The following is a 68,988-nucleotide window of genomic DNA, read 5'->3' on the forward strand; positions in this document are numbered from 1 at the left end:
CTCTATTCTCTGAAATTGGTTCTGACATTGAAGCGTCCCCCAATGATGTCTCTTGGACATAACCATAATTCGGAATATTCTCATGAGAAGGATTACTTATATCGATGATTAATTGATCATTTTGTGCCAAACTCGCTTTCTTTCTTGGCTGAGAATCCATTGAACCTTTGGGCCTTCCGTGCCTCCTGGCTGGAGCCTGGCCTAAGGCACAACGCCATCACCATTGTGGGCGGCAGTGCCGTGCCCAATAACACTTGGGACGGCGCCATGTCCTATATTTTTAGGGACATCAATCCTTGCAGGCACGTTTGCAGCAGGTGTGTGTGATCTCATCACTTTAGCGATATCAGAAAACGCATCAGGCATCGAATCTGCTACGTTATGAAGATCAAGAATTCTCTGCGCTTCAATGTCGGACTGCGCGGTTCGGGGATCAAGATGAGACAAAGTGGGGACAGACCACGACAATTCTGTGGTTCCTGTTGAACATTTGTGTTCTTATCTCCCCTTAATGACGGGAAGACTTTCTCATCAAAGTGACAATCTACAAATCTAGCGGTAAAGAGATCGCCTGTCAAGGGTTCCAAGTAGCAGATAATAGTTGGAGAGTCATATCCAACATAAATGCCTAATCGTCTTTGAGGACCCATTTTGGTGCGCTGTGGCGGCGCAATTGGCACATAAACTGCACACCCAAATATGCGTAAGTGTGAGACATCAGGCTCATATCCAGTCACCATCTGGGACGCAGAAAAGGGTTGAGTGGCAGTGGGCCTCAGACGAATGAGCACAGTTGCATGTAATATTGCATAGCCCCAAGCAGAAACAGGGAGATTGGTGCGCATAACCAATGCTCTAGCAACCATTTGAAGCCGTTTAATGGCAGCTTCTGCAAGACCATTTTGGGTGTGAATATGAGGAATTGGATGTTCAACTTCATTCCCAATGAACATGCAATAATCATCAAAAGTTTTTGATGTAAACTCCCCAACATTGTCAAGACATATTGACTTAATAGGATTATCAGAGTGGTGAGCCCTTAACTTAATGATTTGTGCTAGGAGTTTAGCAAATGCAACATTCCTTGTGGACAAAATTAAGCATGACATGTGACTAGCCACTACTAAAATAACTTAATCACACGACAGTCATCACACAACACATGAGTTTTTGCTATCGTTTGAGTTAGTCAGACAACAGATTTTTTAAACCTGTCGTTTCACCCCTACTCATCCAACACATCGTCGTTTAGTAAATTTGTGAGATTTCTGACAACACTAACAAAGACATCTGTTGTCTGAAAAACAAAAAAAACAAACAGAAAATTAATTTACATTTATTTTTTTCCGATCTGAAATCGCGTTCCCTCCCCTGGCTAAAAAACTTGGGTCACTCTCCCTCCCAAATCGCTCTCAGTCACCATGGCTCTCACCCTCATCGAGCCTCTCGCCTCGATCTCCCTCGTTTTCCCATCAATCTTGACCCTTCTTCTTCTTCTTCCTCCCAGCTGCCGCGTCTTCAGCTTTGAGATGCGCCACCGCTTCTCCGGCCCCGTCAAGTAGTGGTCGGAGGCCGCCGGAAAGCTCTCTCCGGCCGGCGGCACCAACCTCCTCGAGAAGGGCAGCTTCGAGTACTACGCCGAACTCGCCTACTCGACCGCCTCCTCCGCGGCCGCCAGCTCGTCGAGTCCACCGACAGCCTCGCTTTCTCCGACGGCAACTCCACTTTTCAGATCACCTCTTTGGGATAGTACGTTTTTCTTCTCTCAAAGTTTCCACTTTTAGTTTCATTTTCTCAAAATTTCCATTTTTAGATTTTGGGATTCTTGAAAATTAGGGATTTGATTTGATGTTTTGTTTTGGGTAGTTCGCATTATACGACGGTGCAATTGGGGACGCCGGGAATAAAGTTTATGATGGCGCTTGATACTGGGAGTGACCTGTTTCGGGTGTCTTGTGAAGGAACAGCTTATGCTCCTGTAAGTTTAGGTTGGGTTCTTTTTCTTTCTTCAATTCTGTTAATGTGAAGAAAACTTGTATCTATTGCTAATTGGATAGTGGAACTGTGGGGTTTGAAGTAGTGTTGATGAGAATGTCATTAGTATTTTGGGGGTCTTTTCGGTTTGATTATGCAGATTCTTGTTAAGGTTAACAAGAAAATATGACCTTTATTTGAAACTGATCATGAACTTAGGAAGAGGAAGCTATGCATATGTTTCTGTATCTTAAGGTTTGACACTCGGTATTTTGTTGTACTGTTAGATTTGAGGACAAGAATGGAGGCATTGGTGTTTTAATGCATTCATGCACTATTGTTTCTGGCTTTTGCATGTAGTACTTGAGTAATTGGGTGCTATTTACTGTGGCAGAATTTCGAGGTCACCAAATATGACCCCAAAAGGTCATCGACTAGCAAGAAAGTCTGTTGCAGCGTAATAAATGTCTGGGAGCATTCAACACTTGCCCTTATAGGGTCTCTTATATATGTCTCTGATCAAACTTCTACTTCTGGGATATTGGTAGAGGATGTTCTGCACTTAACAACAGAAGTCATCACGAATATGTTGAGGCATACATTTCCTTTGGGTGAGTTCTGTGGTATGATAAGCTTTTGGAATCTTTTGTTCGTTTTGTATTAAAATCTCATATATTTAGCTAAAAGGGCATTTTGAATTTTGAAGTTGTGGACAGGTGCAAAGTGGTTCATTCCTGGATATTACTGCTTCTAATGGTTTGTTTGGTCGTGGTATGGAGAAGATGTCTGTTCCTAGCATTTTATCCCGGGAAGGCTTTACTCTCTTCCATCCATCAAGTTCATTCGGTAAAGTACATTACGACCATACACCTCAGTCCTTCTCCTTTTTCTCTACTCTTCTAGACATACTGGTATCTTCTCTCCAAGGCAAAATACTAAATCTGTAATAGCTCAAAGAAAACAGAGAAGTCATCATGGCTATTCACTACCCAAGAATCTGAAATTCTTCTTTGCTTACTGCTGCCTCTAGTAAGTTCAATTTGCCTCTCTTCTTAAACCCAATTGTTCTGCTTCAACCATTCAAGAAATTGGGATGTGATTTGCTGTAAATTGATTAGGTGGCTCGATTTGCTGAAAAGGTGTTAACAATTGGAATTGATTTACTATAGCTATTGATTGGCTTTATTAGCCGCTGAACTAAGGCTTTGAGGTAGGGAAGTGTGTGAAGAGATATCAGACTTGTTTTACTGTGTGAGTCTGATCAGAGACGCAGCAAGTGTATGAAGAGATATCAGAAAAATTATATCTGACAAATTCTAAAGTCTACATGGATTCAAAACTTATCTATGATGTTGTATACAATTCTGATTTTCATTTTACTGTATGACAAACAAAGTTGAGTTGAATTTATAGTCTAGCTTTCTTATGGAAATTGAGATTGCAACCATTAGATCATCAAGCTTAAGATTTTATGGCAGGACCAAGAATGTTATCAAACTAGTATACAACATGTGCTTGAAGACATATACAATTAGTATGCAGTTCAGACAAAATAAAAGACAGCACCAACAACAAATTCCAGCATCCTCTAACTCTTCACCGTTCTAACAACAATAAATAGCAATCGACAATGATCAACCATAGGAATTCAAAGATTTGCATATTCCTCAAGAATCTCACACATAATATTCAGACATCTTGTTATATGTGTAGTGATTCCTCCCCATTGATGGGTTGCTGCAATATTGTACGAAGAGAATTAAAAGTTTATTAGAAGTGCATCATCTTATTTGAGGGAGTCAATATAAGCAAATGAAAGGAATTCATAGGTGTAGGTCCAAGTTAAAACAATAAATCATGGCACATTCTGTTAAGCAGTACTTTTAAAACCATTGCCAAAATCAAATTTAGAAGCAGTATGTTACCATTAGAACTGAGACTGTTGGTGATTTGGAAATAATATCATTGGGGACCTTTTCTCTTAGTAAAGGACATTTGAAGACAGGAGCTTTGAACTTCAGGCCATTTGAAGATTTGAACTTCAGGAAGAGAGGGTAGTCTTTCAAATGGGAAAGACAACTCTCGTGCCGGTAACTGATCGCATTTCGTCTCTCGAATCCAATCGAATTGGTTTGATTTGTTCTAGCTAGTTGTTGAGTGGTTGATTTTGCTGTTTGTATAGGTTGAGGCATCAGGGTCCTGATTGGAGCCGGTTGCATTGCCATGGGGATTGTTATCTCTGTCATTGTCAAGGTACTCTCTTTCAGCTTTGCATTCTCAAACTTCAATTTCGGATGAAGATTAGGTTGTATTGTATTGGAGAGAAGATGAAATTTACAGTTTGCTTAGCTAGAATTGGGAGATGATGCATTTTCATTACCAAATTAATAGAATGGAGATTCTGAGCTCTGGATTAGCTTGAGGAGCGTTGAGCCGTGGATTCTGAGCTCTGTAATTAGTTTGAATCATGGTTATTGGTCGATGGAAAGTTAGAGCATTACATGTGCTAGTGGCAGCTGGTTTTAGATTGAGTGAGAAACATAAATTTGTTACTGTTGATTAGCGTTGATGCTAATAAACTTCTTTCCGAGGCTTTTACTAAGCTGAGCAGAGTTCAGAGTTTATAATTGGTTTTGGATATTGGTTTGTTTGATCTTATCTTACTTCAATGACTTAATCTTCTACTTGATTTTTGGAGCTGAGCTTTTAGGTTAATGGTGAGATATATAACCACAAGCAATTGAGAGAAACATTGAAGGGTCATCAATTCTGAACTGGCAGTGATTGTGAAGTGATAGCGCATCTTGTAAGTAATCAATGACTTCAGGCTTAAGTGACTACCTTTTCTTGGATTTAGAACAAAAACGGTTATATCTTCCCTTACTTTTCCGTGTATTTCTATTCTACAATATTTAGTAATATAATTAAACATATATCTTTGGCAGTATGAGGAACATGGGGAAGAATTTGTTGACATGCTGGACGGGATGTTCTCCTTTGTCCTCCTTGATACAAGAGACAACACCTTCATGGCAGCTCGAGACGCTATTGGCATAACCCCACTGGACATGGGCTGGGGTCTTGATGGTAGGTCGAGTGTAGCTATAGTTGTGTTTCTAAAAGCAGCCGATATTTCTTTAATTGATTTCTAGTCAAACCATTTGAATTTGCTTCATTTTTTCTTTGCACGTGTTAAAAAACTTCATTTCTAAAAGACAACGTGAACTAGCATTGAGATTTAGCGCACCCAAACTGGTAGACTACTGCTTCAGTATTTCTTTGCACTGATAAAAGAGTTTGTGGCTTATTTGTATGTTATAGTGTTTTTTACCTCCCTCCTTTTAAGCCTTGATCATTCTTATTTAACCTTTGATCATTAGATATGTTGAAGCTTTAATTATCTTACACATTTAACCTGTTTTATATTTTTTTGCAGGATCAATTTGGTTTGCTTCAGAAATGAAAGCTATAAGTGATGATTGTGAAAGATTCATATCTTTTCCTCCTGGGTATTTATACTCTAGCAAACAAGGTAAGTTGAGATGAGCTTTAGTTACTAACAACGATTTGGGTTCATGAATCAACTAACAGCCTTTTAGTCAGCAAAAGTTTTAATATAAATCTTCTAAGATCAGCATATACTTCTTATTATGATGTTTTTGCCCATTTGACAGCGATATAGAAGCAGGGGAACAAATGCTTCTATTATTTCACTTGAAGAAACAAAAACATTTTAGGAAATTTATTATACATTTTATACTTGGGGGTTTGGACATGCTTTATAAGGAAATATATATTTTTGTTTGATATCACTAGAAAGACTTTGTATCTGTAAGTGTAAATCAGAAAACTCTTGAGTCTGAGTCAGAAGTTTCTTTCTTTTTGTATATTCATTTGGTTAACTAATAACTTTCAAGATGCTTCTTCTTAGTTCACCGTAGCTGAATTTATAAAATTTCAACTTTGTCTGCCTTAAGTACATATTTATTTACAATTTTATGTGTGCAGGAGGGCTGAGAAGATGGTACAATCCACAATGGTTTTTGGAGAAGATACCATCGATTCCTTATGGCGAGGCTTTTGAGAAGGTATGCATTGATGTGTACCACTTACAATCCTACTTCTCTTCTTTTTGTGTTTTGTATATGTTCCCACTCTTTATCAATTAGTTGCAACCATCACGTAAGAAATTAAACTCCATTCTTGCAATTTTGTTTTGAGAACTGTGTTGCTGAGACTACTATGTAGATCATTCCTTTTGTTTACCAAAACCCTTGTTGTTATATCTGGTTCTTTGTGTGGATCCTGGCATTGAAAGGAAATCTTAAAAAGGATAGGTTGACGCCACTTTTTTCTCTGCTAATATTAGTGTTGGGAGTTCTTTAGTTGGTGTGCAACTCTGCTAGTTGGGTGAGACTTTATGAACTTACTGAGACTACTATGTAGATCATTCCTTTTTTTTTTTTTTTACCAAAACCTTGTTGTTATATTTGGTTCTTTGTGTGGATCCTGGTATTGAAAGGAAATCTTAAAAAGGAAAGGGTGGGTGATGCCAGTTTTTTCTCTGTTGATATTAGTGTTGGGAGTTATTTACTTGGTGTGCAGCTCTGCTAGTTGGGTCTGACTTGAGGAACTTCCTTGATTGGAACTTTGATGAGGAGCACTTGAGATTGGTTTTTGTTTTGTTTTGTCTTTTTTTGTTTTTTGTTTTTGGTTGTATATGGGTGAGATCGGGGTTTGATATACTCTATAGTCCCACTTTTACTGTTAGCAAAAAATATCTTTGCGACTTAAACATGTGTATATGCTCAGTACATTGTCTGTAGAACAGGCAATCTTACATCTGCATTTGGAGGCTAATTATCTCATTATCTTTAATTTGGTAAATATGCATAGTTACTAAATAATAGCAGAACCCATGGAAGAGTTGGTGAATTAGCTTAAAATTGAAATGAATATGTTATTCCAAAGAAAGGTCATTTTGACTTCTCTTGAGAAACGGCTTCTGATATATATTAGTCATTAGATTGGAAGATACATCCCACTTTTATCTTTTTCCCTCTTCATATTTTATGTCTGTTATAACTATTGAAAATTTGCATAACGTACTTCCTTTCTTTCTGCCCGCCTTATATCATAATATTAGGGTAGCAGTTTAACGATTGCTTTATAGTAATGGTGTCTAATGCAAAAGATATAGATATCAACTTAGCTTTTTTGATTGAAGCTATGAATGATCATCAGATATGTTATTTGTTAAGAGAGATTTAAATTGGCCTTCGTGCCTCATTCCACTGTCGCTATTAGCTTCATACATTGCCTTACATTTTTTTCGTCTTCCCAATCTTGTAGGCCGTGTTAAAGAGACTTATGACAGATGTACCATTCGGTGTTCTTTCGTCCGGAGGGTTGGACTCATCACTCGTTGCTGCTGTGGCTTGTCGCTATTTGGCTAAATCAGAAGCTGCAAGTCAGTGGGGGTCACAGTTACATACCTTTTGCGTTGGCTTGGAGGTAACTGTACTTATCATTTTCGACAACCAAATCTGACGCTTTATCAAATGCAGTGCTCTTTTATATAACCATAATGGTGTCTTCTCGGTCCTCTTCCCTTTCCCTCTATATTTTTTTCCCCAAAAGTGCTTAAAAAATGCTACCTACACCACTTTTCCATTTTATAAACAAGAAATGTCTGTTCATAAACTTGGTAGAGAACCTAAATCCATTTTAACCATGGCTGGGTTCTTGTTGTTTTGGCCTAATTGCATAAAAGTGTGATAACAAGTTGGTATGTTTAAAGGTCAAGGGAAAGGTTCTTGGTGTCAGTGTTCAATAGCCTTTCCAATGCAAACTTTGGTACCAGAAAGGTTTAGATGTACTTTCTTGTAGTCAATTTTTAACTAAGACATGTTTTCTCTATGTTTACATGCTTTGCATTTTCAGTCTTCAAGGTTCTCCAGATTTGAAAGCAGCAAGAGAATGAAGTTGCAGATTATCTTGGAACTCATCATCACGAGTTTCACTTTACTGTTCATGTAATATATAAGGCTCAAGGGTGGAAATTAGGTTTTCTTAGATTTAGAATTCAGGTAATCCTTATGCAGTTTTAATTTTACCTTATTGAATATCTAGGGATTGCTTGAAGTAGGATTCAGACCATTCATATTGATTGGTGATTGGAAATACAAATTTTGTTCACCCTGATTTTCTGGCTCCCACTCATTCTACTTCTTCTTTGAAGTCTTCTCTCTCTCTCTCTCTCTCTCTCTCTTCCAATCTATCTCATTGTCTTGCTTTTCATCAAATTTTTTTTTCTACATCAGTAATCCCAGACAAAGGCCTGGATGTATATTAATTCCAAGAAATAATTTGTTTCTTTGCTTTGATATCTCATGAAGGCATAGATGCGCTTCAAGAAGTTATCTACCATATTGAGACATATGATGTGACCACTATCAGAGCCAGCACTCCAATGTTTCTTATGTCTCGTAAAATTAAATCTCTGGGAGTAAAAATGGTTCTTTCTGGGGAAGGTTCAGATGAAATCTTTGGTGGCTACTTGTATTTCCACAAGGCACCAAACAAGGAGGAGTTTGACCAAGAAACATGCCACAAGGTATCTTATACACACTATCTCTAGATTGTTCTCTGCTTTTCTTGTTTCTGTGGTATATGTTTATGCACTTGCAATATCATTGGATCATATTTTACTACCATTGATGGCTATTATGACTTCTTTTTCTAACTGAAATTTTGTGACTATTCAACAGATTAAAGCTCTTCATCTGTACGATTATCTGAGGGCCAACAAATCGACATCAGCTTGGGGTGTTGACTGTTGAGGCTCGTGTACCATTTCTTGACAAAGAATTCATCAAGACTGCTATGGACATTGATCCAGAAGACCAGAATGGAAAATGGTAGCAATCATTAAGCTTTCTTTTTTCCTCCAATTTTATGTATTGTAGTGATTTGAAGCCTACTGACATTTGGCTTAGTGGTTGCTCATTATAAGACTGTTCGGATAGGAATATCTTATTACGACTCTATGGAATGATCTACTACATGTGGACATTTTTTCCTATTATTAAAAGATATAGATATCCAACTATTTTCTACCCATTCCCTCACAAAAGTTATTTTTCTTATCCATCATGAAATTTTCACGTGTGTTTTGAATTCTATCATTTATGAATCCATTTTATGCTGAGTTGTATGCGTCATGTCTAATCTAATGGATGGTCTATGGTATACTTAGTCTTATTAGATTATATCTTCATTGCTGTAATGGTATTATTGGGATTGCTCGTTTTCATGCCAAATTTAATAACAAGAGAAGGTTATTATCAAATTCATGCATCTGAATACTTGCATTTGTAACTGCAGATCAGGCCTGATCTTGGGAGGATTGAGAAGTGGGTCTTACGCAAAGAATTTGATGATGATGATCAGAAGCCATATTTACCAAAGGTTGCTACTTTTTACTTTTACCAAAACCATATTTACCATTTCGTTTTGCATATTCTTTTATTTTTTCTTGGAAGATTTTCACCTTCTTGGATACTTGTGCAAATATATTCATCCAAGAATTAATATATTATCAACATTTCCACTTTTTCTTTTTGGGCTATAGCACATCTTGTACAGGCAGAAGGAGCAGTTTAGTGATGGTGTCGGTTACAGCTGGTTTGACGGCTTGAAAGATCACGCCAACAAACAAGTATGCTGCAATTTTTGCTTGCATTTACATTTTGGACAGAAATGCTCTCTTTCCAATTAGTCTCATATATAATGTTGCAATGCTCCCAACCAGGACCTGTGGTTAAATCTATTCTTGTTGAACTTTGTGGTCCAGATTAAGAATTTAGCAACATAACATCTCAAAATTAGCACGATAAATTTACCCAATTTATGAATTTATTTCATGTTCACTATTTTAAGTGAGAGGTGCACTTTCTAAACCACTCAACTAAGCAGACGCTAGAGATGCTTGCTACTTCCTTAGCTGCATAGAATTAATAATTTTTCATTTTTGTTTCTGACTGGACAGGTAACAGATTCAATGCTGATGAATGCTGCTTTTTCTACCCTGAAAACACTCCGACCACAAAAGAAGGATACTACTATAGGACTATGAGAAATTTTTTCCAAAGGTGAGCCACCTTTCCTCCCATCTCTTGCAATGTCAGTTGACTGAATTGCATCATTGTTTGTTTACCTGAGTATGTTCAATTTGCTAGTTATGGACAGAATGCTGCAAGATCGACAGTTTTCGGTGGTCCAAGTGTGGCATGCAGCACAGCAAAAGCTGTGGATTGGGATGCGGAATGGTCCAAGAACCCTGATCCATCTGGTCGTGCTGCACTTGGTATACATGCAGCTGCATATGAGGAATCCAAAGATGTGAAGACTGGAAGTCCTGTGAGCGACTGTCCACAGAAACTTGTAAAAGGGGTTGCAGAGAAAGTGGCTGCAGTAGTTTGAGTGGGATGAAAAAGGTACTGAATGTTACAGATGCTTTTCTTCTGTTGAAATTACGTTGACATTTTCTTTTGGATTAATGAAACAATATCAGATGAGATATACTATAGATTGATATTTATTCTGATTCTGTGGCAGATGAGACCAGAAAGGCATGTAGGGAATCCGTCACGACTGTTAGTAGTTTATATAACTACGAAGGCCTTGCTATTGTCTCTTAGATGAGACCAGACTAGTTGATGCTTATATTTTCAATCTGTAATTTTCTTTGACCACGACAGGATTATGTTATTGGTTCGACATGTATGCAATTTAGATAGGTTTCTACGTTCATTTTGTTTCTTCAATCCTTCATCTATAGAATGCGGTTCTGATTTTCGATTTTTTTTCTTAGATTACCATTCATGTGGGATATGGTAAAACTTGAGCAGAATCCTGATTCAGTTTCTTTGTTGTCTGACTGGAGTAGATGTTATTATGGAGAGAGACTAAAAGAAAGAGTACAAAGTTTTTGGAGAAATGGACGTCAATTTTATTGAATATCAATTACAATGAGAAACAGAAGCAAAGAGTAGAAATTGGTAAATAATCCTTTGGAAACTCCAGGAACTTATAATTACAATTGCTATGTCAAATATATTGTACATTGTCATTCCCCTGATACACAACTGAATTCAAAAACAAAACAAAACATTTGGCAGAGGATATGAGCAGCTTCGTTCCCATTGCACTCGGAACAAAACAACAAGATTTCTTTCATGCATTATATTCACGGAGTCTAACATTTTCATTAATTTATTATGATTCTCTCTCATCAATGGTTTCTGGTATCTACTGTCCTTTGTTCTGCATTACAGAAGAAATTGCAATCTTCCCACCATCGAGAAAGTTGCAATTTTGGTTTTCCATTACTGAGATTATCAGACGAGGAGCTTAAACTAGCTAAACATTCTAGAGCTTCCTGAACAAGCTTAAATTCATATGTGAAACATCATGATCAAGAATACGCTGCATTACATGAATAGATTGCTGAGGTGACACAACAACGGAATATAAGAATGATTGGAGTACAACATCCTGACACCTCATCTAAATCCTAGGCATAATCTACCATGATAAGTACATTAAGAACTTAAAGATAGAAGAATTTGAGAAAATAGTAGTGCTTCGGTTTATTTAAACAGCAAGCCTCAAAGCAGAAAAACACAGAAACTACAAAGTGGAAAGAGCTAGATGGAAGTTATTTTTGAATACAGAGTAGCAGAGTGAATTACCAACCAAACTTGAGTCAGAACCACATTGCCAAACAATTACATAATTATGTACCGAATCAAATGCCATGCCAAGATATATCGACACAATAATTAAGGGGTTACGAAACAGGACGACGATTCACCACCACACCTCTTGCAGCAATCATTTGAAAACTTGATCTTGATTGTTTTAAGCATGGCTACAGCCTCTTGCATGTTTATCCTCTCTTCCGGTGATTCTGCTGAACAAGCGACAGCTAATCTCATAATGGATGATAAGCACTCCCTCTTGCTCACGAAGTCATGAGCCTCCTCGCTTCCAAGTAAACTAGCATCCACAACTTCAACTATCGCATCTGCAACTAGGAAATTTGCAACCCATTGATTCAGTCTCATTTCCCCAGTGAAGATCTCATCGGTTGGCTTCCTTCTTGTGAATGTTTCCATCACTACAATACCAAAACTATACACATCACCTCTTCTGGTCACTATTCCTTGCATTCCATACTCTGCATATAAAAAATTTGATTTTAAAAAAAAAATGAAAATAAAAATACACTCATAATTAAGGAACACATACATTATTGAAAGATAAAGTACTAACTGAGTACAATACCTGGAGCCATATACCCAATTGTGGCCAAGGTCATGGTTTGAGTCATAGAATCTCCTCCACCCAAAAGTTTTGCAATACCAAAATCAGCAACATGTGCAACCATATCATCATCTAGTAGGATGTTGCTTGGCTTCAAATCACAATGGACAATAGGTACTTCATAACCATGATGAAGGTACTCCAATGCCGATGCAACATCTATCATTATATCCAACCTCTGCATTATGTTCAAAGAAGAATTCTGAGAATACAACCACTTCTCAAGGCTCCCATTAGGCATATAATTCAATACAAGACCTTTGAAATCCACTTGACTGCAACAAGTGATGACTTTGACAAGATTTCGGTGATGAACATTACTTAGCATTTCACATTCAACCTGAAAACTTGAAAATGCGTCTTCCAACTCCAAATTGAAAACCTTTATCGCAATGTCCATCCCATCTGACAATGTTCCTTTATATACTGAGCCAAAACCCCCAGTACCAAGTAAGTTGCTTTCATTGAATCCATCTGTCGCACTTAGGAGCTCTTGGTATGAAACTCTTCTCCAGAAATCTTGAGGCGTGAAGACAGAATTTGCTGCTGCTTTCACATTCTTTTTTCTACGCAACATCAACAACCAAATCATGGAGGTCGCTAGAAGCATTGCTGACAAGATCCCCGGAATAACATACTTCAAGATAGCTATGCTAGTTTTTCTTTTGCATGGTGGAACTTGGAATTGGGATGCACCACAAAGTCCACGGTTTGAAACAAATGATTCAGCAGAGAAGTTTTTGAAGGGACCGCCGGTTGGAATTTCTCCTTGGAGTATGTTGAAAGATAGATTCAGATACTTGAGATATGAGAGTGCTTCAAGAGACTTTGGAATCACTCCAGAGAGACTGTTCTGAGATAAATCCAACAGCTCTAAGCTTAAACAGGTAGCAAAGGAACTAGGAATAAGGCCTTCTAGATTATTATGTGCTAAGGAGAGATTGACCAAATTCAATAAACTCCCAACGCTGCTTGGTATACTACCAGATAATTGGTTGTATGATACATCCAAGGATATCGCAACTTTCAAATTACCAACACCACCTGATAGAGGTCCAATGAGAGAATTGGATGACAAGTTTATTCGCAAGATATCTGTAAGTCCCCACAAGGTAGATGGTATGGTGGAATTCAACAAATTGGAACTTAAGGATAGTTCTCTTAGAGATGATGTTAGATTACCCAAGCAGGAAGGTATAGAACCAGAGAGTTGATTCCCATCCAAATACAAAGAAGCTAATTCTTCTAGTTGACAAAGCTCATCTGGAATGTATCCTTGCAATGTGTTATCGTACATACCCAAACCTTGAAGATTATGTAGTCTTCCCATTGAGCTTGGAATTGGCCCGCTCAATTGATTGTCTACCAGGTCTAAAACTATCAAGTTGCTCAAATTCCCAATATCACTGGGGATGTTACCTCTCAAGCTGCAATTTCCTAAACCAAGATATTGGAGTGATGCAGAGAAATTACTGAAGGAAATCGAAAGCTTCGCATTTAATGGATTGCTTGCGAAGACTAACCACCTCAAATTTCTAAGATTTGGCAGACAAGAAAAAATATTAACTTCTGGAGTAGAGGTATCAATGGTCAAATTATTGCTGAACAAGAACAGCCGTTCAAGGTTTGTCAAGAGGCACAGAGTGCTTGGAATAAATCTAGAACCCGAAGCTCAGAAGCATTGGAGATGGATTTGGGGATTACTCCACTGAGGTGATTCCTTCCTGCTGCAAACTCTTCTAGTTTTGGAAGCGCAAGGCCTATGTCTGCTGGGAGGCTACCTGAAAGCTGATTGAGGCCGAGATTTAATGCTGCTATTGTGGAGATATTGAAGATTGAGGAAGGGATATGGCCATTTAGATTATTCTCACCGAGCAACAACCGCTCTAAATTTGGAAGATAACCAAACTCATATGGTATAGTACCTGCAACAATTAATTGGCATTATTAAATACTCGTGTGAGAAGATTTTAATCATTTTATTTTATGAAGGATAGATTAAAGCTGTGGATAGTTTTCTTTTCTTTTTTTTCTTTAAAAAAAAAAAAAAACTGGTAGTCGATCAATTGTACTCTTTTTTACTTGCTCTGATGGAGCATGGTTTTTAATCAGATCATCTTAACCTCAATATTAATGAAATCTCTATTTCGATAAAAAATAAAATTAAAAGTTGTGGAAGGTTTTTTTCTTTTCTTTTCCTGAACATGGGAAAGTGAGGGGAGAGATCAAATGAAGAGAAAAAGATAGTTGGAGAAAAATTATCAAAAATTTTAGAAAATTATATTAAGATTTGTGTAACGTAAAAAGAGTACTATTGGAATACATTAGACTAATGTAAAACATGTATAAATTTGTTAGAACAATATAATATGATTATCAAAATATAAAATGACCACATCATCTTTTAGATTGATAATTCTATGAACCGGTTTATAAAAATATATAATGGTAATTAAATAAATATGCAATTGAGATTATGAATACCTGTTAAGTTGTTGGTGTAAAACGCAATCTTCTTTATCCGAGTTAAGTTCCCAATATCTTTGGGTATTCTTCCACTGAACTTGTTATCCCCCAAATTTAATACGAGAAGTTGTTTGCATTGCCATAACTTGGATGGAAGTGGACCATCAAACTGATTGCTACCCAAATTCAACCCTTGGATATTTGGAAGATGTTGACATATATTGTCGGGAATTCTACCATTCAACTTGTTTCCATAGAAAGTTACTCTAGTCAAAGATGACATGTTGAAGACAACCATAGGAATAGGCCCTTTTAAGGCATTATTTTGCACAAACAACTCTTCAAGCTGATTCAAGGTGCCGATCTCATTTGGAATTTCTGAAAAATCAACACACATTATAGCTTATACAAGATATATGATATACTCTACACTATTTCACAAGAATTAAAAAAAAAATCAAATATGGGGCACGCAAGGTAACTAATATCCATTTTAATCAATAAAATCAACACACTCTAGCTTACACAAGATATATGATATAGTCTACTATTTCACAAAAATAAAATTAAAAAATTCAAATTTGGGGCATATTGCAGGGTAACTAATTATCTATTTAATTAAACAAAACTGATGGAAGTAATACGTACCTATAAAATTATTATAATCAAGGTTGATTGCCTTCAACGTTGTTAGGTTCCTGATTTCTCTGGAGATTCTACCTGTTAATAATTATTAATTAGATATTTGCTTACCTTAACAATCTAGGGTATCAAACATATATAATTGAGAAAACTTATAATCATTACCACACATTGATTACTTGGGAATAAATCATGATATATAGGAACAAAATAAAATGATTATTGCACATATGTCAAGTAGTTCCAGTTAACATCAATTGTCTTTATATGGATTAAGTGGCCCAATATAGATGAGTATACGTGATAATTGTAATAAAAGTTGTTTACATTGCGACCATTTGGATGGAACTGGACCGTCAAGTTGGTTATAAGAATAATCCAACTGTTTGAATGCTCAGAATGTTGACATATAGTGTACAGAAGTCTTCCGGTCAAGCTGTTTTCATATAGACTAAAAAATAATCCAAGAAGACATTTTGAAGACAACCATAGGAATTCATAGACCTTTTTAAGGCAATGAAGTTCACTGACAACTTCTCCAGTTGATCTAAAGCGCCAATCTCATTTTGTATTTCTTAAAACTTAACAATTATATATTATAGTTGATCATCTGCACACAAGATGTCTGATTGAAGTTTCAAGTGTATAGGGCATATGCACAATTATTATCTCTTTAATTAATTCAACCAAACCGATTTGTAACATACCTATAAAATTGTTGGCATCAAGGTATATCTCCTACAACGTTGTTAGGTTTCCAATTTCTCTTGCTATGCAATAATCATTAATTAGAAATAAGCGTATCTTATACCTTAACATGCTAGCTATGGTGTTAATAGATTAGGGTTTTAGATAATTTGTTGGTAGGTACATTAGTTTGTACGTACCTGAGAGTTGGTTATGACTGAGATTAAATATTTGAAGAGCAGATAAGTTGAAGATGGCAGCTGGTATAGAACTTGCAAATTGATTACCAAACAACATGAATCCTTGAAGTTTGGACAAGGACCCAAACCATGACGGTATCACTCCCATAAACTTGTTGTATCCCAAGTTAATGAACTTCAACCGGCGCAAGCGAGTCAACTCGTCAGGCAAGGTACCCTGGAAACTGTTATTTTGGATGTCCAGATCAACAAGCAATGATAAGTTCCCTAGCTCAGGAGGAATGGTGCCCACGAGACCAAAGTAAGAGAGGTTCAACTCTGCGACTCGATGATGGCGTGCACCACAAATGACGCCAACCCAGTTGCAAATAGGGGTGGTGGTTGACCAATTGGTGAGGATCATGTTTTGAGGGTCACTGGTGATATGGTCTTTTAGAGCAAGAAGAGCAGACCGGTCTGTGGTGATGTTAAGGTTGGTTTGTGCTGCCATAGTCAAGCAGCTAGCCGCCTCACAACAGATCAAGTATACCAGGAAGAACCAAGTAACTCTCTCCATTGTTTGAATAATAGATATGCAAAGTGTGTGGAATTATTCACTGAGGAGAGTTACAAGAGAAACTGGCTGGAGATGGTTTAATATATATATACACACGCCACTAATTCAGAGAGATTGCTTACTTTTCGATTAACATATGCAAACTCACAGCACGTGCAAAGACTTGACTACTACACAGACAAATATGATTGACAAGGAAATGTGTGGATCAAAATGTTAATGGATGGAACAATCAATTCAACGGAAGATTGACAAGGAAATGTGTGGATCAAAATGTTAATGGATGGAACAATCAATTCAACGGAAGATTGACAAGGAAATTTGAGGATCAAATTGTTAAAGGATGGAATCGTCAATCCATGAGAAGATTCATAGTAGCTAAACTTCATTTTTGGAGAGTGATGGAAATGCGTTAAAGACAATCTCAGAGACTTGAACAACAAATGAACCCATTTAGGTAGACTTCAGTGCTCTTCTTTGTTGATCAATCGCAGAGAAGTTTCTCCTTAGATGGCCTCTTGATACCAAGTTTTGTAGTGAATTAGTTTTCTTTTCTTTTTTTCTTTTTTCTGTCTTTCTTTCTTTTCAGACTTTTGAGAAATTTATCATCAAAAGTATTAGCCTTCACAATCACTATCTAATCAAAACTGCTTGCATACAGTGCTTATGTATTCTATATGTACACGAAAGACTTGTATTTACAAACTCCAAAAGGAATGTCATCCATATAATGTAACATCGTTTGCATCCAGCTCCAGAAACAATAATAAGCCTCAGCTAAGGTGACGATACTAACCACCACAGTAAAATGAGTTCCAAATGAGGCATTCACCATCGGCAAATCCCAGGTGCCTCCATACGACTTTGAGCAAGTACTTCCTCATACTTAGTAGCATACACAAAACCCCATAACTGCATTACACAGACATAAATCAAATGACTGACACTTTTCTTTTTCTTTGGAGCCAAAGAGCACTGAGTTTATATTATAAATGCACATTCATATTTATGGGTCTAAGCATGCCCTGGAAGGGTGTGGGTGTGTCTGTGTGTCTATCAAAGAGAGAGAGAGACATTGTGCACACCTCTACTTCTTTCACATCAAAGTCTTCTGAGTTTGCAAGACATGGATTCCCATAGGTTTCTGAAACTGAACTTGATCCACTCAATCTTGCATAAAGATAAAACAATTGAAGAAATTTAGAAAATACAGTAAATTAGATTGGGGGGAAAAAAAGTTGTTCACTAAGGAACATGAAGAGGCAAAGTTCTCACAGATCACTATTCAAATAGAGTGCAAAATGACCACCCCCACCAATAGCTAAAAAGTCAGTAGCACACAATGTGAAATAGCGGTTGGCACCTGCGTTTACATTTTATAGTTAATTCCAAAAGATTTAGTAAAAGATATACCATTCAGGTACCCCCCAAAAAAAAATTGATAATAATTAAAAAAAAACTTCCATACATTGATTTGTTTCTCACAAGACAGTTATTTCATAAATGACAAACATATGCATATTTTAGATGCAAACATTCAAGTTGAGTTATTAAGTAGTTATTTTTTTTTGACGCAACATAGTTGTGCAAGAGAAATTTGAATCATTGCACAATTTATGCCAAAGTTTTAATTTTGCACCTACCCTTTGCTCGAATTTCCTTGCAACTATACATCAAAGAAGCAAGGGGCTAACTGGTGCATTACAAAGGGATAATTTCAAGATAAAAATGATGATCTAAGTTTATTCTGCAAAACAAAAACAAAAAAGAGGATATATACAGGTGTACTTTAGAAGTAGTATCTATGAGTTTATTTTTGCCAGCATCATGGAGTAATAGAAAAGGTATAGTTAAATATTTAGCGGTTACTTGTTATCATGTATTATGCAACTACTCCCATGCAGTATTTTGACAATTCAAAACAATTAAAACTTAAGGTTTTTAATAGTCCCTTAGGTTTGAAGATCAGTGCAGAAAGTAATCACATTATACAACCACTACATCAGAAAATTGAGGTGGTGAAACAAAGATCTTATGATTACATTATGTACAGCTGTACCGAAATCTAAAGCATGATTCATAAATATATATTTTGTATTGAATACTCTTCTACAAACTTTGAAGGAGCACTTGCTTTACTCCTCAGCATAACCTTTAGTACTTGCAGGATACAAAAAATTTCTCCCAATTCCAAATAATGTTTAGGTGGAAAACATACATTTTTAACACTTAAAGTGGATGACATCTGTAGAACTTACTGCAAGCATAAGTAAGCAGAAGGTATGAAAATTGCTTTCAATATCTCGTACATATATGAAAACCATTTCAAGACATGACAAAAGCTTCCACCTAGGCAGTGACAAATTGATGATAAATCAGAAACTGTGTTGCCTAGGAAGCAAGAAGGATAAATTTGTACCTGTAGGGCGATATATAACAGGATGGCCAGGTGTATTTGTGAAAACAAATGTATCATTTGTTCCCTGTTCAAAACACCAGCGTGAATACATTTATAAAAGGAAATAATTGCTAGATGGATTCACAAGGACGTATTTGCTTCAGCAGGACCTGATACTTCTTGTTGGTTGGTCTTAGAGGTGCCTCCACCAAGCCACCAAAAACTGCACCTTTACGGTCTCCAACAACCTGAAAGAATTTTTAAAGTAGAAAGTGTTTATTCGGGACTGTATGCATTTGTATGAACTAAAGAACCACAAGCCCAAGAGAATTTGAAAAGAGTCCATGACAATGTTTCAAACAAATAATCAAGGCAATTCTTTAATATACTTTACTCAAGGAACTTGATAAATGTTTGTTTGTGTCAAATCCATATTACATTATATTTATACAGTAATAGACAATAAATAATTTTATTGAAAGAGTTGATTTGAAATATTTTCAAAATGACTGATGCTAACAGTTGCTGAGCTATTACCAGCAAACTGAGGCCAGGCCAAAGCATACTTCTTCTGTATAGGGTTGAAAGTGATATGCCATGCCTCCATGTACTGCAAAACAAGAAGAAATATTGGTGCCATTGTACAATAATTGGTTTGTTATGATAAAGACTAGAACTTTCAAGAGATCTAACTATGAAACTCCAAGTTTCCCCACCTATATAGTAACAACCATCGTCTTCCCTGTACTAGCGCCGGGAGTGAACTGTAAAGAGCAATCCTAGTTTTCTCAGTAAGAAGTAAAGACGGTTCAGAGATGTCTGTTAAATGAACCAAGGCCACAGGCTTTTGTGGTTTCTGCATATGCCTCATCTCAACTCCAGCGAACTCAGAGTCATTCCCATCATCACCTTTTACATCAAGGCTACCCTTCCGCTCTTGACTCCGATACCCACCAAATCTTGCAGCCTGGTACATAGCTTTGCTAAGCGTGTGTTTCCCCTTAGAAAACAAACTTCTCTTCCCACTGTTTGCTTTCACTGCAGAATCAGACAATGAGTTGCTCTTATCCATTTGGTCATCAACCTGTTCATCCGAACTTTTGCTCTTATCTCCCGACTCTGATGACGATAACAGTGAGTAGAGAAATGCAGTAAATGAAGAAGTGTCAGGCCCATCAACTGGATTAGCTGGACTCTCTTCACTCATTGTTCCATTTTGACTTCCTCTGGACCCGTCCACATCTTCCTGCTGACACAAGAATTACACAGTCACAGACTCCATTCTAACAAGAGTTTCACACAGACACAGTCCAAACAAAACTACTTCATCTATACAGCTACGCAAACTCAGAGTCTCATGTTTTACAGTAAGTAACAAAATGACTCCATCATGTAAGTAACAAAATTTTCATGGGCAAAATTTCATCAAAAAATTCCTGATAAATAGTATTGATTTTCAGTTATTTATAAACAAATCGAAGAACTGGGTTTTGCACCCACAGCTCCAAAACCTAGAAAAGCCCTAATCTTTGGCACATCAGAGAACTGGGTTTTTTGGCACCCAGTAAAGAACCCTTAAAACCCAGAAAGGGTTTCGAGTAAAGAAAGATAGAGAGCTTACAGGAGGAGGAGAAGGAGAGGGTTTGTCAGAAATGGGGTTGAGCAATCCAGTAGTGATATCAGTCACAAAGTGGGCCGCTTTGCTGCGAAGACTCTTTGGCCTACCCATGTCTCTGATTTTGACGCCCTGCTCAGCTATATATCACTGCTCAGAATCAATTCCCACCACGCATCGCATGGATTTTCACTCTTGTATTTGGGTCTGGTTTAGAAAGATGGGTATGAGATTTTGTACCTAATATTCCAACTTTGTTTTTGTCAGTGTTTTTCTTGTTTTTTCCTTCACCGGCCGGTTGGGGAAAGGTGGAAGCTTTGTTTGAAAGAGAAGGGGAAGAGTGAGGTCAAAGCTGCTGTCTTTTCAAGCTAGTTGAGGTAAGAAAGTTCGCACCAAATTTGGCCTGTTGTATCAGGTTTCTTATTGCATGTTTCAGTTGTGAAGGTCAACAAGGACTTCATGGCCCAATGGATAAGGCGCTGGTCTACGAAACCAGAGATTCTGGGTTCGATCCCCAGTGAAGTCGTAATTTTTTTTTTAATGCCTCATAATGAAAGTATTCACTTTCGTGTTTATACCAGTGTTTTCTTATTTGGATACTCTGTGTATATATCTCTTATTTTTTTTGGATAAGATCTATTTCAGTTTTATGAGTGTTTATATTAGATTTGAAGTCATCGATTTATTTTCTTATTTAGATACTAAGTGTATATCTCTCTTTTTTTTTTTTTTGGATAAAAATAATTTTTAGTTTTATAAGGCAAGTGAATACTAAAGTGTTTATAACAAATTTGAAGTCATCGATTTGTTTCTTATTTGGTTAAGTATATATCTCTTAATTTTTGAAAGAAAAAAAATCTATTTTTAGGTTATATTATTTTCTTTGAAAATATATATGTTTCCTATTAGGTGTCAAATTGTTCAATCAAATATAATCAATTATTTTAGAGGGAGTCTGCTGTTGACGCGCATATAGGTCTTGAAAATAGGTTATCATCTTCTTACGCTTTGGAAGATAGAACAGTTCATTTTTCCAGAAGGCAAAGTAGTGTCTAGGTTGATAATTCACTTATTGCATGTCAAAGTGAACTATCGAGTCAAAAGTTCATTCATAAGTTAGTCGTCTCATTCTGCATGTGTGAGGGTCCTATGAGCTCAATTGGGAATTAAGCATGCTAGAGAATTGAAGTTAAAGAATTTGAGATGAGTGGAAGGGCATATAGAAGCATCGAACAAATTGGTGAAAGGTAGCTCAACCGGCTAGAAAGAGTTTAGCTATATATCTAAGAGGTTGTAAGTTTATCTAGTAATTTGTTTGCTATTTTATACTGTGTGCTTGAGCACTTGACCTTCAAGAGTTAAGGAGTGTTGACGGCCCCTCTAATGGACACACTAAGTAACGATTGCGAAGGTAAATCTCAATATAAATTATGATGGTATATATTGATCCTGCTCAATTCACATCGATGCAAAGATAACTAGAATTACCACATGTTCGAAGACCATTGAAGAAGGAACAATTACATTGAAGAAGGAACAATTATAGGGCGAATTGTCAACGTCCTCTAAGTGTAGGTACATACTCATGTTCAGGCAATGACGTCCTCTTATGCAAAACATTTTCACCACAAGGTCTTGGTGTCTTTGGAACAAACAAATTGCACTACAACAAAACATTGTTTTTTCGAATTTCTTCTTATAAAGAACTTTTTTTGAACAAGGTGTTTAAATTTAAGGAAAATTCTACAATGTGTTAACGTATGACATGCATACAATTGCCTTAAAAGTGGTAAAATGAGTCCTCAAAATAGTAATATTAGTCCTTAAAGTAGTAACATGAGTCCTTAAAGTGGTAAATTTTCTTAATTACCACATGAGTCCTCAAAATAGTAATATTAGTCCTCAAAGTGGTAACATGAGTCCTTAAAGTGGCAAATTTTCTTAATTTACCATATGAGTCCTCAAAATAGTAATATTAGTCCTCAAAGTAGTAACATGAGTCCTTAAAGGGGTAAAAATAGTTTATGTATGAGAAATGTTAACATACCATAGCTTTTCCCTAAATTTAAATAACAGAACAAACATCGCATCGAGTAAAGTTTGAATATTGTGCCCTCTATTTTCTTCCCAACTCGCCATTTCAATCCGTTTTCCTTATTTCTATATTTCAAGGTTTACCAAATTTTTCTTTACCAAAAATTTCGATTTTGATGGAAATTTCAATACTTTTGATTTATGAAAATTTTGAGCTTTTGTTGAATTTCTATAAATATCGGTCAATAATATTAGTACTTACATACTAATTTTAAAGGTATTTTTCAATCTAATCACATATCGGTAAGATCAAACTACAAAAATTTCAACAAAAAGTTTGCTCTGTTAAAGTAAAATGACAATTGGAATTGGTCTACTCATTTCACTTCATAGTCCCTTTATATAGAGATAGAATTACAACGGAAATATGAATTACATTAAATACATTGAATGCTGATTGATCTATAATTGTGCTGATTGATGGTAATCGTTGATTCCTTGATTCCCTCTCCGTCAGTTGCTTTGACGAAGACACATAATCTGTTTTTCCTTTAACACTCCCCCTTGTGCCAAGTCAAAGACGAAATGGTGCATGAGTTGTTGCCTCACTAAAAACCTTGCCAAGTAACAAAAACCCTGTGGGACAAAAAATACACCTTGGTCTAAGGAAAAGAGCACAACACACCTTTTACATTTGAGTATGACATGTGTGTGTTAGACTCCCCTTGACGTCTACACCTCCCCCTGATACTTACATTAATCAGGGGAGCTTGGAAAGTCTTCGCATTCCTATGCTTTTCACATGTTTCTCAAATATGGCCTTAGGCAATGATTTGGTGAACAAATCTGCCACATTCTCCTCAGACCTTACTTGATTCACTGGAATCTTGAGGAGAGCCTGTTGTTGCTGATTGTAGAAAAACTTTGGCGATATGTGTTTTGTGTTATCACCCTTGATATAACCTAGCTTCATCTATTCGATGCAAGTTGCATTATCTTCATAAATGCAAGTAGGCTCTTCAGTGGTAGAACTCAAACCACTAGTCTCTCGAATATGTGTAATGATAGCTCTTAACCATATACACTCACGAACCGCCTCATGTAGAGCAATGATCTCTGAGTGGTTCGAGGAGGTAGCCACAAGGGTTTGCTTGGTTGCTCTCCAAGATATCGCCGTGTTCCCAATGGTAAATACATAACCAGTTTGGAAACGACCTTTATGTGGGTCAGAGAGGTACCCAACATCAGCAAAACCAACAAAAACGTCATTTGGCGTTTCGGTGTAGTGAGTGGCGCTTTCGCCATCAACATTTCCTTTAGGGATTGCAGTTCCATCTGCGGTCCCTCTTGTCTCTCTGTAGGGAAAAGAACAGTCTCAAGTCAATGGTTTCTTTTAGGTATCGAAAATTGTTCTTGATACCATTCCAGTGACGCTGCGTTGGAGCTGAGCTAAATCTAGCTAACAAGTTCACTGAGAATGTAATGTCTGGTCGAGTATATTGGGCTAAGTACAATAATGCGCCTATTGCACTTAGATAGAGAATTTCAGCTCCCAACACCTCTTCGTCATCTTCCTTTGGACGAAATGGATCTTTCCTTGCATCCAAACTTCGACCGATCATGGGAGTGCTAGCAGGATGCGCTTTGTCCATGTTATATCGCCTGACTTTTGGACATACGCAGACTGGTGGATTAGTATTCCACAAACTCGGTGTTCTAGTTCAAGGCCTAGACAGAATCGAGTTTTCCCAAGATCCTTCATCTCAGATTCGGATTTCAAGTAGCTCGCGGTTTCTCTTATTTCATCAAGAGTACCTATTATGTTCATATCATCGACATATACAGCTACAATTGCAAATCCGGAACTTGTTTTCTTTATGAATATGCAGGGGCATACTTCATCGTTCTTATATCCCTTCCCAATCAAGTAGTCACTTAGACGGGTATACCACATCCGCCCGAATTGTTTCAATCCGTAAAGTGAGCGTTTCAACCTAATTGCAAACGCACTCCGTGGTTTAGAGTCACTTGACTTGGGTAATGTAAGGCCATCAGGCACTTTTCATATATATCTCTGAATCTAGATCCCCATAGAGATATGCAGTAACCACATCCATGAGCTGCATTTCCAGTCCTTCGGAAATTACTAAGCTAACTAAGTAGCGGAACGTTATATCGTCCATTACGGGAGAGTATGTCTCCTCGTAGTCAATTCCAGGGCGTTGTGAAAAACCTTGTGCCACAAGGCGAGCCTTGTACCTCAGGACTTCATTCTTCTCATTACGCTTTCTGACAAAGACCCATTTATGTCCTACAGGCTTTACACTTGGTGGGGTTAGCACTACCAAACCAAATGCCTGTCTCTTTGTCAGAGAATCCAATTCTGCCTGGATTATTTCTTTCCATTTAGGCCAATCTGCTTTTTGTTGACATTTTGCAACAGAGCGTGGTTCGATATCATCGTGCTCTATGATTCCTTGAGCAACAGTATATATCATCAATGTGTATGGAATATCTTTCTATCAACTCATACGCACTCTCATAATCCTCTGAGATTTCTTTGTTCTTTGGAATCATTTTTAACATCGGAGCGTCCTCCAGTATTGATTCATGGACATAACTATAATCAGAGACAATCTCATGAGAGGGATTCTATACATTGATGATTGGTTTGTGCCTTACTCACCCTCTTCTTCCTTGGGTGAGTGACAATCGAACCAAGTGGCCTCCCTCTCTTCCTTGGGGAGCCACGGCCTCAACCACACCTCCACTAAGTGCGGTTGCAGTGCCTCTATCTGCGGCACCGTGCCCCTTGTTGGGGACTCTTAACCTTGCAGGCACATTTGCAGCTGGTATATGTGATCTCGTCACTTTTGCGATATCAGTAAACGCATCAGACATCGAATCTGCTACGTTCTGAAGATCGATTATTCTTTTCACTTCACTTTCACTTTGTAAAGTGCGGGGATCAAAATGAGATAGAGTGGGGACAAACCACGACAATTCCTGTCGTTCTCTTGGAAAATCCTTTTTCCTATCTCCCCCTAACGACGGGAAGACTGTCTCATCAAAATGACAATCCGCAAATCTAGCGGTAAAGAGATCGTTTGTCAAGGGTTTCCAAATAGCGGATAATTGTTGGGGATTTGTATCCAACATAAATACTTAATCGTCTCTGAGGACCAATTTTGGTGCGTTGTGGGGGCGCAATAGGCACATATACTGCGTAACCAAATATGCGCAAGTATGAAATGTCAGGCTCATATCCAGTTACCAACTGGTACGCAGAAAATGGTTGGCTAGCAGTGGGTCTGAAACGAGTAAGTAAAGCTGCGTGCAATATTGCATAACCCCAGGCAGATATAGGCAGGTTGGTGCGCATAACCAATGCCCTAGCCACCATCTGTAGCCTTTTGATGGTGGCTTCTGCGAGACCGTTTGGTGTATGCACATGGGGTACAGGATGCTCTACATCGATCCCAATAGGCATGCAATATTCATCAAATGCTTTTGATATAAACTCTTCCGCGTTATCAAGCCTTATAGACTTGATAGGGTGATCAGGGTGGTAAGCCCTTAAACGTATAATCTGTGCTAGGAGTTTTGCAGCATTTCTTGTGGACAATACTTTCGATTTTGATGGAAATTTCAATACTTTTGATTTATGAAAATTTTGAGCTTTTGTTGAATTTCTATAAATATCGGTCAATAATATTAGTACTTACATACTAATTTTAAAGGTATTTTTCAATCTAATCACATATCGGTAAGATCAAACTACAAAAATTTCAACAAAAAGTTTGCTCAATCTTTTCTTTAATTGATTTAACCAAAAGTTTTACCGGGGGAGCCTAAAAGGCGCCATAGATTCAGCAACAGTGTGCTGTGCTCAAATCCATCGAAGCCGCGTCCCACCGACCAATGTGTATATGCCGCGTCCAAGCTTTCCACGTGGCTCATCATCAGATATGTACGTACATTATCTGCTATTATCTTAGTTCGCCTGTCAACACCAACCTTCATCATTGTCCCCCCCTTTTTACGGCGGTAATAAAATATCTTCCTATTTCATTCCTATAAAACCCAAACCTCCAGAGTCTCTCTCTGCATCATCAGTCTCTCTTCTTATTACAAACACATAGGTACACTAGGAAAAAACATGGCGACTCTTCAAGTACCAGCATGCGTTCCTTCTCCTGCTGAGGACTCTGAGCAGCTCAAGAAGGCTTTTGAAGGTCTTTTACTTAACACACATAATCTCTTAGTCTCGCACTATAAGCAATCATTCTGTGTAGTCTGATCTTGTTCTTCATTTTGTCTATTAGATTTATTTGGTCATGTCTCTGTTATGATCATCTGAAACTTTGATCCATCTACTTACATATGGTTTTTATCTTTATGTGAGTTCTGAGTCCTGAGTATAACTTGGATGTAATCTTTACAAAGCTTAGAATGTCAATGATAATATGATCATGATCATGAAGGATTTTTTTTTTGTTCTTAATGTTCTTGGCTTCATTTTTGGTCGATCAAAGTTTAGATCTGGATGTTTTTATCAGTTATCTGGTGGAGATAGTTTGAGGTTCACTGTTGACTGACAAGTAGTTGATGTTTGGCATGTTTACACATATAATCTGATATGGATGATCTTGATCATCTAAAGATCGATCTGCTACTAAAAAATCTTTACTTGTGAGTTGTTGTGATTATGTGTTTTCTGGGTTTTAAGTATAATGGGGTTGCCACCTCTGTAAAATTCAGGATACTTATATGATCGTAAAGATCACGTCGGACTTCGATCTTTCTCTTAAGAGTTTTATTTCAATTTTGTTGTTCTCGTTTTTATTGGATCAAATGTATTAGATCCAGATCTGCCTAGCAGATATCTTGTGGAGTCATCAGTAAGGTTCACTATTGACTGAAAACCTTTTTAGGAAATATCTAAACAATAACCTTCTTTTTACTCCCACTAATTATGGCAAAAGCAAGGCCTTAGTGCTAAACCACTCTACTCTGTATCTGACTTTTTCTGATTCATCCGCTCTGATATCTATATCGGTTCCTCTTGTACATTATTCATAAGTTGACCTCCTTCCTCGAATATTTCACTGGATCCTATTTTCTTAAATGGCATATACAGCTAAATCTTTATGTTTCTTCTAATTACTGTAGCTGAGGTGATTAAACCACTTTAAGCAGGAAAGTCATAAACTATATATTGAGACTATTATGGTCACATGTTTTCTCAATCAAGATAATAACTTTCACCGTATAAACATATTAGTGGTTGGATCACTCCTCAAGTCTCAAAGAGTTTCGATTTTTCTAATTTCAGTAGCAGAGCAGTTGACATTTTTAAGATCTTTGCATAGTATATTGCTGTCTCCTATTTTTAAATGGAACATTTTTGAGCTAACCTTGGTAATTTGTACGCAGGATGGGGCACAAATGAGGGCTTGATCATTTCCATATTGGCTCATAGGAATGCTGATCAGAGAAGACTAATTCAGCAGACTTATGCTAAAACTTATGGGGAGGATCTTCTCAAGGCACTGGACAAAGAACTCACAAGTGATTTTGAGGTCCAATTTCGATTACTCTTTCATTTATAGATGCATACTATTTTGTAACTAATTATAAAGCAGCACTTTCAAGTTTCAAGAGCTTGTGAATGGTGTGTGTCATTTTAAAAGGATATTGCTTGATTTTTTTTGTATTTTGTTTGATACCAGCGCGCTTTGCTGCTATGGACGCTGCATCCTTCTGAGCGTGATGCAGTTTTGGCTAATGAGGCTACAAAGAGGTTCACTTCAAGCAATTGGGTTCTCATGGAAATAGCTTGTTCCAGATCTTCACATGAACTACACCTGGTAAAGCAGGCTTACCATGCTAAGTTCAAGAAATCCCTTGAAGAGGATGTTGCATTTCATACGTCTGGAGACTTCCGCAAGGTACAATTTGAACCTTCAAAATGATTAGTCATTTGATTGTGCTCTGAATTGTCTAGTTGGTATATTGAAATGTATCTTTTTTGTTATCCGTTATATAAAACATGTTCACCTACATTGTCATCCTTTTTTCAACATATTCTGCACCTAAGTCCCAGACACTAACCTTCCATTTCCTTGGCTGTAAATGCATTGCTTTATCAGTTGATCAATTTGTAGTACTTTTGACTCTGTCACAGCTTTTGGTACCTCTTGTGAGTGCTTTCCGATATGAAGGAGATGAAGTGAATGTTACAGTGGCAAAAAGAGAAGCTAAGATACTTCATGAGAAAATTAAGGACAAACACTACAATGATGAGGAGCTCATCAGGATCATCAGTACCAGAAGTAAGGCACAGCTGAACGCTACTTTCAATCAGTACAACAATGAGTTTGGAAATGCCATTACCAAGGTATAACCATCTCTGAGATCATTCAGATAATGTGAAATGCCAGAGAATGTGAAGTTTGAAAGTTTTAAGATTGATGTACTCACTATTCATTTAACCATGTAAACCAAATCCTCAACTGGATTGCTAAATGAGCGAAAAGGTGTTTTTGATAATATCTTGCTTCTATCGAAACTGATAGTGTGGCATCTAATATGCAGGATTTGAAGGCTGATAAGGATGATGAATTCCTCAAATTACTGAGAGCAACTGCCAAACTCTTGACCTTCCCTGAGAAGTACTTTGAGAAGCTTCTGCGTCTGTGTATCAACAAGCTCGGGACAGATGAAGGTGCGCTTACTAGAGTTATTACCACCAGGGCAGAGGTTGACCTGCATCGCATTAAGGAAGAATACCAGCGCAGAAACAGTGTTACTCTGGGCCATGCAATTCAAAAAGACACTAGAGGAGACTATGAGAAGCTGCTTCTGGAACTTATTGGACATGCAGATGCCTGAGGTTTGCTACTAATCCCACAATAAAGATGAACACAGTTTAAGTTATTTGCCATTGACTCTTCTTTGCTTGAATGCATTTTTTTTATGGTTGTGTGTACCTTGTTCTATTTACCTTGCTGGTCTGGCAACAGTACAATTATGGATTGAGTTGGTGTTGTTTATGGATTGAGTTCCTGCATATTGGAGTTACTTTGAGTTCTATATGCTAATTTTTTGTCACCCTTCCCTCTTTTTCTTTCTGAAAAAAAAAAAAAAAAAGATGGTAAACTTTACTACTATTTACATAGTGGGACAATCTCGGAATATATCTTAAATCGAATTCGTTGCCCATTTGAGAGCCTCATAGCTCCAAAGGCCCAAGTTTCAGCTTCACGAGCTGCATTAGCTACTCGAAAGCAATTTCAAACCAGGAACCAAGAACTATCACAGATGAAAGAAACATCTTCTCATATGAGATCCAAGTCATCACTTTATTGATGAATGAAGTTTGAATATTGTGCCCTTTCATCCCTAACAATATATACTTGGATCCTTACCAAAAGAGTATTTTTTTCTATTTTCATCCTAATTCGCCATTTCAATCCAATTTACTTATCTCTATGTTTTAGGATTTATAATTTCGATAGAAATTTCTATACTTTAGATTTATGAAAATTTCGAGTGTTTATTGAATCTATATAAATATCAATCAATACATAATAATATTAATACGTTTTTTTAGGGGAATAGGAGAATTCCATTGATAATAAATATCAATCCAAACGATCGTACTAGATCAGGCTAGAGTAACCATATCACCAAAATACTTCCATCATAGTGTTGAAGCCACAAACCTGCAAGACCAGAAACCACCTTAACAACTGGTACTCAATACAAATTTGAGAATGCGCACTTATACAAAAGGCTAACTAACAAAAAAGAAATACGAACCAAAACAGAATATTAACCAAAAAAGGTAATAACCTAAGCTAAAAAGAAAAAATAAAAACAAACCAAAATCAGACTCATCCTCCCAAATACTTCAATGTAGTCGCCTAAGAACAAAATATTGTACGCCAGCACAAAGCAAAAGGGAAGGCCATCAGAAGCCCAGTTAAGGTAAGAAATTACCACTCCCCCAAAAGGCAATGGCCCAACCCACCAGACTACATCACTGCAGCCTAGATAGGCTAAGGCCCAAAGGCTTAACCCAACTCTCAGCCACCGAGGTTCAGCCGAAGCAGATTCTCCAGAGGAGCAGCCCGCCACAGCGTTTCGGCGACCACCATCGACCCTCAGCCATATTATAAATACTAGTTTCGAAGATATTTTTCATTTAGGCCTAATAAGATCAAATTACAAAAATTTCAACAAAAATTCAATAATTTTGAATAAATTTAAACAGCGAGCATCTTTTCTTTAATTGATTTAACCAAAATAAAATCGAAAAAAAAAAAGTATATACATGTATCAGCGTAAGTGTGCGGCCCATGCTCAAATCCAGAGAAGCCGCGTCCAAGATTTCAAACGTGCGCTCCAGGGTCCCACCAGTCAATGAGTATATGCCGCATCCAAGCTTTCTACGTGGCTCATCGTCAGATTTCTTCTATTGTATTAGTCCGCCTGTCAACACCAACCCCCATTATTATCCCCCCCCCTCCTTTTTTTACGGGCGCGGTAATAATTTAATTATTTTCTTACTTCATTCTTATAAAAGCCAAACCTCCACAGTCTCTCTTCGCATCATCCGTCTCTCTTCAAACGCATATACTTACACTAAGAAAAAATGGCGACTCTGAAAGTACCAGCATGCGTTCCTTCTCCTGCCGAGGACTCTGAGCAGCTCAGGAAGGCTTTTGAAGGTCTTTTACTTAACACTCGTAATCTATAAGACTCGCATTAATGCAATCATTCTGTGTAATCTGATCTTGTTCTGCTTTTAGTCTATTTGATTGGTTTCGTTATGTGTCTGTTATGATCTGATATACTTGACCGATCATCTGAACTTTGATTCATCTACCTACATATTGTTTTTGGCTTCATGTGATTTCTGGGTTCTATGTATCATTGGGATGCAATCTTTTATAAAACTTAAAATGTCAATGATAATATGAAGGGTTTTTCTTTTTAATGTTCTTGGCTTGGCATCATTTTGGTGGATCAAAGTTTAGATCTGGATTTTTTTTTTTTTTTTATATGTTATCTTGTGGAGCCAGTTCGAGGTTCACTGTTGACTGACAAGTAGTTGATGTTTGACATGTTTTCGTATAATCTGATCTTGATCATCTAAAGCTTGATCTGCTTCCATAGCATCTTGTGAGTTGTGATTATGTGTTTCTGGGTTTTAAGTATAATGCATTGTAAAATTCAGTACGCTCATATGATCAATGATCACGATGGATATGTCGAGCTCTCTTTGATTTTTCTTTCAATTTCATTGTTATCGTTTTTGATGGATAACAGCGCTAGATCTAGATCTTTTTAACAATTATCCTGTGGAGTGATCAGTGATGTTCAATATTGACTGAAACCTTTTCTAGCATACATTTAAACAACAACCTTCTTTTTACTCCACTAATTATGGCAAAAGCAAGGCCTTAGTGCTAAACCACTATACTCTCTATATGACTTTTTCCTATTCATCCGCTCCAAACTATATCAGTTCCCTTGCACGTTATTCACATGTTGACTCCTTACTTGAATTTCATTGGATCCTATATTCTTAAATTGGCATATACAGCTAAATTTTTATGATTTGTCTGATTACACTATTACAGTAGCTGAGGTGATTTAACCAATTTAAGCAGGAAAGTCATAAACTATCGAGACAATTATGGACACATGTATTCTCAATCAAGATAATATTTATATCCATAGTAGTGGTTGAATCACTCCTTAAGTCTCAAAGAGTTCAGTTTTTCTAATTGCTTTAGCAGAGGAGGTGACATATAAAAGGATCTTCATGCTTCTATTGTTATTGTTATTAAGATCCTTTCACAGAATTACCGTCTCCTATTCTTAATTGGAACATTGCTGAGCTTACTTTGGTAATTTGTACGCAGGATGGGGAACAAATGAGGCATTGATCATTTCCATATTGGCTCACAGGAATGCTGATCAGAGAAGACTAATTCAGCAGACTTATGCTGAAACCTACGGGGAGGATCTTCTCAAGTCACTGGACAAAGAACTCTCAAGTGATTTTGAGGTTAGATTTTGATTACTCTTTTCATTTCTATAGAGGTGAAGCAGCCTTTTTAAGTTTCAAGTGCACTGATTTATATGCTTGATTCTTCTTATTTTGTTACATACCAGCGAGCTGTGCTGCTGTGGACACTGCATCCTTCTGAGCGTGATGCAGTTTTGGCTAATGAGGCTACGAAGAGGTTCACTTCAAGCAATTGGGTTCTCATGGAAATAGCCTGTTCTAGGTCTTCACATGAACTACACCTGGTAAAGCAGGCTTACCATGCTAAGTTCAAGAAATCCCTTGAAGAGGATGTTGCATTTCATACATCCGGAGACTTCCGCAAGGTACAACCTTGAACCTCCAAAATGATTAGTCATTTGATTGTGCTCTGAAGTGTCTAGTTGGTATATTGAAATATATCTAATTGTCCATTTTATGCAAACATGTTCACGTACATTGGTATCCTTTTTTCAAGATATTATGCACCTTAAACTTAGACACTCACCTTCTGCCTAGATTTTCCATCTTCTTTTGTTCCTTTGCCTTGGTTGCAGTTTATGCATTCCTTTACCAGTTAATCAATTTGTCTTACTTAATTTTGACTCCGTTACAGCTTTTGGTGCCTCTTGTGAGTGCTTTCCGATATGAAGGAGATGAAGTGAACATTACAGTAGCAAAAAGAGAGGCTAAGATACTTCATGAGAAAATCAAGGACAAACACTACAATGATGAGGAGCTCATCAGGATCTTCACTACCAGGAGTAAGGCACAGCTGAACGCTACTTTCAATCAGTACAACAATGAGTTTGGAAATGCCATTACAAAGGTAATAAACATCTCCCTCAGATACATAATGTCATGCAGATAATTTGAATGCCAGGATATATACTCGCTATTCATTTGATTTGATGACATCTTGCTGCTATTGAAACTGATAGTGTGGCATCTAACATGCAGGATTTGAAGGCTGATGCAGATGATGAATTCCTCAAGTTACTGAGAGCAACTGCCAAACTCTTGACCTTCCCTGAGAAGTACTTTGAGAAGCTTCTGCGTCTGTGTATCAACAAGCTCGGGACAGATGAAGGTGCGCTTACTAGAGTTATTACCACAAGGGCTGAGGTTGACCTCCATCGCATTAAAGAAGAATACCAGCGCCGGAACAGTGTTCCTTTGGACCACGCAATTGAGAAGGACACTTCTGGTGACTATGAGAAGTTTCTTCTGGCACTGCTTGGACATGGAGATTGCTGAGCATTGCTCCTATTCCCAGAATAATTATGAAGACAGCGTTGTTATTTGCCATGGCTCGTCTTTGCTTGAATTCATCGTTTTTATGATTGTGCGGACCCTATTCTATTTATCTTGCTAGTCTGGCAACAGTAAGATTGTGGATCTGAGTTGGTGTTGTTTATGGATTGAGTTCCTGCTATTTATGGAGTTACTTCGAAGTCTATATGTTAATTTTCGATAACGAACACTTGGGGTAAGCTTACAAAATCTCTGAATCTCTTAAATCAAACTCGTTGCCCATTTGAGAGCAACCAACATAGTTCCATGGATCCAACTTTCTGCTTGAGCAGCTGCATTAACGTGCAAAGCAAAACCACATTTGTAAAAACACTAGCCCCTCAATAATCAATTTCAAACCAGGCAATTGCAGATTCCCCAAAGAAGCCAAGCAGCATCAATGGTGAAGAAAACATCATGAAAAGTTGGATACTAATACTATTACTACTACTACTCACCCATAGAACCCTATATTCCTCCAATTGAGTCCCTGAATAAACTGATAAACCCATTTTTCGCAAACTCTGCAAAGTGCTGGATTCATTTTCATTTTATGTCACATGCAGAATCTGATACTCTGTTCAAACTATGGCTTATTGACCTTGTTCAAACCATACCAAAAATAAAGATCTGAACCATTAATTGCTGGCATAAATTATAAATCTAATTTATAAAGAAATTGGTCCATGAACAAGTAATTAGTAAACACATAGTTGAAACTGATACAAAGAAACTTGTAATAACCCAATTAGCCAAACCTCATGCTTTTCTGACTACAAGTTTCGCACTACTGATCTATAAATATATCACTACTACCGCTTCAAAACTCACGATGCTGATCATCACAAGGGCATGCAGGGGTTTTACATGTCAAAACAGAGTTCACACTGAGATACACTTTATTTGAAATAAAGGAAAGTAACAAGTTAGAAATTATGACGACTTAAACCAATGATATGCTGCTCTCGCCACCAGGGGGCTTGCGAACACCACCTAGATAGTCTCTTGATGCCGCCTTCCCATCAGCAAAGATGTTGCTGCCACTCATTTCTCTCAGCTTAGCCGTGCTTAGTGGCTTTTCAGCAGATCCCGGAGAAACATCTCCCTTAAATATGTCATTGCCTGTCAGCTCTGCAAACTTCTGGTTATGAATTTTCTTGGAAGTCTTGACAACAGGGTCCTCAGTGAACAAGATTTTACTCTGACCTCCAGCCGGCTGTGTCAATGAAAAAGAAAAAACGTTTAATGTCAAGTTATAGAAAAAAAATGCTCTCTTTCCAGATAGTTTAGCATTGTTCGTGTCAGTAATATTAATCTGGATCACAGGAAATTAAATGCTGTCTAATATAGTATCATGCTATGCTACTTGACATTAATCTGAAGCAGTGGAATGCCAATTGATCTGTCTGATCAAGATTCAATCTCACAACATGACATCACGAGCTCAGAGTATCACAACATCAAACTCGAGATTGTTTGACAAAAGAAAACTAACCAGCTCAAAAGATAAAGTTTCCATTAAAACCAGGTGTCAAGATTGGGTTTCCCCTTCGGCATAAGTGCATGATTACTAAACTAAGGACATATAAGCATGTACATTGTTCCTTTCAAAAAAAAAAAAAAAAGCATGTACATTGTTGTTTTGAGATATATATGAATTAAATTGCGCACATATTAATTAGCTAAGTTAAAACCATAAACAATTTATATTCCCAAATTGACCACATTATCACAAAGAAACCATAAAGTCACTCACATTGGAAACTTTGACAGAGGTGCGAAGATTTCTGGGCGCCGGCTCCCCGGAATCTTTACTCTGCTTATACTCGTGGGTGTGAACAGCATTAACCGATCGGGGAACAATCTCCGGGGGAGGGCCAAAGATGTCATTTCCACTAAGCTCCTTGGTCTTAGCATTTGAAATCCCCTTCTGAGTCTTGGAATCCAATTCCGACTGCAAAGTCCCACTCAGCTCCTTCTGCTTCGCCACCTCCGGAACACTCGTCGGCTTCTTCGGGCTCACGTGCTCGTCAACGCTGAACGAGATTTGACTGATCCCTTTCACCGCCTGCTGGTAAACCCGACCCGGCTCCGGCTCCGCATTGCCTTCTCCAGCCGCGAATATCCCGCTTCCGGAAATCTCCTTCATTTTGTACCCGGAGCAAGGCTTCCTGTGGGAACAAAAATGTACGGATCTGAGAAGGATAAAATCGGAAAAACAAAAAATGGTTACCGACCGGATCTGAGTTGCTAAAAACAGAACCGGATCTTACTTGTTGTTCAGGCTCTGAGCTTCTTCCTCGGTGATCTGACCGCCGTGGAGCACCTTGCTGATCCCATCCGACGGCTGCAAAATGCAAATCCCTCAGCTCAGTCAGCTACTCTCATCAACTCAATCAATCAAGTTAGTTAGTTTGAGTGGAGTGTGAGGGGGTAAAGTAGTAAAATTCAACCTGGTGAGAGCGGTGAGCGGAGGAGGTGGTGGCGGGAGAGTCGGAGCGGGGGATCTCTTGCCACGTCAGCATGTCGGCGGTGTCGCGGCGAGGCTTTCGCACTGGTGTGGCCATTGTTGCTAGTAGTATCTAATCTCTCTCTGTTAGTTATGTGTTTTGGGTTTTTGAGAGAGAGAGATATGGTTTTGTTTGGTTTTTGAAATTTGAATAAATAAATAGTGAAAAGTACCAAATAACCATGACACGCTGTCATTTTCGAAACAAAAGAGAAGTGAAAGAAGATCGGTGAGGGAACATGCAACCCACAAGTTTTAAATACGGACACGTGTCGTTGTGTGCCCGATATTATACCACAACGGAGATGATCGAATCTCTGATCAGTAGCATAATTCTAATTTCGTTTTACAATCCTTCCTCACCACTGTGACTAACTCAAAGGGCATGGAATTAGTGAGAGTGAGAGTATCAATCTCCAGATAATGTTCTTGTCCACAACTTTTTGTATAATATAGTGACAGTGTAAGGGTGAGTTTAGTCAGATCTCTACATTTTGTCTTTGGACCTCCCCCTCCATATTTTTTTCATTAAACTATCAATTTTACCCCTCTTATAAATAGGAGTTTCATTATTTGATAGTTTCTAGATATGATCGTGAAAATATTAAATGTCAAAATTGTCCAATTATCCAATTTTTTGCGTAATTAAATAGTTTTTTTATTTGTCTATTTTTCACAATCACATGTTATATAGTTGATTACTTTAGTTGCATGCATATTCAAAGTGTTAGTTATTTATTGTTATCATTTCAAGTGGTGAAACAAGCTTCGAGCCATAACTGAAGAAATATGAGCCTATCTAGTAGCTTGAACTAATGGTAAGAAAAAAATAATTAATAGAGTACAAATCGACATACTAATGATATGCTAAATATGGAAAATGATATCTGAATTACTTAGCTAATTAAACTAATATCTATCTTTGCTTTAGTTAAACAACTTTGAGTAGAGAAGCATCGCAGTTTGGATTGGATCGGGTTCTGAATAGGGTATAGGCCTTAGCTTTTGGGCCTTGAATTTGAGAACCCTCTAGGTTTCAGTTTCTGGGCCTTGTGGCTTTTTGAAAATTTATTCCAAACCCTCTTTAATTTGTGATTGAATTGCCAATCTGCACTTCTTGGGTGAATTGGATGGAGGGGAGACTGGGAGTTCTCTGGAGATGAATGTAAGCACATAGATCTTTTCAAAAATCCTCACATGGCTGCTTCAGTTCCACTGAGTGGTGAGACCCAACTCATTCAGAGTCTGTTTGCAATTGTAGTAAAGGGTCATTGGAACCACCTCTTGAAACCCAAGCTTGGGTCTTGTCTCACCTCTTCCACCATTCACCAGGTACTCCTGCAACTCTCACTCTATGGCTACAGCCCTTCACTTTCCTTGTCTTTCTTCAAATGGGTGGAGTCGGTACCCAATTACAAGCACTCCTTGCAGTGCTCTTGGACCATGGTTCACATTCTCACTAAGCACAGACACTTCAAAACTGCACACCAATTACTTGAGAAGATTGCCTTTAGGGATTTCTTGTCATCCCCAACTGTTTTGAATGCTTTGATTCCGACCCAAGATGACCCGGATGTGAATTCCCATGTTTTGAGCTGGCTTGTGATAACTTATGCTAATTCTAAGATGACCCAGGATGCGATTCAGGTTTTGGAGCATATGAGGGTACATGGGTTTAAGCCCCATTTGCATGCTTGTACTGTGTTGTTGAATTGTTTGGTTAAAGATGGGTTGATTAGTATGGTTTGGAAAGTTTATAAGAAGATGATTCGGACCGGGGTTGTTCCGAATATTCATACATACAATGTGTTGATTCATGCTTGTTGCAAGTCTGGGGATATAGAAAAGGCGGAAGGATTGGTGAGTGAGATGGAGTTGAGGTGTGTGTTTCCTGATCTTTTCACCTATAATACTTTGATATCATTGTATTCCAAAAGAGGTATGCACTATGAAGCTTTGTCTGTTCAAAATAGAATGGAAATGACAGGAGTTAGTCCTGACATGGTGACATACAATTCTCTTATGTATGGATTTTGTAGAGAAGGAAGGATGACAGAAGCTGTAAAACTTTTCCGCGATATCAAAGGTTGTGTTCCTAATCATATAACTTACACTACATTGATTGATGGGTATTGTAGAGTGAATGACCTGGAAGAAGCTTTAAGATTGTGTGAGGTTATGAAGTCTAAGGGGTTGTATCCTGGAGTTGTTACTTATAATTCTATTCTTCGCAAGTTGTGTCAAGAAGGCAGGATGAGGGATGCGAATAAGCTTTTGAATGAGATGAGTGAAAAGAATGTTGAGCCTGACAATGTCACATGTAACACCCTGATTAATGCTTATTGCAAAATCAGAGATATGATGTCTGCAGTGAAAGTGAAGAACAGGATGTTGGCATCTGGGTTGAAGCTGGATGAATTTACATATAAAGCACTCATTCATGGATTTTGTATGGTACCGGAAATGGACGGTGCTAAAGATCTTTTATTTAGCATGCTTGATGCGGGGTTTTGCCCAAGTTATTGCACATATACATGGATTATAGATGCTTACTGCAACCAAGGCAATGAAGAAGCAGTTATAAGATTACCAGATGAGTTTGTTAGAAAAGGTATTGTTGTTGATGTCTCTCTGTACAGGGCTTTAATAAGGAGGTTATGTAAACGAGAAAGGCTAGATTGTGCTGAAAAGGTTTACAGTTTAATGCAAGAGAAGGGTATATTAGCAGACAGTGTAGTATTTACTAGTCTAGCATATGCTTACTTGAAAGCAGGAAAATCAAGTGTAGTTTCAGGGATGTTAGATGAAATGTTCAAAAGGAGGTTGATGGTAACACGCAAGATCTACAGGTCTTTCAATGCATCATATGCCAGTGAAAATGACATCTTACGTCTCTTTTGGGAGCATATGGTCGAGAGAGGCCTGATGTCAAAAACTGTTATGATTACGGAAATGCAGCAAACATAAATCAACATCGGAGATGTCACTGGGAGTCTGATAGTAGACTCAATCTTTCCATACCACAAGGGTTTGTGACACAAACTTCTTGTGAATCCACATGTCTTGAAATGTGTTAGAGACTGTTATGAACTCCAGGCGCTCAAGTTATATGGAATTGCCAAAAGGTTAAGAGACAACGGGAGTTGCTTCTGCCACTCATTTTGGTATCAAGTCTAGCTTTTTACTCCCTCTTAATGCTCTAGACTCTTGTGAAAACCAAGAAAGCTTATGGTATGGTGGAATTGTGAGCAGGTCACAATCTTGTAATGCCTGATTATCTTTTGGAATAGCCAACTTCAAGGAGGTGCTGATTTTCTTGCAGTTTATAATAGCACCCAAAACAACTACCAAGAGCACCACACAGCCATGGTGTGCTAAAGATTGGTTCGAAGTTACCCAGCAGCTATGTCTCTACTTGTTAGAGAGGTGCTTCCTACCATGAGTGTGGCAATTGCATTTTAAAGTGCATCAGCTTGAGCTTGGTCTGAACACAGAAGTATGCGAAATGGGTTTCTACAAGATTATATAACATTTAGAAGGAAATAAATGAATTGGTGATGGTTTGGAGGATGCTGAAATCTTGTTTGACCAAGCAGTTTCAGAATCCACCATCTTGTAAATGACAGGTAAATGAGTGTTTTTGTTTTGGCATATGTGAATCTCAAGAGACTAATCATATACATATTGCAGTGTTTGTTGATATATTTAACGCCTTTGATAAATCAGTACTTGATTTTTGTTTGCCTTGTATTGTTTTAGATAAAAGAGGAGACAAAATAACTAGGATATTACTTGATGGAACAATTTCATTACTTTATATTCTCAAAACCAATTTGGATTGTATCTCTCATCCTCTGGTTCATATATACAGTTACAAATAAAAATTCACCACTGTCCAAATTGTAACATTTCAGTCCTAGACGAAAAGGGGTTGGCAAAAATGTTGACATCAACTGACATGCCTCGGTGCCTTCATGCTTGAGCTAAAGAGCCTCTAGCAAAGCTGCTAGTGCAAAAATTTCGTAATCAGAACATGTGCAACCATAACCATGACCATCTTCGCAACCACACTCATCCCACTTCTTCGTCCTTCTCTGCCTCCTTTTCTCCATTCCCACTTCTGCTTGGACTCCAACTTTGATCGATACCTGTAGTTTAGGCGGTTTGACTCCTTCAAGAGCACGGCCGCTAGTACTTCTTGGAACCATCGTGACCCACTTGTCCAATTCCATGTTTGGTGACTCGAGCACTTCTTTCCATGGGACCTCTGCCCTGCCCAGTAGTTGTGATCCCCCAATTATTCCAAAAACAGGCACGGTATTCCTCCACCGGAGCTCAAAAACCACAGTTTCTCGCACAAAGCTGTCGCTTCCATTACACTCCAAGGAAATGAACTCGTTCCAGATGTGGTCAGACTTGGTGGAGATTTCTCGAGTGTTCAGCCTAATTTTTTTGCTGTCCCCTGCAGAAAGATAGTATCTAACGAACAGGTTTCCCGTGGTCTTGATGAACTCTATGTTTTTGGCTTGTATGATTCTCAGTCCACAGCTAAGAGAAGAAAGCTCTAATGGAATACCCATTTTGTGTGTGTTTGAGAGATAGAGAGAGTTGATTGATTGTGTGGTGAAGACAACTAATGTGGCTCTTATATATAGTGTCTGGGATATTGGAGGGGAAGGTGGCATTTCTTTTTGAGGAAGCTGCAATTATCCATGTTAAAAATGTGATCTGAGTATATACAATCACTAACAAAGATCTGCAATCTTGATATAATAATGTAATATGCTTCATATTGAGCATTATTAAGGAATCATGGGAGATTGAGTGGAAGATCATGATCACTTATTATATATAAGCTCCTTTAGATCGATGCTTGAAGAGCTGGATTTTCAAAAACGACCCTGCTTGAAAGTTGCAACTTGCAAGCAGCAACATTGTGAATCCAGTGCTTTTTGACAGTATATGATATATCTGAAAGTGGAATCTGTATATATGTGGACTGTGGTCTGTGCTTCCACCCAAAGATCCTTTGACTTCAGAATCTATACCATGGGGACATGTGGTCTTGTATTGTTGGAGTTGCGGCTCGATGAAAATTAAAGAAGTGGGAAAAGAAAAAAAACTTTTAAATTTAAAAAGATACACCCATATATGTGGGTGACTCACTAATAATAGACTAATCTCGAGGCCTTCTGAAATAAAATCTCACATATATAAATACTTCAGATAAAAAATAAAAAAAATAATTATCTCCTAAAACAGAGCCTGTAAAATCTAAATCTAGAACGCGCCCCACGCGCGGAGAAAAGAAAAAAAGGGAAACTCAAGCGAGCCCTCTCCCGGCCGAACGCCGCCGGCGCTCCTGCCGCTGCGTTCCGGTCCGGGAGGGGATGGTGGATCTGCCATGCGGCGTGGTCCCATGGCGGTGCTGAAGTCCTGGTTTTGGTGTGAGGGTGTTTGAGCTCGGTGGGGGCAGATCGATCGAGATCTGCTCGGGTTTATGGGTGCTATGGTGGAGGCCTGGATCAGAGATGGAGGATAGCGGCTGCATCTCGGACGGGGAAGAGCGCTCTGGATCTCTTTTTTTCCAATCGTGGGTGAGACCGGACATGGAGCAGCGGCGGAGGCTTCGGGCGTCACGGCCGGTTCTAGGTGCTTGGCGGTGGCTGGGTCTTCGATCTCGTGGCAGAGATGAGCCCATAGTGGGTCTGCGTCTTTCTGAGATCTGGGTTCTGACGTCGGCCAGGCTTTGGGACGGTTGGCTTTGGGATGCGTAGCGGCAGCGGTCCAGTGCAAGGCGACGGGACGGTGGAGCTCGCTGGCAGCTTGCTAGGTGGACGGCGGCGCTAGTTGTTTGTGGTGAGCGGTGGTTGGGCCGGACCTTTGTGTCTGGGTCATGCCACTGGTTGGGCCGGGCCTTTGTGTCAGGGCCATGCTGCTTGAGCGTTTCTTTCTATATATTTGTTGTTGTTGTCTTCAGTGTTTTAGTTACTTGCAGTGTTTCTGTTTTTGCTTTGTTGGAAATAAGCTCCAACCGTGTTCTGGTTGGAGCCAGTGGCCTGTGTGCCAGTCTTTGCACCTTGTGTGCCAGTTTTGCTCTAGGTAGGCGGCGAGTTCCTTGCACTTGCAAATGGTCGCTGCCTCCTAGTAGCAGAGTGAAACTAAGTGTCACTGGAAGTTGTTTCCAATGGTATCATGATAGAAAAGTTGTGCGTATGGTAGTTATGCTTTGCTATAATCGAGTTGCAGATCAAGTTATCTTTCCGTTGTGTCACCGCTGCGTTAAAGCAGTTAAAGCAAATAGAGTCACCAGTAGAGCGCTCTTTGTTAATTGGTGCTTTGTTGAGTACAAGCGTTTAGTAGAGACTCAGGATAGTATTTCAGGATGTTCTCTAGCTACTTATTGTAATCATGGGTTTAGGCTCAATGTCCCCCTCTTGTATTCGACAGTTTCTTTATTTAAGGCTATCAAGGCTTGAGGGCTGCCGCACCGCCATTTTTCTAAAAAAAAAAAAAAAAAAAATACTTCAGATACCTAAGTGAGGATAATCCAGAATGCCCAAATTCAGCTCAATGTCACCTTTCTATTTCTTGAAGTTTGAGCCATTTAGGAGATCAATCTGTGTAATGCTATAGGAAAGTGCATGGCTGCATATGAAGTAAAGTCAGTAAAATATTCTAGTTTATTTGAATACCATAATTGTTTTCAAGTCCCAAAAAAAAAAAATGAAAAATTCATAATTTGAACATTCATTTAAACTAAAGCCATATGAACAGAAAAATGAAACTCAATCATATTCGAGATTATGACAGTCTTTGTGGTGTGCTGATCTTTAATGATTGATATCTAAATGCTTAGTGTTCTGCATATGCACAATCAGAAACCAAATGTTTGATATAAATTTCTTTGGAAATAAATATCAATTTAATTTTAAGTCTCATGATGTTGTTCGTGCAAAATAGACAAAACAGATAGTTTCTTGTATACTAAGCCATTTTGACAGCATGAAGTATATGAAACTTGATTTGTCTAATTTACAGTGTTATCATGATCTAGTGGATCCAGAAGGAATTTCATATTTATGGCCACTTTGGCAGCGTATAATGTGTAGAAAAGTCACACAAAAGATCAAAATAACAATGAATTTATAGTATATAACAGATATATGAAATTTAATCATTCATCTTGTAATTTACAATATTCTAGAAGTACTTGTGCAGTATAGAACACTTATCTTAATGACAAACATTTATAATGTAAAAGCACAAAATTATTGAAACATTTGCATTAAGTTCAAAATTGCAGACATACATTCAAAAATATATAGATGAACTTGACTAATGAACATAAAACTGAATGCGGATTTATTATTAATCTTGATCCCAGAATTTTATTTAATTTCATAGAACATGTAAATCAATTTGAGTATAGTATGCTTTGATACCAATTGTAAGATATTTCAAGTCACAATCGTGAACAAATCACTACGGTGAAAATCCCTGGAGTAAATATTGTAGATTATCTCAAAACAAATATATGAAGGGAAAATTTTGCAAACAGTACACCAAGTAAAGACGACTAATAATTTTCATACATAAAGTTCCAAATCGAGCATTTTGGTAGATGGACTCTCGAGCCTGACGCACTCTGTAGACACAATGTCAATGACGCCGTTACTCTAATGTCATTATTCATTTATCAAAGGGTAATTTAGTACTCTCACACTCTGGCCCATTTTTTTGGTTAAAAAAAAAGAAAAAGGTATCTCCTCTGACTCTCTCTCCCCAAACCCAGAAACCTCGACCTCGGCGACCACCGCATCTCCTCCACCTTCCAAACCCATAACCACCAAACTCAACCCCACTTCTAATTCCACCAAAATCCTAATTCTAATCCTAGCCCCATCCCCACCACCGATCACCACAACAATTCCTACGCCCATCTCTAGATACCTGTCTTGGTACATAACCCTGACGTCGCGGGTGTAAAACCACCTGCCTCGCATAACAATTTCTCCAACATCCGACCCGTTTTGCTTCACGCTTAAACCCAAATCCGGATCCACTACATCCACCTCCGTCAGCCCAACCGTCCTCACTCCTTGCCTTGCCTTCAACCTCGCCTTCTCCGTCACCGGAAACTTATTCCACTCCGACTTCCAGGACATGGTCGTGTTGTACGCCGAGTTTTACGTCACGTTTGACCAACATATTCTCTCCTCTTCTTCTCTGAGCAAAGCTTTGGTGCTCTCTTCTCGCACTCTCATCACAACCTCTTAGGATTTTCTAGCAAATTGAGACATAGAGAGAGAAAGAATCGCAGAGATGAAGGTGAAGAGAGAGAAATTGGGCTTGAGAAGATGGGTGTCCATAGCAAGAGAGAGGGTTTGGGGATGGGAGAGAGTTTGGGTTTGTCTCTCTTCCGGGAGAGGTTTCCATTGATGAGGGTATGAAATTACAGAGAGAAATGAGTGAGGAGAAAATAAGAGGAAGAAGAAGGAGAAGAGAGAGCGATTGATAAGATGAGAGACCTTGTTATTACCTTGTGCTGCTTTGGTTTGGTAAGAAATATTATTGAACACCGGGATTGGGGTTAGATGGTTTCGACGGAGAAGCTTGAGGATTGAAGGGTGTGGATTGATGGTAATGGTTGGAATTGCAGATCGAGGTGATCGGGATTGGGAGGGGAGAAGAGAGATGAGTGCTCATAGTGAGAAAGAAAAATCCGAGTGCTCAGAGTAAAAACCTGAAGAGACCAAATTATCCCTCAAATTAGGCTGAAACTGACGACGTCATTGACGTCATGTCTACATAGTGGGTCGGGCTCGAGAGTCTGTGTACCAAAATGCTCGGTTTGGAACCTTATGTATAGAAATTATTAGTGATCTTTACTTGATGTACTGTTTGTAAAATTTTCCCATATATGAAATTAAACTTTTGGAAATATTTCAAGAACATTACATGAAATGTGGGCCATTCCGAAGTTTGGTGTATCAGGTTTCAAAGAATTAACTTCGGTATATGACGTTACAATCCCGACCCAAAATCAGTATATGTCGTTACTGCCCCCGTTAGTCAGTGTGATTTTGGTCAAATTTGTAAGGGCAAATCAGTCTCTTTATGGATTAACAAAAACCTTAAGAAGAAGAAGAAGAACCCTAAATTGCAGAAGAAGAAGAAGGAAGAAGGAGGAAGAAGAAGGAAGGAGGAGGAGGAGGAAGAAGAAGAAAACCAGATTTGGGTGTCCAAATCAAATCAGGGAGGGAGGGAGGAAGAAGAAGAAGAAGAAGGAAGAAGGAAGAAGAAGGAGGAGGAGAAGAAAATTAGATTTGGGTGTCCAAATCAAAACTTGATATCAGATAGGGAGGGAGGGAGGAAGGAAGAAGAAAAAAAAAGAAGGAGAAGGAGGAGGAGGAGGAGAAGGAAGAAGGAAGAATAATAAGGAGGAGGAGGAGGAGAAGAAAATTAGATTTTGGATACCCAGATTTGGGTGTCCAAATTAAATTGGGGAGGGAGAGAGGAAGAAGAAGGAAGGAGAATGTTACCCAGAATTGGGTGTCCGTATAGAGAGAGAGGTGAAAATCCAAAATTATCCTTTGAAAATTGAATAATTGCATAGGTTTAATGGTGTTATTGACGTCATGTACTAAAAGTGGGTCGGGATTAGAACTTCATGTACCAAAATTAATTGTTTGAAACCAAATACACCGAACTTCAGAACGGTTTATATTTCATGTACCGTTCGTAAAATTTTTCTTAAACTGTTTTACATTTGTGTAAAACATTTTAGGAAAGTGAACAACAATCTTACTTAAACCACTCGAGTTGTCAATTTGGTTTTTCTCCTGATTCCACCTTTAGGTTTCTCTTACAGTTAATGACTATTTTCATAATGAGAAAACAACATGTGTACCAACATGGACCAAATCTGACAAATATACAGTTAGCCATTCATGGTAGTTTCTTCCATCAAGAAAATGTCATGATTTGTTAATTGTATTTTCAAACTAAATATCAGAGAATAGCTCATAATTGTTTTCACTTGAATTTCATAATTCTAACAGATTATAAGTCGGACTAAATATGATTTAATATAGTCTATATACTTGAACTCAAAAAACCAGTCATACATATCTTTCTACAATGTCTTGTTTACTAGGATATCTAACTGAGTGGGGTAGGAAGCGAGTTCGGTGCCCTTAAATTAGAGAGCTAAACAAAATGACTTCAACTAATAAATTAGTATAAAAATCATGATCATTTACAGACTAGTTTCACACAGATCCAGCACAAATGTGGAATAATTTGATACAGTAAGTTCAAATTAGAGTAAATTTAGATCCATCAAAATCGACAAATAAGCAATTATGGAAGAGATTTAGACAATTGAAATTAGCACAAGCATACCTGTAGCTGGATGCTCCATCTTCACTTCGAGGACTCAACTGAGAATCTGATCGAGCAAAACCCTAACGAAGTGGCACAGAGAGAGAGAGAGAGAGAGAGAGAGAGAGAGAGTTAAAATTCACAATAAAAGTGGGTATATCTGCAAATGCGTAACTGAAGTATCATACCAAATACTTAACACTTCTGTTGAATTGAGATTGACTTAGAGCATTATAGTGTTTTTATTTTGTAGGTCCCCCTTCTTCTCTTCAGTCATGCATTTGTGTTTCTCAATAATTTGAGAGATATTATAAACCCCTTTCAAAAAAAATAAATTGTTGGGTAATCTTTTTATCAAAATTTTATGATCCAACAAGGGTGTTGCTTGTGGGAAAAGTTTTTCTCAAAAATGGTATGAACTGGATCTAGAGAATTTTGATTCTTATCACCAAAAGAAACTACATTGTAATACTATGTAGGGGCTCCGTACCGCCCGGTTACTTATGCTTGATGACTTAATGATTATAACTCCCCAACCAAGAAGCTCCTCTTACTTGGGGACTTCGGGGACTTGTAGATACCTCTACTAGCATGACTAGTTTGCTATCTCACCAAGCATAAGTAACACCCTCTTTGGGACACCCACAAGCCATGGTGAGGCCCAACCGCTACTTGCATCTTGTAGCCCTATGTTCAAGCTACGCTACGGTATCCGGAAGTCGCAAATCCGTCGCCGGGAAGCCATCTTTCCGGCCTTGCCAAGTTGCCTTCACAAACTAGGCTTTCTACACTAGAATAGTTATCTTTGCTTGTCCCACATCGAAAACAATGTAAAGGAGAAGCATTCCTTCACCTATAAAAGGAATGCCTCCTCCCACTTAAACACCATCCCATTACATCTTTTGTAATCCCCTTGGGCCGCAAGGCTCAACACACTAGTATAAGCTTTCAAGTGGACGTAGTCTCCCGCTAGGGCGGAGATGAACCACTATACATCTCGTGTCACTCTCTCTCTCTCTCTAAAGCTAACTAGAGATCCCACGGATCACTAACGTTAACATACTAAGCAGCAATTGCCGATTAACTACCAAATTGCCAATTGCCTTCAGTATGTCAATGCAGCAATAAAAGACAAGGGTTTTTGTCCATTTACCCCATTTCTAGGGATTTTTTTCCCACTAACCCCATTGAGTTTTTTTAATTCCCTCTTACCCAATACACTCTAAGGGAGTCTTCCCTAATACCCCATTAAGATTTTTTTTTTGTTTTTAATTTTTTTTTTAATACCATTTTACCCCTCACCCCTTATTTACTTAGAGAGAGAGAGAAAGTAGAAGAGAGAGAAACCATAGGAGACTTCGCCGGAGCCCGTCACCGGTCGCCGGAATCCGGTCACCGGCCGCCGGATTCCGGCCAACTTTCGCCGGATTCCGGTCACCGGCCGCCGGGTTCCGGTCAACTTTCGCCGGATTCCGGTCACCGGAATTTGTTGAAAATCTCACCGGAAAGGTTTTTTGGCCCCCAATAGACATCTATTGCCCCCCAATAGACCTCTATTGCCTCCTATTGCCCCCCAATAGACGTCTATTGCCCCCTAATAGACGTCTATTGCCCCCTAATAGACGTCTATTGCCCCCCAATAGACGACTATCAGCCATGTATTGCCCCCCAATAGACGTCTATTGCCCCCCAATAGAACTTTCGGTAGCCGAAATAGGAACTAATCTTCCTAAAATTTGACAGATAAAACTTTGATTAAAGAAAAAAACGAAGAAATTATATCAATTTTAAAACGTCTATTGCCTCCCAATAGACGTCTATTGCCCCCCAATAGACGTTTCGATTACCGAAATGAGAACTAATTTTTCCAAAATTACACAAATATAACTTTAATTAAAGAAAAAAAAGAGGAGATTACATTAATTTAAAATATCTATTGCCCCGCAATAGACGTCTATTGCCCCCCAATAGACGTCTATTGTCCCTCAATAAAACTTGTTTTTTCCTTTTTTTTTTCTTTCCTTTTCGACCTTCTGCCCCCTATTTTACCAAAAAAGTAAAAAAAGTTCTAAACCCCAATAGAACTTTCGGTAGCCGAAATAGGAACTAATCTTCCTAAAATTTGACAGATAAAACTTTGATTAAAGAAAAAAACGAAGAAATTATATCAATTTTAAAACGTCTATTGCCTCCCAATAGACGTCTATTGCCCCCCAATAGACGTTTCGATTACCGAAATGAGAACTAATTTTTCCAAAATTACACAAATATAACTTTAATTAAAGAAAAAAAAGAGGAGATTACATTAATTTAAAATATCTATTGCCCCGCAATAGACGTCTATTGCCCCCCAATAGACGTCTATTGTCCCTCAATAAAACTTGTTTTTTCCTTTTTTTTTCTTTCCTTTTCGACCTTCTGCCCCCTATTTTACCAAAAAAGTAAAAAAATAAAAAAAGCAAGAGGGTTGCAGCTCAATCATAAAAAAACAAGTCAAGGTATGGACTATATGCAGGATGAGTAGGCTCCAATCTTCAAAGATTCTCTAATACTAGTTGTTGCAAGTCCATACAATAGATAATTAAGGAAAAATAAAAAGAAAAGGAGAAAAAAAAGATGGCTGGAAGATTATCTGATAAGACTAGTCAAAGATTCTCTAATACTAGTTGTTGCAAGTCCTTCATGCTTTCAGTAAATCTCCCCTTTCGATTTTTCAAAAACAAATTGCACTACATAAAGTCTCCAATGCACCATCTGGGACCACACAAAACAGATAGGCATGTCAATTCTTCCAAGAAAGATGTTCTCTTTCTCTCTCCCCGTAAGCATTCTACATTTCTGAAAGCCACCAGCCATTAACTTCCAGAACTGTGATTTTTATACATACCGGAACCACCCCCACAACTGAATCCAGCACAGAAACACACCTGATATTCCAAATCCTTACCAGTCCTCCTACTGTTCCAATCTGGAATTGAAGCCCAAAACTGCCCAAAGTAGTACTAACTAGCCTTGTTTCAATTTCAACCTTCTTCGCTTCCTGCAGTATTAATATATCAGCTCCACTCTCTGCCACCGGAATTCCTCGTTGCCAATCGCCGGCGTCTCTGCATCAGCCATGGAGTCCTCCGTTTCAATTTCATCGTCGGCGAGGCGTCCAGAGGCCCATCGACGACGTCGTCTAGTCGTCCTTGTCAGCGCGACGGCGGTTGGACGTGGCTGAGCTCACCGGCGAGCTGCACCGGAATGTGAGCTAGAGGTCAAACCGCGCCGGAGTTGGAGATCGGGGAGCGAATTGACGCCGGCCGGAGGTGGAGAGAGAGAGGATCGACGGCTGCCGGAGGTGGAGTTTGGAGCGAATCAACGCCGGCTGGAGGTGGAGAGAGAGAGAGAGGGGGTGTTTTAGATCGGAGGAGATAAAGGGGGGGAGAGAGAGATCCCAGGCATATGTGGAGTTTATTAATTTGTTTGAGGGTAACATTGTCTTTCTACGTTAAATTGGGTAAGGAGGAATAAAAATTTGTTGCTGGGGTAAGTGAGATAACTTTTGCTCATTTTGGGGCTTTGGGTCAAGGACCCAAAAGACAATTCTAATGTCAATACTCAGTACATCATTTAAATTTTAAATTTGATTTATTAGTGAGTAATTTTATTTACAATTCTAATGTCAATATTCAGTACATCATTTAAATTTTAAATTTGATTTATTAGTGAGTAATTTTATTTACAATTCTAATGTCAATACTCAGTACATCATTTAAATTTTAAATTTGATTTATTAGTGAGTAATTTTATTTACACATTCCTAATTACTAAATACACATACCTAAAATTTTTTTTGCCGTTTTTTTTTTCTCAAGTTTTCCTCTTCTACGTGCCCTTCTCTCTTCCTCTCCTTTCTCCCTCTCACCCCCTCCTCTCTCTACGCGAGCCCAGCTCCCTTTGTTAGCCTTTCTCTTTTCTCTCTTTCCAACCCCTTATTCTTTCTTATTAATAACATACAAGAAGACGACTTGGTTTGTGATCTTGTATTGTTTTAGATAAAAGAGTAAACAAAACATAGTACTTAGATGGAACAAGTTAATTACTTTATATCTCAAAACCCATTTGGATTGTATCTCTCATCCTCTGGTTCATATATACAGTTGCAAATAAAAGTTCACCACTGTCCAGATTGTAACATTTCAGTCCTAGAAGAAAAAGGGTTGGCAAAAATGTTGACATCAACTGACATGCCTCGGTGCCTTCATGCTTAAGCCTAAAGAGCCTCTAGCAAAGCTGCTAGTGCAAAAATTTCGTAATCAGAACATGTGCAACCATAACCGTGACCATCTTCGCAACCACACTCATCCCACTTCTTCGTCCTTCTCTGCCTCCTTTTCTCCATTCCCACTTCTGCTTGGACTCCAACTTTGATCGATACCTGTAGTTTAGGCGGTTTGACTCCTTCAAGAGCACGGCCACTAGTACTTCTTGGAACCATCGTGACCCACTTGTCCAATTCCATGTTTGGTGACTCGAGCACTTCTTTCCATGGGACCTCTGCCCTGCCCAGTAGTTGTGATCCCCCAATTCTTCCAAAAACAGGCACGGTGTTCCTCCACCGGAGCTCAAAAACCACAGTTTCTCGCACAAAGCTGTCGCTTCCATTACACTCCAAGGAAATGGACTCGTTCCAGATGTGGTCAGACTTGGTGGAGATTTCTCGAGTGTTCAGCCTAATTTTTTTGCTGTCCCCTGCAGAAAGATAGTATCTAACGAACAGGTTTCCCGTGGTCTTGATGAACTCTATGTTTTTGGCTTGTATGATTCTCAGTCCACAGCTAAGAGAAGAAAGCTCTAATGGAATACCCATTTTGTGTGTGTTTGAGAGATAGAGAGAGTTGATTGATTGTGTGGTGAAGACAACTAATGTGGCTCTTATATATAGTGTCTGGGATATTGGAGGGGAAGGTGGCATTTCTTTTTTAGGAAGCTGCAATTATCCATGTTAAAAATGTGATCAGAGTATATATTATCACTAAGAAAGATCTGCAATCTTGATATTATAATGTAATATGCTTCATATTGGGCATTATTAAGGAATCATGGGAGATTGAGTGGAAGATCATGATCAATTATTATATATAAGCTCCCTTAGATGCTTGAAGAGCTGGATTTTCAAAAACGACCCTGCTTGAAAGTTGCAAGCTAGTAGCAACATTTTGAATCCAGTGCTTTTTGACAGTATATGATATATTTCTGTATATATGTGGACTGTGGTATGTGCTTCCACCCAAAGATCCTTTGACTTTAGAATCTATACCATGGGGACATGTGGTCTTGTGTTGTTGGAGTTGTGGGTGGTCTTGTATTGTTGGAGTTGCGGCTCGATGGAAATTAAAATAGAAAAAAAAACTTTTAAATTTAAAAAATACACCCAATATATATGTAGATCACTCACCGATGATAAACTAATCTCGAGACATTCTAGAATAAAATCTCACATATATAAACACTCAAGATAACTAAGTGAGGATAATATCGGTGATGCCCAGCTTGACTGGATTCCGAACACATTTATCGGTGTTATATGATATCACTATAGTAGGTTGTCCAGATTATGTTGCATAACAATTAGTATCAGAGCTGAAAATTTGGTTGAGACACATCTAGTAGTGGATTATACACATTTTGTTGGACAGTACTGTAAACCAAAAGCTCCGGGAAGTGTTATTTGGAATTGTCGACAAATAACATAGCTAGGCCTGAAGTTCTCTAGAGCTCCTGCGGCTGGTGCAATGCTACTAATCAACTGTGTTAACCAATTTTATTGCTATGGATGGTTTGATCCTGGCTGCTCATGGCTAGCGCCGCAATAGTGCAAAATCGCTTTTTTGGTAAGATAAATATCTTTCAAGAGAATTCAAAGATGAATGGTTTCAACCACCATAGGTGGTCGAGTTGATAAGAGCCTCCAGGTGTGGAACGCCCACACCCGGGTTCGAATCCCGCCGACGTTTATTGGAGTTAAATCTCAATATATTCTTGGTGGCCAGGGGAGAGAAAGCGTTCTGACATGATCCTCCGGCCAGCACGGATTAGTCTCTGGGCCGATGAAGCCTTTGAGGAACCGTATGATCTCGATAAAAAAAAAAAAAATGAATGGTTTAGATAATAAAATCATATGTATTGTGAATATAAAAGAGTAACTTATGCCGGTATGCTATAAAATTTATCTTCCAATTCATGCATATCTCCATCCTAGTCTCTTATCATTGCTTTTGAACAACTTCAACATATCTGATCATATTATTTTAGGGTAAAAAACCAAGATTGCCTTAGATTGTGCAAATTAGCCAACTGTACCTCGGATTTGGCTCACATATTGAAACTGATACTCTCTACAGCTGGAGGATTAATTAAGCACCCTAAGAAATACTTGAAGTGGCCAACTGGGCAACTAAGACCTAAGCAGCATGTGGTATCTTATTGAGTACAAGAAGATATGACTTTACTATGCAAAAGGCTTCATGAAAAAGCTAAATTATACCCCCTCGAGTATCCGGAGCAGGATATGCCCACTAATTTACTTAGTTAAAAAAAAATATAATTGGTCTGCATAAAGTAGATTTGAGTTTTTCAGCTTTTGGATTTGTATAATGGAAGGTTGCATTGATCAACCAGTTGGAGGGAGATTATGCTTCACACGTAAGATAATGTTGTGGTTCTGATCAACATCCTTGGGTTTATCTTCATATATATGAGAAAGATGAACTAGTCTTTGTTACTTTTCTTTTGTTAATCGGTTTCAATCTCATCCTGTTGAGGATCTATCTTTCTTTTGTAGATTGTGGATCCATTTTAGTCGTCAACTTTTGAGACGTGGTAATTTGTTTTTTTATTTATTTTTTTTTAGGAGAAACGAAAACACTTTTATTAATCGGACTCAAGTACAAGCAATAGTAACCGTTACAAGAAGCCAGCCATGAACTGGAAACAAACTTCTAAATAGTAACACATTCCAACTTCAAGAGCCCTACATATACAGAACAATAGTGGGAGGAGAGGAGGCATAGCCACGGGCAAGAAGGACTTTGCCTCGCCGCGATCCATGGAGAGAGGATCCAGCGCCACCACCGTGTAAGACTCCAAAAGTTTGGTGCCGCCAGGAGGCACCAGCGCCATCACATCCTTGGGGAATATGAACCCACCCTCTTGAGATGCCATCGACGCCTCAGCCTTGGGGGGAGAGAGGCCAATAGCAAGTGAAAAGATAGGAGGGACAATGAAGTGGAAGAGGGGTACCGAGATCTGGAAAACTGGAGAGGGAGGTCGTACGGCAACATAGAAAACATGAGAGAGAGAGAGAGAGAGAGAGAGAGATCTCGCTCGGACGTTGTACCTATAGGTATTTTTTTGAAAGGTGTTGTACCTATAGGTATAGTTACGAAAGGATTAGAAATTTTGACATACTATTTACACCGTAACACTATTAAGGTCATTCCGTGGTAATTTGCTTTGTTTTGTGGCCATTGTATTTTTTGATAGACACATCAATTTTATTTATATTTATAATAGTTTCCGTCAAAGAAAGTCAATTACTTAAGTAGCTCAAATTACCCCAGCAATTGAGGCTAGCCAAATAGGCACTAGTCTGAAAGTTTGAAAACTAAGAGATTCTAATATAATCTCTCACAATTATGGGTGATGGTATTCTAACTCTTAAGTCCAGAACTCCAGATAATTTCTCCATGATGTGGTTCAAAGTCATTGTCTTTCAAGATGTTTACATTGGATCTTTCATCCTTGTTCTAATATGCTTATATATGGTCAGGCGGGTTCTGGGGCGGATGTCCGCACTGTCGTTAAAGTGCGGACGTTGATGCTGCAGTAGAGTTTAGGAGGCGAAGGCCGGAGGCATCTCAGACCGCTTCTGGGCAGCGATCAAGGTCGAAGGTTCTAGGTAGCGACCTGATCACCTGCAACTTCAAGGTTCTGGGCAGCGCTGCAAACTAGTCGCCAGCAACTCCACCAGATAGCATACTGGTCCAGGATGCCCCTGGCCTCCGTCCGGCAAGAGATGTTGCGCCGTCGACGCTTGATCGAGCAGAAATCCCGGGCGTCCGCACTTTAGTGACAGTGCAGACGTCCTCTTCAGAACGCCTCCGTATATATGGTTAACTTGGTCTTTGGTTGATTAATTCTTATTTACAAAAAGGAAAGTAGCAGTAGGTACACTATTTTTTCTTAAAATAATCAAAACTTAGAGGATGTATTCGTTTGGGAGTCTACAAAATTGTTTTGCATTTAAAAAATCTATGGATTTTCAATTGAGATTTGAAAGAGTCACTTAAAATCTTGTTGTATTCAATTTGAATTTAAAAGTATCTATTCAAATTTGAATCATAAGTAGCCTCCTATGACAATGTACAGTATTTTATACGTGATTTAAGTACAAAACACTTTTGTTTCAAGTTGTAATTGTTTTTTTTTAAAATGATATATCATTAGACAACATGCAGATGAGCAGAATTTTTGCCATTAGTACTTTTTTGGCGTTGATATCGTTTGATCCATATATATAAGGTTGGCAATTCTGATATGACCTGATAATATGATCAAAACTTACACGAAATCAAACAGGTTGAACCCGCATGATAAAAAAGCGGGTTGGCTACAGGTCAATCCGTCATGAATCGTTTAATAAACGGGTAGACCATGGGTCAACCCGCCAACATGAAGTGAACCCTTTTATTAAATTGGCCGAGTTATATTATATATATAACCCGCGTACACGACTCTCAGAATGTACAAGTTGAAATATTTTCTTTCATCATTATTGGATTTAATTATTCATGAACTATATATGATTATTTATAATCTTTGTCCTTTCAAAAAAAAATAAAAATTTATAATATTTGTCTTGTGGAGTGTTAAGTGAATTTAATTAATTTATACATTTTTTTAGTTAAATGGGTCGCGATGTTAACCCTCAAAATGAGTTATTTTGTCCAACACAACAAAACTTATTTATTAAATGGGTTAAGCGGATTGGAAAAGGGTAACCCGTTTAATAAATAGGTTGGATTTGAGTTTAAATTTTTGAAATGATTTTTTTTTTTAAGGGGTTTGGAACCCAGCCTAGCTGGAAGGCTCAACCCCACGCCCGGTTCCATTTATTGAAAGAGTAGTAAAATTTTGCATCGGGGGAGACACTACATTTGAATCGTAACAAGCATCCTCATAGAGAACATCCTGAATAATAGCAAGTGTCTCATCTAACCAAATATCATCAATATTCGATAAACTAACAAGGTGTGCTAATCGATTTGCAACACTATTTGCTTCACGGTAGACATGCTTACACTGTAGAGATCTTATACCATGCATATAATGCTTACAATTATCTAAAATCCTCCCCACAGTAGACAAATCAGTAACATCACCAGCCAGAGAACTTACCAATAATGAACAATCCGACTCCAAATCAACCTCAGTCCAACCTTGATAGATGGCTAACAATAAGCCAGCCTTGCAAGCTTCAATCTCCATTTGAAATGAAGAACCTGCGCGAGAGTAAGGCCTTGCCAAAGCTGCCACAAATCTCCCATGCTCGTCTATAACGATCACCCCAACTCCACCTTGCCCGGACTCCTCTTGAAAACCCAATTGATAATTAATTTCAGCCGCCCACTAGGGGGACACCTCCAACATTCCTTAGGACGTTGTTTTTGCACCATGCTACTTTGATGTAGCTTTTGATATTCCTCCAAAGTAGTACTTGCCCAGCTCACCATGTGCATGGGGTTAAAGTACCCACCTTTCCACAATATATTATTCCTTTCCTTCCAAATAATCCATAAGCTAACAAAAAACAAATCAACTTGTGGCTTACCAAGTGCAGAGATCACTTCTTGCATCCATTCAATAATATTATAATCCATAAGCTGACACGATTATTAAATGGTTTAAGTTTGAGTTTATCTCTTGTGACACCATAAATATCTTGATCAGACACGACCCGACTCATTGACAGCCCTTGATATATTCATCGCTTATAAGAAGAAGAAAAAACACTAACAACAAAATCAGGCCAGACTTAATACAATCCATTAAAATTAATCAAAGTCTATATAGAATTTACACAATCCACTGCTAGAATTGTGATATATGGACGTAAAGAACAACAACCCTAGCCGTCAATGGCTAGGCCATCAGAGTCACACCCGTGTGCTTGCGCTAATCCCCGCCATCGTCGTCAGCCTATTTTCAGGTTGGTGTGCTATGCGCCAGAATCCATGGCGTCTATCTACGCTGCCCAACGTTTGAAAGAATACCAATGGCAGACAGTAGTCTGGTATAGTTTTGACCCGATGCTCCTCCAACAAGGTCGATGGTCTTCTTGGCTAGTATGGTTCCGACCATATCTGGCAAGGGCGACTACCTCTACTCCGTCGACAACTTCGACTCACAACTTTACTCACTCCCATGGTGGTGCGACTCAAGGATCCTGCGGCTTGATGCTTTTCGGACAGCATGATTGCTTTGCCGGAGATTTGATGAGGCTAGATGGTCTTGGCAGCACTCCTGGTGGCGTTGGTTGCCTGCTGCAAGCTTCAAGCATACATAGGCACGGCGGCGCCGGCGCAGATTTGTCCTGGCTAGAGACAAGCTTTCTTAGGCCTATTAGGCTGGCTTGCTCTCTTTGGGGTTGGGATGGGGTCTTTGGGCTTCATCTTAGGCCTCATTGGGGGTGGATCAGCCAATTAGGGCTAGGTTTTAATTTTAATAATGGTTTGGTTTAGCCTATTATTGTGCTTTGTTTTGTTCATAGTTAAATAGGTTTACTTGAATAAGTGAGCATGACATGTCGAATGAATGGTCTTATCCTATGTATCACTGTGGTGTTCTAACTTGATGCATAAACTCTCCCAAGCGTACGAATCGTGTCAAGTAAGGGAAGTATTTGGACCTTAGTTTATCATACCTCGGGGATTAGGTGTTGGACCTGACTAAGATAATTGACTCTAGGACAACCCATAAGCATACAATAAAAATATAAAGTAAAATAAAAATTATAAACAATCAAGGCACCAAGCCTTGGCAATGCTCGGCTTAGCTCACACCAAGCCTATTCAAAGCCACTAACTTGTAGTCTCAAGGTGAATATACACAAATGAGTCGATGGATTCAATGTTTGGAAGTTGATTTGAACTTAACAAAAAAGTAATAAAATGCAAAGCGATTACTAAAAATGCAAAGAAATTAATAAAAGTGAAAACAATATGAATGAGAATGCCGGGTGCTAGGGAGGTTCCTTCATCCAAATCTCATGTGTCGGAAGCTAATCTAATGTAGATGCAAATTTCCTACTTTGGCGGTAGTCGTATCCAAGGCGGTTTAAGGCTCAATGATCGAAATTCTCTTTCATTGTATTCCTACTCCGGTTCAAGGGTCGTAGGAACTTACTTGACATAAATTAGAGTCAGTTCAAGGGTCACTAATTCACATCAAGAGGCCTAGAGATCGATGAATTAGACTACTAAGTGACCCACCCGCGCATTCGTGCAACGAGTGTAAATCACCATGCTTATAACCCCTCGAATACTAAATTGAAGGTTTCTAGCTTAGGAATTAGAGGGGGTCAAGCCTCTAACTCCGTCATAGACATACTTAAAATACACACCCTAGAGTTGACTAGACTCCTAGATATGCATTTTAACCTAACAAAAATATATATAAGCATCCATCATATGAAAATTGCATCATTACATTAAAATAAATAAGCATCTTTTACACAAGATTTGGGCTAGGGCACACAACCCTAGTCTCCAACAATAAAACTACTCACTACCCATCACCAAACTAACATCAAAATACATAATTGAAAGAGGAAAAAATGAAGAGAAGTAGGGAGTAACAAGAACAAGCTACAAATTGCTATAGAGCAATTATTGCTAGCCTTGACTTATGGCTCCCACTTTTACCCAAATTTAATGGTTATGAAGAACTTGATGCTTGGGCTTCCCCTTTGAATCCTTGTGGAATTGATGAAGTTTTGTGGTGGAGAAGTGAGGAAAATATAGAAAAATGGGTGTGGTGGTGTGGCTCTCGGTGGGAAGAAGAAAAGATTGAAAATGGGGTCTGGTGGAGTATGTGTGCGGCGCTGTAGGGAGGAAATGGCTGCAAGCCTGCAATTATGTGAAGAGATAAAGGAGGATAGGGTGCACGTGCTAGTTAAGAAGGAAAGAACAAAATAATGCGCGTTCTTTCTTTTTCTTTTTATTATTTTTTTTTGTTCCACGTGCCTCACACGTGTGATGGGCAAAGCTGCACATGCAATTGCTTAATTAATCAAAATGCAATTGCTTAATTAACCATTCGATTAAATAAGCAATTAATCATTTGATTAATTAAATTTTCTTTTCTTTTTTTTCTTTGCTTGCACATCATCATCATGTAGAAAAATTCTTACATACGGCAGCCACACCACATGGCCGTGCGCCTGTCCAATCAGAACCCACCAAAAATTTCTTTCATTCCGAAAACTACCCCTGCTTTTTTTAAAGTAAAATACCCAAAATACCCCCTACTAATGGTCTGATTGGTCAGCTCGTACCACGTGTTCCTTGTGTCTGCCGTACGCAAGACTTTCTCCATCATGTAATGTCGAGTCTCTCCATTTTCGTTGACGTTGACCATGATTGACCGCCGCCTATTTTGTCCTTCATCGAAAACTATAATTTACTTTAATTTCGCTCCATTTTGTCCGGTTTCCGCGACTCCACTTATTTACTACAAAATAAATAAAAATATATTAATTACATAATTACATTAGAGATTAGCTTAATTCTAGTGTTTTAGATTCAATTACATGCATAGAAATGCATGTAATCATGTTCCTTCACCACAACTTCTTGTCTATTTGTAGATGGTAGCGGAAGCACATGTAATGGTCATTCTCGCCTTACCTTTATATTGATGAAAATCTCTATGATGTTTACTCAAAAAAAAAAAAAAAAAAAATTACACAATCCTTGGATTCAATCATATATTCAATTAATTTCTTGATTTTTTTTTTCCACAGAGAATTCATAATTTTCAAATTTAGAATGCCAAACGAGATAATTCATGTTTAAAAATTATAAATTTCTCATTTTCATTTAAATTCCATATATTTTTCATTCATTCAAACACACCATGAGTAACTCATTCAGGCTTTTTTGGTAATAAACATGGGGGATTAATTAGCTTCCATTTTTTGATTAAATATAAATAATTTATTTCTACTTTTGTTTTTGATTTCACTAATTTAGAAAAGGGAAAACTTTGGCACCCGTTTGTCCCGTTTTGTTTTGGCAAGTAATTGAAATTTTTATAGTAACTCTTGAAAAGAATAGAAAATCTAAAATTCTTCCTGTCCTATATATATATAAATAAGGGTTTTTTACTTCAACAGTGTCTGAACTCTTCGAGGACTTTTGAAATGATACCTGAACTTTCAAAGTTATCAATGTGATACCTGAACTCATTTTTTCGTATCAACGTCGTACCTGCGGTCGATTTCCGTCACAGAACCGTTAACTATGACCACGTGCCCAGCATGTGAGGCACAAAATAAGGGTAAAAATGACATTTCCCACTTCCTTTAGTTCCAATAAGAGTTTTTTACTTCAACAGTGTCTAAACTCTTCGAGGACTTTTGAAATGATACCTGAACTTTCAAAGTTATCAATATGATACCTTGACTCATTTTTTCGTATCAACGTTGTACCTGCGGTCGATTTCCGTCACAGAACCGTTAACTATGACCACGTGCCCAGCACGTGAGGCACTTAATGAGGTTAAAAGACTAATTTACCCTCAAAAGTATTGTTTTTTATTTTCAGGTATCATTTCAAAAGTCCTCGAAGAGTTCAGACACTGTTGAAGTAAAAAAACCCTATAAATAAACATAGAGATTTTCATACAGAATTGAATTGATCTTCAGTATGCCACAGTACCTGATTCGATGCATTCCTTTCATTTGTGTTTTTCTACCGGTTGCTTGGATTTTTATGGTCCTCATCATCTGGTTCCCATCCACAACGAGTTATACATTCATAACCAATATTAAAGTTGTCCAACATCAACAACGCCCTCTTCATCCTCCCATTCACGATACCCTAACCACAAATACCAGTAACATAATAGACGAGAACCATTCCTATTTCCCACCTGTCTCGACCAAAGCGTTTCATCAGTCTACATATACACTTTGCCGCCACGGTCCAACGTCAACTTCCTCGACCGCTGCCGCACCATTGCCGCCACCTACACCTTGTGTCCCGTCGTCGCCAACTCAGCACTCGGCCAGCAGCTCTTTGATGACGCACCATGGCCCACCACCATGCAATTCGCCTCGGAGCCCATCTTCCATGCACGTTTGCTCAACCATCCTTGCCGCACGTGGGATCACGCACGTGCCAATTTATTTTACGTCCCCTTCTACAGCGGCCTCTACTCTCTGAGCCAATTCAACGAGTCCAACTCCACCGTATGCAACCAGCTCGCGGTGGACTTGGCCGAGTACATTTAGGCACAACCCATGTGGAAGAGGAACAATGGTAAAGACCACTTTATGGTCCTAGGGAGAGTCGCATTCGATTACATGGGGATTGACAAATTTGATAAAGCCAACAGCCTCCTAACATTACCCACCGCGAAAAACATATATGTGTTCATCATAGAGAGATCTTAGTCCAGCGATAACCAACATGGCATACCCTACCCTTCGTATTTTCACCCCTCTACATCGGAACAAATGGTGACATGGCAAAACAAGGTGAGGGAAATGGAGAGGCCTCACTTGTTTTCCTTTGTACGTGGGCCAAGAAAGAACAAGGGGATGCAAAAGGAGTGCATAAGGCAATGTGGTGAGTCGACTCGTTGCAAGCTTTTAAATTGCGGCGGATCCGGTGGCGGTAAAAGGTACCTGCAGCCAGGTGAGGTCCTGAAGGTGATGACTGAGTCGGTGTTTTGCTTACAACCCCCCGGTGACACGCCGACGAGGCGGTCAACATTTGATTTAGTGTTGATGGGCTGCATACCTGTTTTCTTTTCACACAAGTCGGCTTATAATCAGTACCCATTGTTTTTACCTGAAGATGCGAGCACATACTCTATGTTCATAGACCAGAAGAGTAATGCGAGCGAGTAAGAGAATTGAAGACGAGTTGTTGAAGATTTCGAGCGACAAGGTTGAGAGGATGCGTGTAAAGCTTATAGACTTGATTCCAAGCTTGACTTACGCCCACCCTAATGCGTCAAGTTTAGGGTTTGAGGATGTTGTGGATGTTGCACTTGCATAATAGGCCAATAAGAGCATCTTTAGCAATGCTAGTCATTTTTGAGTCAAATTTTAGCCAAAGTAGCTGAAAAGTTATTTTGGCTAACCACTTTAGAAATACGTTTGTATCAGTGCTATCTATTTTAGCTAGTTTTGAATTTATATTATTTTTGAAGTGAAGATTTAATAGTTTAAATGTATTTATAAATTATATAAAATTACTCAAAAGAAATGTATTAAATTATAGAGAGACTCATCTCGCTCTCTATATTTAGGAGCGAGATAGCTAAAGGTTATAATGGAGAGCCATTTAGGAGTCTGATGCAGCTACTAAAATATATCAAAAGCTAAACATGCTCTCCAAAATAGCTAAGGAGCCAAAATAGATAGTCTGCTAAAGATGCTCTAAGCACGTCAACAAAATTATAAATTAAATAGTATCACATTAGGCCATCTCTAGAGTGAGACAAGACTATTTGAGGCAATGCTACATTTGTATGGAAAAAAAAATATTTTATTGAAATACTTATGAATGAGGGCTTCTAATGATCGGGGACTTTATAATAAGGATCAAATGAGGATTTTTAAATGAACGGTAAGATGACATTTATGTTGAAATTTTAAAATATCAACTAAAATTTAAAACTATCATCCAATCGTTCATTTGAAAGTCCTCACTTGATCCTTATTATAAGGCCCTCATTAGAACCTCTCCCATACTTATGAACCATCTCTAGTAAGGTCAGGCTAAAATTTAACCCTTTCCAATATTTTATAGTTTTACATTATGAACTATATCTAGTAAGGCCTTGTAGTGAGTTTCTTTTTTTCCTTCTTGCCAGAGGTTTCGTCTGGATTTCTAAAGATCCTTCATTGGGTGGAGAAAGCCCCTATTTATAGAAATCCAATTGGGTATTGATTTGATATTCCCAATTACAATTCCTTTTTCTTTTCTTTTTTATCGAGATCACACGGTATCATTTAAGGCTTCCTAGGCCCAAACACTAATCCATGCGTGGGGGGTCATGTCAAAACGCTTCCTCCCCCTGGCCACCAATAATAGATTAGGATTTAAACTCCAATCAATGTCGGCGGGATTCGAACCCACGTGTGGAGGTTCCACACCTGGAGGCTCTTACCAACTCAACTACCTGTGGTGGTTTCAATTACAATTCCTTATTCATCAATCAAACCTTAGTTTAATTTGATTTGGGCCTAATTGAATTGAGTTAATTTAGCTAATGAATTAAAATTAGCTTTTAATGTAAATAAAGCACATTAAGAGCATCTTTAGCAGACTCTCTATTTTAGCTCCTTAGCTATTTTGGAGGGCATGTTTAGCTTTTCATATATTTTTTAGCAGCTGCACCAGACTCTGAAATGGCTCTCCATTATAACTTTTAGTTATCCCGCTCCTAAATATAGAGAGCGAGATGATGAGACTCTCTATAATTTAAAACATTCCTTTTAAGTTATTTTATGTAATTTATAAATACATTTAAACTATTTAATCTTCATTTAAAAAATAATATAATTTTCAAAACTAGCTAAAATAGAGAACACTAATACAGACGTATTTCCAAAATGGCTAGCCAAAATGACTTTTTAGCTATTTTGACTAAAATTTGACTCAAAAATAGCTAGCATTGCTAAAGATACTTTGAGGCAGACATATTTCTAAAGTGGCTAACATTGCTAAAGATGCTCTGAGGCAGACATATTTCTAAAGTGGCTAGCTAAAATGACTTTTTAACTACTTTGGCTAAAATTTAATTAAAAAATTGCTAGCATATATTGCTAAAGATGCTTTAATTGCATAAGTTTGTCAATTAATGATAATTTGTTAATTTTATTAGTGTTGACCCATTGATTGTTTTAGTACATAAAATGTAGACACATGTCATTCTTTAAAAGCATGTTTAGCAGACTCTCTATATTAGCTCCTTAGTTATTTTGGAGAGCATGTTTAACTTTTTAATTTTAGCAGTTGCAACAAACTCCTAATTAACTCTCCATTTTAACTTTTAGCTATCACACTCCTAAATATCAAGAACGTGATGAGGTTCTTTATTATTTTTATTAATTTAAAACATTCATCTGGTGCAGATGGACTTTAGAAATAACTAACCAAAATGAACTTTTAGCTACTTTGGCTAAAATTTGACTAAAAGATGGCCAGTATTGCTAAAGATGCTTTAATGACTAATTTTCTAATGAGCTAATTTACATATGCTTGCTTGTTGTTCTTTTGATAAATATATAAGGGAAAATTTCACAAACAATACACCAAGTAAAGGCCACTAATAAAACTTATACATAATTTTTCAAACCGATCATTTTGGTACACGAAATCTGAATCCCGACCCACTATCCATACATGACGTTAATGACGCAGTTAACTTTATGTCATTTTTCATTTGTCAAGGGGTAGTTTAGTAACTCTCTCACTCTGACTCTTCTTTTTGGTCAAAAAAAAAATTCTTCTCTCTCTGACTCTCTCTCTCTCTATCTCTCTCTCTCTCTTTCCACACACCGAAACCCAGAAAACTCTATGACTCCGGCAACCACTGCATCTCCTCCACCTTCCAAATCCACACCCATCAAACTCAATCCCACTTCTAATTCCACCACAACCCTAATTCTAATTCTAATCCCAGCCCCATCCCCACCTCCGATCACTACCACAACCCTTGTGCCCATTTTCCTCGGAGACGACGTCACACTCGAACAGGTCACCTAGAGTAATAAGAACCCAAAGTAATAAGAAGTTGAGATTGGTTCCGATGAAGGTGAGACCGCGATGACGTCGGCGGCAGAGCAGATGGTGGAGACGTAGTCGTGGTGGTGGTGATGACTCATTTGGATTCCGGTCAAGATTATGTTCTCTTGCAAGTCCAGCACATAATTGACCACCCCACTGTGCAAGATGTCAATAAACCCAAACCCAAACCCCACCAACACAGACACACACGAAAACACCTTAGCCAGCGGCGTTTCCGGAGCAATGTCGCCGTACCCAATCGTGCACATAGTGACTATACAAAAGTAGAGGGCGTCAATCACGGGGTGGGTTTCCGTACCGGAGAACTTGTCCCTGTTGAAAGAGTATATTACAACACCGAGAGAAAGATACATGACAAGTAACAACACAGCTGGTCTGATGATGGAGCTGATCTCGGACTGTGGCTTGGGGACCTGGGCCATCTTTGGCTTCAGGTCACGCATGACAGCCATGGCCGGGGCGGTCTTGCATCGCTGGAGAATGGTGGGTTTGCTGGTCGGTGCATTCCGGGGTCCGGAAGATGAGGAAGACGATGAGGAGGGATGTGGGTCTTGGACATATGGGTGAGAGAGAGAGAGAGAGGGGTGGCCAGAGTAAGAGAGAAATAGATGGGTAGCCAGAGCAAGAGATAAGGAGAGACCAATTTACCCCTTAAATTATGCCAGGTGGCAGAGGTCTTCACGGCATTAGTGACGGTGTGTCTACAAAGTGGGTCGGGCTCAGGAGTCCGTGTACCAAAATGATCGGTTTGGAAGATTATGTATAAGTTTTATTAGTGGCCTTTACTTGGTGTACTGTTTGTGAAATTTTCCCAATATATAAAGGGTGCGGCTATTTTCACCCTACTAAACACTTTGTTCACCCTATAGCCAAATTTTTTTCTTTAAAATCCCAAAATTGTCCTTAACTACAATTAATAACATAAAAAGAATGAAAATATCGATAAATACAACTTTACCCAACAGACATCCCCAGTTATCATCTCAGTTTTCTATACCCAAAAAAAAAAAAAAATTTATGAACTCAGCTTCTTCATCGCTAGCCTACCAAACAATTAGTTAGACGAAATTTTCAAGCTATAGCAACAAGTGAAAAGAATTGTTCATTAGTATTGTTTTGTTCTACTTCATGTGACTCATAATTGATTCTACGTCACAGTAGCTAATGAAGGGAGAAGATAGTAGAGAGGGACAAAAAATGAAAGAGTAAAAAGAAACTAGAAGGTATGGGGTTGTAGCACGATGGTATGCTTATTTTCTTTTGGACAATAATTCACTGCCTAGCTATGGGCAGCCCTTCCTAACCAAGGGTTGCGTGTCTCACTCTTGGTCGAACACGTGTCCTTTTTTTTTTTTTTGTGTCTTCTGTTCTCCTTCTTCCTCTTCCTCTTCTCCACTCCCTATCATCCACCACGGAGGTAGTGGTCGGGGAGATGAATCGGACGATGGTGGTCACAGAGGTAGGGTTAGAGATAGGGGTGGTAATAGGGAGCCATATTCGGCAAAGCGGAGCATGAGAGATAGCGGATCCGACGAGTTTGGTGAGTCAAGAAATCGGGGAGGATTTCGATCTCCAAGTCGGTCTTTTCCGGGAAGTTCATGGATGAGTAAAAGGGATGGTGATGATGATGATAGAAAAGGTAGGTCTTTTTCGGCGAGAAGAAATCGTGAGAGTTCGAGCTCCAATGACTAGTTTGGTGAGTCAAATTGGAGATGATTTCCGAGCTCGAATTCGTTTGCATTTACTAGAAATCAAAGGATGGATAGAAGGTTTGATAACAAATTTAGGGATAATGCTGTGAGGGAAGATGATTTTTCGGGGAGGAGAGATTTGAGAAAGGAAATGCTTGCGGTGGATGATAGGGAGTGGAGAAGAGGAAGAAGGAGAACAGAAGACACATAACAAAAAAAAAAAAAGGACACGTGTTCGACCAAGAGTGATCAACCAAGATTAAGACACGCAACCCTTGGTTCGGAAGGGCTGCCCAGCTATTGTCCTTTTCTTTTTCTTTTTTTCTCTAGATTCATATTTTCAACAATGATATCTTTTTTTTCTTTTCTAAATTAATTGAGGGTAAAATTGGAAGTTTCAGGTTTAAAATTTAATTATAGGGTGAACAAAGAATTTGGTAGGGTGGAAATAGTCTCACCCTATATAAATTAGAGTTAAAGACCAATAACTACAAAATGACACTATTATTTACCAATAGCAGACTCCAAAACGAAATAGCCCGTGCAGCCAACAATTGTAACGAGCCGTTAGCCCATTGTAAATAAAGAACACTCAAATATTAAGAAAATTACGAAACATGCCACTGAGACTCCCATAAGCCATTTCTCCCAAAATCGAAACCGTCCCAAATCAAAATGCTCTAAATCGACATCTAGGTCTTCGGCGAAGCCAGGCTGCGAAGTGAGGGCGCGACTCCTGCAGCAAGGCTCCTGCGAAGTGAGGGCAAGGCTCCTGCGAAGCTAGGGCTTGAAGGTCATGCAGTAGAGAAATTTGTAGTTACTGAAAGTCAGTAGCTATAGTATGATTTTTGTGCTATGCATTCAACACTGTCAAAATTTGATTATGCTTAGTAGCTTTAGCTGAGAAATTTGGGTTGAGAAATTCTGAGGGTCAGTACCTTCAACCTTGTGTTGTCACAGGTTTTCGGTAAGCTATAATGGACTGTGTGTTGTTTATTTGTTTCGCAATTTGGTGGAGCTGTACTGATCTTAGTTTGTTTGTTATTTCTGTAGGACTCAGCAACATTTTGTTTGCAGGTTAGTTTCTAATTGCAGATTAGCTATTTGTATTGTGATGTTTAAATTGATTGGTGTTTCTGATTGATCAATACTTTTAGATGAAGTGCTAGTTTCTTAGGATAGTAAAATAGTTTGGCAAACTTTCGTTGCATCAGTTTTCTTTATCAGTTTTCTATTGAGGGTCAGTAGCTTTAGTTTTGTGTTTATGTTTTCTTATGGGATTAGTGGTGTTGTGTAATGCTTTAGTTTTGTGTTTAGGTTAGTTTGACAAAAAAATTGTTGCCTTTTTTGGTTCTGTGTTCTTGCAAGTTCATGGATTAATGGCAAAATTTGCTGCTTGTATCTTCTACTTCCTTTTGTTTTTTCTTTTCCATTTTTTATCTCAGAAAGAAATGGAAGAAACTATAGAGATTATGCTCCAAGTTTAGTGCCACTTCTTGTCATTAATGAAATTCTTAAATGTGTTTGAATGCTCTAATTTTTTAAGAGAAAAGATTAGAGTTGTTTCAACATTCTGAAGAAAACCACTGCAAGTGGCCTAGTGGTTCTTGTCTAGTTGGATGTGCTCCCCAACCTAGGTTCGAACCCCGAAGCTGTCAAAGTGGCCAGGCACTGTGCTGCAATGCACAGTTGGAGCATTTCACATGCGCCGAAGGGGTTTATCTTGGGCCTAGGAAGCCTTTGGGTTCCCCTTGACAAAGTCAAAAAAAAAAAAAAAAAAACATTCTGAAGAGGGCGTGACCCCGTTGGCAAGAGCCTAAAATCGCCCAAATAATCAGTCTCATCAATCACCCTCGATACTAGCGACTCACATGAAGAAGCAGTAGCAACGGCAGTATATTGAACGCCATCAGCAACACAATTAGCACCAAAATTACAAATCCTCACCAAAATGTCAACAAAAGTTCTCTTAAACTTAGCTAAAGACTTAAACATC

At 38.4% G+C, this 68,988-nt stretch overlaps 10 protein-coding genes, 1 non-coding gene and 2 pseudogenes across 13 annotated transcripts; 7 read left to right on the forward strand and 6 right to left on the reverse strand.

Moving 5' to 3' along the window:
• Window positions 1-1,538: 1,538 nt before the first annotated feature.
• On the forward strand, window positions 1,539-2,999 carry LOC133724304 (aspartic proteinase-like protein 1). The gene is made up of 4 exons (XM_062150996.1): window positions 1,539-1,749; window positions 1,867-1,978; window positions 2,369-2,585; window positions 2,681-2,999. Exons 2-4 carry the CDS (start codon window positions 1,913-1,915, stop codon window positions 2,875-2,877), a joined length of 480 nt encoding a protein of 159 aa, XP_062006980.1. The 5' UTR covers window positions 1,539-1,749; window positions 1,867-1,912; the 3' UTR covers window positions 2,878-2,999.
• A 1,922-nt stretch (window positions 3,000-4,921) lies between these two features.
• LOC133724306 (asparagine synthetase [glutamine-hydrolyzing] 2-like) lies at window positions 4,922-10,788 on the forward strand (annotated as a pseudogene).
• Window positions 10,789-11,452: 664 nt separating this feature from the next.
• On the reverse strand, window positions 11,453-16,848 carry LOC133724764 (putative receptor-like protein kinase At3g47110). The gene is made up of 6 exons (XM_062151616.1): window positions 16,359-16,848; window positions 15,478-15,549; window positions 14,848-15,207; window positions 14,099-14,288; window positions 12,325-14,021; window positions 11,453-12,217 (listed from the first exon to the last, which is right to left on the reverse strand). Exons 1-6 carry the CDS (start codon window positions 16,846-16,848, stop codon window positions 11,820-11,822), a joined length of 3,207 nt encoding a protein of 1,068 aa, XP_062007600.1. The 3' UTR covers window positions 11,453-11,819.
• Window positions 16,849-17,552: 704 nt separating this feature from the next.
• Window positions 17,553-21,288, reverse strand: LOC133724302 (uncharacterized). 3 transcript variants are annotated; one of them, XM_062150994.1, is made up of 8 exons: window positions 20,934-21,288; window positions 20,029-20,561; window positions 19,850-19,922; window positions 19,483-19,560; window positions 19,334-19,397; window positions 18,190-18,277; window positions 17,998-18,084; window positions 17,553-17,798 (listed from the first exon to the last, which is right to left on the reverse strand). In XM_062150994.1, the coding sequence occupies exons 1-8, from the start codon at window positions 21,039-21,041 to the stop codon at window positions 17,795-17,797; spliced, it is 1,035 nt and encodes a 344-aa protein (XP_062006978.1). In that variant the 5' UTR covers window positions 21,042-21,288; the 3' UTR covers window positions 17,553-17,794. The 3 variants fall into 3 exon arrangements, with proteins under 3 accessions (XP_062006978.1, XP_062006975.1, XP_062006977.1); XM_062150991.1 differs by having other exon boundaries at window positions 17,553-17,826; window positions 18,000-18,084; window positions 20,934-21,286; XM_062150993.1 differs by having other exon boundaries at window positions 17,553-17,826; window positions 18,000-18,084; window positions 20,029-20,558; window positions 20,934-21,285.
• Window positions 21,289-21,380: 92 nt separating this feature from the next.
• TRNAR-ACG (transfer RNA arginine (anticodon ACG)) lies at window positions 21,381-21,453 on the forward strand. Its single transcript has one exon. It is a non-coding gene; the product is annotated as a tRNA-Arg (tRNA).
• A 5,582-nt stretch (window positions 21,454-27,035) lies between these two features.
• LOC133724308 (annexin Gh1-like) lies at window positions 27,036-30,064 on the forward strand. Its single transcript, XM_062150998.1, has 5 exons — window positions 27,036-27,196; window positions 28,398-28,543; window positions 28,694-28,912; window positions 29,149-29,361; window positions 29,559-30,064. Exons 1-5 carry the CDS (start codon window positions 27,121-27,123, stop codon window positions 29,853-29,855), a joined length of 951 nt encoding a protein of 316 aa, XP_062006982.1. The 5' UTR covers window positions 27,036-27,120; the 3' UTR covers window positions 29,856-30,064.
• A 1,482-nt stretch (window positions 30,065-31,546) lies between these two features.
• On the forward strand, window positions 31,547-34,480 carry LOC133724309 (annexin Gh1-like). The gene is made up of 5 exons (XM_062150999.1): window positions 31,547-31,696; window positions 32,897-33,042; window positions 33,150-33,368; window positions 33,638-33,850; window positions 33,982-34,480. The coding sequence occupies exons 1-5, from the start codon at window positions 31,621-31,623 to the stop codon at window positions 34,276-34,278; spliced, it is 951 nt and encodes a 316-aa protein (XP_062006983.1). The 5' UTR covers window positions 31,547-31,620; the 3' UTR covers window positions 34,279-34,480.
• A 457-nt stretch (window positions 34,481-34,937) lies between these two features.
• On the reverse strand, window positions 34,938-36,953 carry LOC133724598 (uncharacterized). Its single transcript, XM_062151376.1, has 4 exons — window positions 36,768-36,953; window positions 36,588-36,661; window positions 36,071-36,485; window positions 34,938-35,530 (listed from the first exon to the last, which is right to left on the reverse strand). Exons 1-4 carry the CDS (start codon window positions 36,879-36,881, stop codon window positions 35,258-35,260), a joined length of 876 nt encoding a protein of 291 aa, XP_062007360.1. The 5' UTR covers window positions 36,882-36,953; the 3' UTR covers window positions 34,938-35,257.
• Window positions 36,954-37,945: 992 nt separating this feature from the next.
• LOC133724311 (pentatricopeptide repeat-containing protein At5g38730) lies at window positions 37,946-40,486 on the forward strand. Its single transcript, XM_062151001.1, has one exon. The coding sequence runs from the start codon at window positions 38,021-38,023 to the stop codon at window positions 39,788-39,790; it is 1,770 nt and encodes a 589-aa protein (XP_062006985.1). The 5' UTR covers window positions 37,946-38,020; the 3' UTR covers window positions 39,791-40,486.
• A 320-nt stretch (window positions 40,487-40,806) lies between these two features.
• Window positions 40,807-41,403, reverse strand: LOC133724770 (uncharacterized). The gene has a single exon (XM_062151622.1). The coding sequence runs from the start codon at window positions 41,401-41,403 to the stop codon at window positions 40,807-40,809; it is 597 nt and encodes a 198-aa protein (XP_062007606.1).
• Window positions 41,404-51,277: 9,874 nt separating this feature from the next.
• Window positions 51,278-52,116, reverse strand: LOC133724667 (uncharacterized). Its single transcript, XM_062151476.1, has one exon. It carries the CDS (start codon window positions 52,062-52,064, stop codon window positions 51,468-51,470), a length of 597 nt encoding a protein of 198 aa, XP_062007460.1. The 5' UTR covers window positions 52,065-52,116; the 3' UTR covers window positions 51,278-51,467.
• Window positions 52,117-57,361: 5,245 nt separating this feature from the next.
• Window positions 57,362-62,541, forward strand: LOC133724776 (probable xyloglucan galactosyltransferase GT17; annotated as a pseudogene).
• Window positions 62,542-65,255: 2,714 nt separating this feature from the next.
• LOC133724782 (two-pore potassium channel 5-like) lies at window positions 65,256-65,753 on the reverse strand. Its single transcript, XM_062151635.1, has one exon. The coding sequence runs from the start codon at window positions 65,751-65,753 to the stop codon at window positions 65,256-65,258; it is 498 nt and encodes a 165-aa protein (XP_062007619.1).
• Window positions 65,754-68,988: the final 3,235 nt, after the last annotated feature.

This window comes from Rosa rugosa, chromosome 1 (assembly GCF_958449725.1).
Source record: "Rosa rugosa chromosome 1, drRosRugo1.1, whole genome shotgun sequence".
Lineage (NCBI taxonomy): Eukaryota > Viridiplantae > Streptophyta > Magnoliopsida > Rosales > Rosaceae > Rosa > Rosa rugosa.

Excerpts from the sequence above, each read along its gene's own strand:
- LOC133724308 (XM_062150998.1), top strand. The coding sequence starts at position 27,121 with ATGGCGACTCTTCAAGTACCAGCATGCGTTCCTTCTCCTGCTGAGGAC. Across the intron at positions 27,197-28,397 it reads GCTCAAGAAGGCTTTTGAAG|GATGGGGCACAAATGAGGGC; the intron begins GTCTTTTACTTA and ends ATTTGTACGCAG. Across the intron at positions 29,362-29,558 it reads TTGGAAATGCCATTACCAAG|GATTTGAAGGCTGATAAGGA; the intron begins GTATAACCATCT and ends TCTAATATGCAG.
- LOC133724667 (XM_062151476.1), bottom strand. The coding sequence starts at position 52,064 with ATGGGTATTCCATTAGAGCTTTCTTCTCTTAGCTGTGGACTGAGAATC.
- LOC133724782 (XM_062151635.1), bottom strand. The coding sequence starts at position 65,753 with ATGGCTGTCATGCGTGACCTGAAGCCAAAGATGGCCCAGGTCCCCAAG.
- LOC133724764 (XM_062151616.1), bottom strand. The coding sequence starts at position 16,848 with ATGGCAGCACAAACCAACCTTAACATCACCACAGACCGGTCTGCTCTT. Across the intron at positions 14,289-14,847 it reads TTACACCAACAACTTAACAG|GTACTATACCATATGAGTTT; the intron begins GTATTCATAATC and ends TAATTGTTGCAG. Across the intron at positions 12,218-12,324 it reads AATTGGGTATATGGCTCCAG|AGTATGGAATGCAAGGAATA; the intron begins GTATTGTACTCA and ends TTTTATATGCAG.
- LOC133724311 (XM_062151001.1), top strand. The coding sequence starts at position 38,021 with ATGGCTGCTTCAGTTCCACTGAGTGGTGAGACCCAACTCATTCAGAGT.
- LOC133724304 (XM_062150996.1), top strand. The coding sequence starts at position 1,913 with ATGATGGCGCTTGATACTGGGAGTGACCTGTTTCGGGTGTCTTGTGAA. Across the intron at positions 1,979-2,368 it reads AAGGAACAGCTTATGCTCCT|AATTTCGAGGTCACCAAATA; the intron begins GTAAGTTTAGGT and ends TTACTGTGGCAG. Across the intron at positions 2,586-2,680 it reads GAGGCATACATTTCCTTTGG|TTGTGGACAGGTGCAAAGTG; the intron begins GTGAGTTCTGTG and ends TGAATTTTGAAG.
- LOC133724309 (XM_062150999.1), top strand. The coding sequence starts at position 31,621 with ATGGCGACTCTGAAAGTACCAGCATGCGTTCCTTCTCCTGCCGAGGAC. Across the intron at positions 31,697-32,896 it reads GCTCAGGAAGGCTTTTGAAG|GATGGGGAACAAATGAGGCA; the intron begins GTCTTTTACTTA and ends ATTTGTACGCAG. Across the intron at positions 33,851-33,981 it reads TTGGAAATGCCATTACAAAG|GATTTGAAGGCTGATGCAGA; the intron begins GTAATAAACATC and ends TCTAACATGCAG.
- LOC133724302 (XM_062150991.1), bottom strand. The coding sequence starts at position 21,041 with ATGGGTAGGCCAAAGAGTCTTCGCAGCAAAGCGGCCCACTTTGTGACT. Across the intron at positions 20,562-20,933 it reads CCTCTCCTTCTCCTCCTCCT|CAGGAAGATGTGGACGGGTC; the intron begins GTAAGCTCTCTA and ends TTCTTGTGTCAG. Across the intron at positions 18,278-19,333 it reads TGTTATATATCGCCCTACAG|GTGCCAACCGCTATTTCACA; the intron begins GTACAAATTTAT and ends ATGTAAACGCAG.
- LOC133724770 (XM_062151622.1), bottom strand. The coding sequence starts at position 41,403 with ATGGGTATTCCATTAGAGCTTTCTTCTCTTAGCTGTGGACTGAGAATC.
- LOC133724598 (XM_062151376.1), bottom strand. The coding sequence starts at position 36,881 with ATGGCCACACCAGTGCGAAAGCCTCGCCGCGACACCGCCGACATGCTG. Across the intron at positions 36,662-36,767 it reads CCGCTCACCGCTCTCACCAG|CCGTCGGATGGGATCAGCAA; the intron begins GTTGAATTTTAC and ends TGCATTTTGCAG. Across the intron at positions 36,486-36,587 it reads GCTCAGAGCCTGAACAACAA|GAAGCCTTGCTCCGGGTACA; the intron begins GTAAGATCCGGT and ends TTGTTCCCACAG.